A 72,089-nucleotide genomic window follows, 5' to 3' on the forward strand; every position below is an offset into this window, starting at 1 on the left:
CATGGCTATCGGCCCCTTTACTTTGAAAACTCTTTTGTTCCCCTGCCTCCCCCCATTCCTCCCGCAGTCCATGACTTCTCTCCGCCCTCCACCACTACCTCCCACTCCCGTTCATACTTTCTTGGACACCTGCACTTTTGTTTACAATGCAATAGGTCTCGCGTAAATACGAGTCCTATTGCATTTGTAAATGCTTGTTTTCTCCTGGGATTGGCTGGGTGAGTTCGCACTATATTTTGCCTGATCTGTCCAGAACACATTCGCATACAACGGCTTTCATGCAGAAAGAGTTAATTTAATGTTTGCAACACGGGCCAATTCACGGTGGAAGGCAGAGACAGCACAAGCAGCGAAACAAAACAGGACAAGTGAAGCGTTGCAGGTTCCACTCCCTCCTCCTCACCCGCAGATCACCCGCCTGACTAATCTTCTTTGGTCTGGCTTTTCTTTTTTTTATTACGTTTTTTAGCTTTTTTATAGCGCACTCGCGCCTTACTGTTCCGTACTCAGCACCCAAAGGTTGTTTTAAGTTGTACTTGTAAAATCTGCCCGGCGGATTAGAGAGGCGGGCCGGGTTCAAGTCAAGTCAAGTCAAGTCAATATTTATATAGCGCGCTACATACCCAGAGGGTCTCAAGGCGCTTGAAGAGGGGTGGGGAATTACTTCTCGAATATCCAGGTTTTAAGTTGCTTTCTGAATGCTAGGTGGTTTTGAGTGAGGCGAAGGTGCATGGGAAGTGAGTTCCAGGTTTTGGCCGCTAGGTAGGGAAATGATCTTCCTCCCATGGTGGTTTTGTTGACGCGGGGAACAGCAGCGAGGGCTTGGTTGGAAGAGCGCAGCTGGCGGGGGGGGGGGGGGGTGTAGAAGGAAAGACGTGTATTGAGGCTTTCGGGTCCAAGTTCGTAAAGAGCTTTGTGTGCGTGGGTGAGGAGGCGGAAAGTTATCCTCTTATTGACGGGGAGCCAGTGGAGGTTTTTCAGGTGACCAGAAATGTGTTCTTTACGCGGGATGTCTAAAATGAGTCTGGCTGATGCGTTCTGGATGCGTTGGAGTTTTTTCTGAAGTTTTGCGGTGGTACCGGCGCAGAGGGTGTTTCCGTAGTCCAAGCGGCTTGTAACCAGTGCGTGGGTGACCGTTTTTCTAGTTTCGGTGGGGATCCAGCGAAATGTTTTTTTGAGCATGCGAAGAGTGTTGAAGCAAGATGAAGAGACGGCGTTGACTTGTCTGGTCATCGAGAGTGAGGAATCCAGGATGACGCCTAGATTCCGTGCGTGATCCGTCGGCATGGGTGCTTTTCCAAGGGCCTCTGGCCACCAAGTGTCGTCCCAGGCGGAGGGGGAGGTACCTAAGATAAGGACTTCTGTTTTGTCTGAATTCAGTTTCAGACGGCTATGCTTCATCCATTCGGCTACCTCTTTCATTCCTTCATGTAGGTTGGTTTTGGCGATGTTTGGGTCTTTGGTGAGTGAGAGGATCAGTTGAGTGTCATCAGCGTAGGAGATGATGTTGAGGTTGTGTTGGCGTGCGATGGTCGCGAGGGGGCTCATGTATACGTTGAAGAGGGTGGGGCTGAGAGAAGATCCTTGTGGCATGCCACAAATGACTTCAGTGGCCTCTGACTTGAATGGTGGGAGGCGTACTCTTTGAGTTCTTCCGGCAAGGAATGAGGTGATCCATTCCAGTGCTTTTCCTTGGATTCCGATGTTTCTGAGTCGTTGTAACAGGGTGTTCTGACAGACTGTGTCGAAGGCTGCGGAGAGGTCGAGGAGGATGAGGGCGACTGTGTCTCCATTGTCCAGTAGAGTTCGGATGTCGTCTGTTGCTGCGATGAGTGCGGTCTCAGTACTGTGTTTGGCTCGGAAGCCGGACTGTGAGGAGTCGAGGGATTTGTTGGCTTTGAGGAAGGCGGCAAGCTGGTTGTTGACCGCTTTCTCGATGACTTTGGCCGGGAATGGAAGGAGCGAGATGGGGCGGTAGTTTTTGAGTTCGGTGGGGTCAGCTGTGGGTTTTTTCAGAAGGGCGCTGAGTTCGGCGTGTTTCCAGCTTTCTGGGAAGGTGCCGGAGTTGAGGGAGCAGTTGATGACGTCTCGGAGGTGTGGTGCTATGATGGAGTCTGCTTTGTTGAAGATGTGGTGAGGACATGGGTCTGTGGGGGATCCTGAGTGGATGGAGTTCATTAGGCGGATGGTGTCCTCAGTGGTGATTGGGTTCCAGTCATTAAGGATATTCAAGGGGGGTGAAGGTACGGCAGAGGGTTGGGTGGGTTGGTCTTCGGGTTGGTTGTCGAAGCTGTTGTGGATGTCTGCGATTTTGTCGTGGAAGAATGAAGCTAGTGAGTCGCAAAGGGTTTGAGAGGGGGTGATGTCGTTGGAGTTGGCAGTGGGATTGGTAAACTCTTTGACGATGTTGAATAATTCCTTGCTGTTGTGGGCGTTTTTGTCTAGTCGGTCTTTGAATGCGGTTTTCCTGGCAGTCCGGATCAATTGGTGGTGTATGCGGGTGGCGTTTTTGAAGGCGTCCCTGGTGTTGGTGTTTGGGTCTTTTTTCCAGGCCTTCTCAAGGGAGCGACAGAGTTTCTTGGATTTCTTAAGATCCTCGTTGAACCAGGGGACGTTTTTGCTGCCTAGCTTGATTTGACGTTTTTTCAAAGGTGCTAGGTTGTCGGCAGTGTTGCTTAGCCATTGAGTGAGGTTAATGGCTGTTTGGTTGGGGTTCGATGAGTAGGCAGGGGGGTTTTGAAGAAGCGATGTGGAGATCTGGTCGATGGTGATTTTGTTCCAGTTTCTTCGCAGGGTAGGTTGCGGATGGTTGGGGGTTGTGGTCTTATTGTAAACGAAGTGAACGCAGCTGTGGTCCGTCCATTGGAGAACTGTGGTGTGACTGAAGGAAATATGTTTGCTGGAGGTGAAGATAGGGTCGAGAGTGTGTCCTGCGTGGTGTGTGGGGGTATTAACAAGTTGTTTGAGTCCGAGGTTGGCGAAATTGTCCAGAAGGGTGGTGGTGTTGTTGTCGTTGCTCTTTTCCAGGTGAAAATTGAGGTCTCCCAATAGGATGTAGTCCTCGGAGGAGAGGGCGTGTTGGGTGATAAAATCAGTGATGTCTTCAGTGAATTGTGCACGGGGTCCTGGTGGCCTGTAGAGGAGGGTGCCTCTGAGTGTGGTCTTGGGGTCGGTGTGGATCTGGAAGTGAAGGTGTTCGGCGCTAGAGAGGTTGACGTCCGAGCTGGTTGAGATGCGGATGGAGTTCTTATGAACGATGGCGATGCCTCCTCCTGTTTGGATGGTGCAATATTTTCGGATGATCTTGTAGCCTTCCGGGATGGCTATGGTGATGTCTGGGGCTGAAGAGGCGTTCATCCAAGTTTCTGTTAGGAAGGCGACGTCTGGAGAGATGGTGTCTAGTAGATTCCAGAGGTCGATGGCGTGGCTGTGGACCGATCGGGTGTTGAGTAGGATGCATTTTAGGTGGTTGGTGACAGATCTATGTTTTGTGCTAGTGGGTGAGGAATTGGTTTTTGTGCCGTCAAACTTGCAGGAGTTGCATGTGAAGGGTCCATGGGTGTGTCCAGGTGCGGCTTGGGCGCCGTTGGGGAGTCGGCCGGGGTTTAGTGCAAGGAGGGAGGAGGAACCGTATGTAATGCGGGTGGGCTGGGACTTAAGGGGACCAGGGGGTCTGGCGCTGGGCGCGGTCCTGGCGCGGACGGGCGTAGACGGGCTTACCTTTGGCGCACCTTCGGCGCAACTGGGGCGCGACCGCTGCGCGTGAACGCTGCGCGAGAATGCATCTGTCATATATGGTTGGAGGAGGGGGAGGGTCGAGGGAGGGTCAGCAGGGAGGCGGGGCGGGCTGTGGGGGTCAGGCTCTGAGGCACAAACAACAAACAACAACACGCGTAAGATGGCGGCAGCGTGGGGAGAAACGCAACTGGAGGTAGGCTGAGGCTCAGGTGACTGACTGTGCTAGCAGTAGGGTCGCGCTATGTCAATTAGCGTTAGAAAATCGAGCGCCGTACAAACAATGCCCTCAAAGCTTTCCTTTCTGTGCAACAGTGAGCGCCGTGTCAGCAGTCCCCCAGAGGCTTTAGAAATGTCCCAAAAGGAGTAAATATCCCTCGCGCTGCAGCGTTAACCAGAGTAGTGGGTTAAATAAATATCAATGGCAAAGGCAAATCACACAACAATGCGGCTCTGAGCAACGATACCAGGCAGGAGCAGGCAGCAGGGTAAAGGGAGCGACCGCTTCTGAGCTCTTCAGGACGGTCACGGCGCGAGCGGGGTCAGGGCAGGCAGTATAGTTTGTGGGAGGGAGGGTCAGCAGGGAGGCGGGCGTTCTCAAGTCTTATTTTTTTCTTTTAATGTTCCTATTGGAAATTTCACAATGTTCATTTCATCCTTTAAGCTTTTTAATGGTTGCAATGTAATGATCTAATGAACAAATAACCATACTGTTCCTAGAATTACAATCAGATTCAGTAGGTATACCTCAAATTGAATCTCATTTGAGTAGAACCAGGAGTCTCCGGGAAGAGTGCAGAATGTGTATGCAAAAGTAACCAAAAACAATTAAATTAACAACGTCCAAAAATCTGCTCACTGATGGTAACACCTTTTCAAGTCCCCATTATGTAGAAAACAATCATACTGAAGAACAGTAATTAATCACTTCGAGCCAGTGGCATTAATTAGCTACTTTAATGAAGAGTGGATTAACTTTCCTCAGAAAGAACCATAGGCTCAGCCTGCTGGCAAGAAAGTATGGAGGATTTAATTACAGACAAAAGCATACATAAAAGTGATGGGTGGAATGTCTGAATTAATCTGAGAAACTGGTAAATTCTGAGGGCTGCATCCCAGTCAAATGGTATTTTGCACACAATGCCACCTCACTTTGGAACTAGCCATATGCAAAACAGTCTTGACCCTTCTCCAATGGGAACATTCCAGCCTGAACTGCCATGCCAGGTCCTCCCTGAACGAAAGAACAAGCAACCCAGGACCGGCATTGCCCTCGTTAGGGCCAATCAGCCAGGCCTAGTTTGGTTCCAAAGACACAATGTGCACAAAACATAGCATACCCATCCCACTTAGGGTGTCATACTAAAGTACACAAAAAGTGATGGATGGAATGTTTGAAATAATCTTGGTCAATGGTAATTACTCAGCCCGCATTCCAGTCTATTGTTAATTTGCATACCATACCACCTGAGTTTGGGCCCTGTCATATACAAATCAGTCTTGACCCTGCTCCACTAGGAACAATCCAGGCCAAGCTGCCTGGCCAGGTCTCCCTGAACTGGAACACATGCAACCAAGGGCCGGTTTCACTCAAGTTAGGGCTCATCAGACAGGTAGAGATTGGTTCCATTGACCACATCTGGACATACCCATCCCATTCAGGATAACACTCTAAAGTATACAAAAAAACGTAATGAATGGAATGCTTGAATTAATCTCAGTCACTAGTAATTACTCGAGCCACATTCCTGTCCATCATTATTTTGCACGCCAAGCCACCTCAGTTTGGACCCAGCCATATGCAAAACAGTATTGACCCTTCGCCAATGGGGAGTGAGAATTCAGGGATGCACACAGTGGCATAGCTAGACCCTATGCCGCCTGTGGCAGCTCCTGCTTTTTCCACCCGGCGGCCGCTTGTGAACTCTTTCGTCATGAGGCACAGTGGCGCTGTGCTCATGACGAGCTGAGCTCTTCATGACTGCTGCGGAACGGCCACGCAGGGATAATTCCCCACCTGTGCGGGCGTTCCATTGAGTGGGTGGAGTCATGACGAGCTCAGCTCATCATGAGCACAGCGCCCTTGTGCTGCATGAAGAGCCGCGCTCGTCGCAAGCACCGTGGTGCCATGTGCAGCCCCCCTGCCCCCCACGTCACGGGGGAATTAGCCCCGCTGCGAAGGGGTTAAAAGTGAGCTGGGATTCCTATGTTCATTTGCCGCCCTGCTGCGGCCGCAGATATGAGTGGTAGTGGGGGGCCCTGCCCCAAAACTCATGCCGCCCAGGGCGGACTGTCCCCTCCCGCCCCCCCTTGCTTGGGTCAGGTTTGCGCTATACAAAACTTAGTAAATAAAAATAAATGACCAGAGAATGAAAATGACAACTAAATATATATATATTCATTTCAAAGGTCCTAAACAGCATTAGGTGCCTGCAACCAGCCCAGTATACAACTATATTTCTTGTCTGCAGTTACATTTGCGGAGGAGAGCGGTCAGCTGTCAAGCACCACGGTGGTGAGGAAAATGGCATCTGCCCCCCCCCCCCCCCCTCCCCCATGGGGCAAATAGTCCTAGCAGCTGTGTTGTGTCAGATTCTTTTGTTGTACGCTTGTTTAAAACAACAAGCAATAGATATAATAAATACATAAATGCAAACCGCCTCTAGTTTCTCACGCCAGTAGGTTTCAATTCTGTTTTAGGGAATGGGCTGTCACATTACAGGTGAGAGAGAGCATCCCTTGATTAGCTCCATGACGCTTAACGCCGGTTTTACCACGATAGTAATTGATCACCCCATCTGTTTTTACGTGCAATCAATTCATTAAGCTCTTTTTTTACCCCAGGGTGGCCAATTCATCACTTGTCACTTATGGCGGCGAATTAAGACCCAGAGCGGGAACTTTACTGGAAAATAAAAGCAGTTTAACAATGGTTTAATGAGATTTTAGGGGCTTCGAGATTAAGTATCAGCGGCTCGTAGAGCAAGGCCGTTCTGTGCGCTGATGGCGCGCAATCAAAGATAAATTAATGTCCCCCCTTCCTGGAGAGCACTGCTGTGCCCCTTGACAAGAGAAGGTAAAGACAGAGGGCTCATTACTGCGTTTTGGCGACATTTTCCACCTTTTGTTCTTTCGCTCGGATGGGAGGCAGGGTAGGAGCTCGTGGTCCGAGCCTCTGGAGGAAGATGATGGCAGATAAACAGATTTCGATGGGCTGACTCCTGACCCATGGCAGGGGCCCGGGGAAGGCGCGCGCGCGTCCGTCGCCGCCGGAGCAGCGGCCATTTTGCTAATGATAGAGGCACGCGGTAAATAGCCACCCAGCGGGGGAGCGCAGTTGCAGCATGAAGAAAAGAATGCGTGGTGCTGAGTTCAGACACTGTGCGATGCATTGCACTCAAATAAGCCCAGGCTGAACCTGTAATCATTTCCTGGCATTTGTAAAGTACTGTGGATAATGTGTAATTTGCTGAGTGCAATTCTAGTGAGATTGGCAGTGTTGAAAACATAAATGCACATGAAATACCTCTGTGCTATTCTGACCTCTTATCACCTTATCAAACTGTAGCATGTCCAGGCAACAGGAAACGGTTATTTCTCTTCTGTACTGCTCACAGAAATAACCACTCAAAGGCATTTCGTTTGCATTAGAGGGCCATCTTTGACTGCCAGTGCAACCTGGTTGATCTGCTTTTGCGGATCATCGCACATCAACTGATGTCTTCACCACGCGCAAATATCTCCCTGCCCGGTGCGTAGCCTGGAAGAGTGTCACCATGCTCGGGGAGAAGAAGTTCCCCAGAGCCAGAACTCTCAACACTATCTGCACCATATATAACAAATACTCATCAATATACAGGAACTTCGACTTTCCACCGAACCCTGCTGACTTCAAAACTCTTCTCCGCCAGATCTCCACCAAAGGTGAGACTTTGACCTGATGGCCTGCCATCAGATCCACAGAGGAGATACCATGAAGTTTATCCACTCCGGGGCCAGATCAGACTCCTGCTCCCATCGCATCTTCACTAGTGGATCCCAACCCATCAGCGAAGCACTCACACTGATCCTCAAATCTTCCATCTCTGCAGGCCTTGAGGAGTTGGTGGTTGCTTAGGTGGTCAGTGGGATGTCTGTTGATGACTTTCTCTAAGACTTTCCCTTGGTATAACAGTAAGGAGATCAGTTTGTATTTGGTGAGTGAAGATAGGTGCATGGAGCGTTTCTTGAGTAGTTGGAGGACTGGGGCGTGTTTACAGGTGTTCAGGAAGTGGTGTTATGTTTCATATAGGTACCCTAAGCAGCTACCAACTCCTCAAGGTCACACACTCTGGCTACCACAGCACAGAAACAGCCCTCATTGTTGCCAGAGATAACGTCTGCATGATCCTGGACAGACAAGGCACAGCAGCCCTTATCCACATAGACCTCTCTACAGCATTCAAGATGGTCTCCCACGGCATACAATGCCTACACAAGATTGAAATCCAAGGACCCTCTCTTCACTGGATTTGCTTCCTTCAAGACTTTCAGAGGACAGATAGCCAGCCTGGCTCCTTTCTTTTTTGGATGCCCTAAACCTCATCTGTGGAGTTCTTCAAGGGCTGGTCCTCAGCCCGACCCTCTTCAACGCATCCATGACCCCTCTGGAATTGTCATCCACGCTCACGACATCAACATTCTCTACTATGCCAAGGACATACAACTCCTACTCTCCCTCTGGATAAAACTCCAAAGACATGGAACAAGTTTACCGCCTACATGACTGAAATCAATAACTGGATGAAGTCCAACTATCTAAAACTCATCACCTACAAGACAAAAGTTGTGATCTTCAGCACAAACACCTCACAATTATGTGGGGGTGCATAAGCAGAACATTTGAAGATTACATCAAAGTGATTTAGGTTTTCTTCCAGTGAGTTATGGATGTCAAGGAAATCTCTTATTGAGACTAAATTCATGATGACAATAGAAGCACAGCCTAAGCCCCAAAAGTTATCTTTTTATACTACATTTGTCAATACTGAATGACATCAAATCTAAAAAGAGTTGTGTTTGCTCTAGTATTGCTATTTTTCTATGTCCTTTGTTTGGGCATCTAGAAATCTCTGGAAAGCCATTGGGCAATTGAAGGCTTTCAGGCCATTAAGATTCCACAAATCATCACAAAGTTGCCCTTCTCCACTTATGTGCTAGTGGTAGCTCTGTCTGTGCAGGAGAATAAATGCCTTTGAACTAAACCTGATTACCCCTATACTGAGCTCAAGGAGTAGAAAACAGATGAGAATGAGTCCATGCAAGTGAAGATGGCAGGATGAATGTCATGAAACAGAGGTGCTCAATTGGTATATCACCAAAGCATCAGACGTGTCACCAGGGAATAGAGGTCAGCTCAGATCTGGCACCTGTGATATTAAATCACTCGGTTAGCAGGCTGGATGAACCCATAGACATACCTTAACAAAACCTGGCACTGCCTTCCCATGGAAAAACATACACATATTATCCAATGTGAACCAACAACTTCTAACCAAAAGTGCTAAATGCCTGCCACCAGCATCCAATCACTAGCCTGAACAAACTATGGACTAGTAGATGAGGGTCATGCCTTGTCTGCACACAGACTCATCTTCTGCTTGGAGCGTACGCCACATGAGTTGCTTGATAAAGGATGTATGTGTGAGTGCGTATTTTAAAATTCAAAGCTTTGTTAAGAACAACAGCTCCCAGAACTTTATGAGGGCTAGGATGCAATTTGAAACTTTTTACATTAAGCAATGTGGGGTTTCTGTGTATATGATCCAGACAGACAGTGGGATCTGGACACTTCTTACTGTCAACACAAGATGCGCTACTTGAAGAGATGTCTTCAACACTTTAATGACTATCTTTTATGACCAACTGTTCTGTCATTTCACTCAGGCCTGTTTTCACTAGACTGGCGCTAGCCCTACTCTGATCGTTCCTATTCTGCCTGCTCCTCTGAAAAATAACTTGTTACGGCTCATATATACTCCGGCTCCACACGTGATGCCTTGAAAAGTAATGACATTGAGATTCCATTCATTAGGTTAGCCCTGTTTGGGTGTTTTTGAGGCATAGGAAGCCAAAGAAGAGAAGCCAGAAAGTCAGAGACTTCTGTAGTGGATATATGTCGTTACAACGCGCGCGTTACAACGACCTCCCATTACAACGCGGTTGTAACAACGCAAGTCGTTACAACGACTTGCGTTGGGGGGGCGCAAATTTAAAACATTTAATTTACTATTCCAACACCAGTCCGCGTGGATAGTAGGGAAGGTGTTGGGATAGTAAATTAAATGATTTACTATCCTCGAGCGCCCCCCAGCGCAATGCGTTGTAACAACTTTCGTTGTTACAACCGCGTGGTAATAGTAGGTCGTGGTAACGCGCGCGTTGTAAACGTTGCGCACCCTTCTGTAGTATGTACAATACAACGTGCTCAAGAGCAGTAGTCCTCTTGATCATAGACATAAGTCCTTCCTTCCAGTTTCTGTTCCCAGGTGGAAGCTCAAACAAACTCAGTAACTTGTTCTGCATTCTGTATTGCTCTTATACTTAAACAAGCTCCAAAAAACGTCAGTATGTCTGGCTATTTAATATGTGAAAGCCCAAGATAATCGAGATGGTTCTCCCACTTTCAACATTTCACTGTGGTGGAAGAGGAGTGTACCATGAAGTGCTTTAAGATGAGGTGGAAGCAACTGCTGAAAAGCACTTTTGCAAACTCAGAGTGATCTGCACAACAAACATCACTATCTTTGTTCATCACCTTGTTTGGTCTGATTTCAACAGAACTAATCCGAGTTTCCACTACCCCTGGACTGTTCAAGCAGGGGGGTAATTGGGAATACGACCGCATTTTAGAGAATTTATTAAAATATTGTATTTTGAGGCAGATTGTTCTGCTAACGCTCCAAGAAATGTCTAAATAGGTCCTGTCTTCTTTTTAAGTAGTATTCCTCAGCACTTTCTCCTAGGCAATAATAATACAAATATAAGGTAGGTGTTCAAGTGCCATACTTACTATGCGTCCATTTGACAATTTAGAAAGTCCATGAATTATCTGACCTTGTTCCCATCAAGCTTCATCTATTGGGTTTACTTCGAAGGCTATACGACAATGCTTTTTGTTTGTGCAGATCGTATTGACTCAAGATGCCTTTACCTCCAAAGCCTTTTTTTTATTGCCGTGGGAGCACAACTGTCAGCATGACCTATTGTTACCAAATCTTTAAACGAGTACGTTTTAGCTCATCCTTGTGTGGCATTTCTCTCTGACATCCTTCTATTGGGTGTTTGGTGTATTATTCCTCCTCCTAAGGAGTGATTGAATTATCAATCAATCATGGGCATTTGTATAGCGCGCTACTCACCCGGGAGGGTCTCAAGGTGCTGGGGGGGAGGGGTCCATTAATGCTCGAAGAGCCAAGTCTTGAGGAGCTTCCTGAAGGAGAGATGATCCTGGGTCAGCTGGAGGTGGATCGGGAGGGAGTTCCATGTCTTGGCTGCCGGGTAGGAGAAGGATCTTCCCCCGGCGGTGGCTTTGCGGATGCGTGGTACGGCAGCGAGGGCGAGGCTGGACGATCGTAGCTGGGGGTGGGCGCGTTGAAGGTCAGGCGGTTGTTGAGGTACTTGGTGCCCAGGTCGTGGAGGGCCTTGTGTGCATGGGTGAGGAGCCTGAACGTGATCCTCTTGCTGACGGGGAGCCAGTGCAGGTCTCTCAGGTGGCCAGAGATGTGGCTGTGTCGGAGGATGTTCAGGACGAGTCGTGCGGAGGCGTTCTGGATGCGCTGGAGTCTTTTCTAAAGTTTGGCTGTGGTTCCGGCGTAGAGGGTGTTTCCGTAGTCCAGCCGGCTGGGTGATCGTCTTCCTGGTTTTGGTGGGGATCCAACGGAAGATCTTGCGGAGCATGCGCAGGGTGATGAGACGGCATTGACTTGTCTGGTCATCGAGATGGAGGAGTCCAAGATGAAGCCCAGGTTGCGTGCGTGGTCCGTTGGTTTGCGAGTGGTGCCCAGGGCAGGGGGCCACCCGGAGTTGTTCTAGGCGGAGGGCGATGATCCCAGGATGAGGATTTCCGTCTTGTCTGAGTTCTGTTTCAGGCGGCTGTTTTTCATCCATTCGGCGACGTCTTTCATCCCTTCGTGTAGGCTGGTTCTGGCGGTGGCGGGGTCATTGGTGAGGGAGAGGATCAGCTGGGTGTCGTCGGCGTAGGAGATGATGTTGAGGTTGTGTTTGCGTGCGATGGCTGCGAGAGGGCTCATGTAGACGTTGAAGACGGTTGGGCTGAGTGATGATCCTTGTGGTACGCCGCAGATGACTTCAGTGGTCTCGGATCTGAACGGGGGAGGCGGTCTCTCTGGGTTCTTCCGGTGAGGAACAAGATGATCCACTCCAGTGCCTTCTCTTGGATTCCGATGTTGTTGAGGCGCTGTCCTAGGGTGCGGTGGCAGACAGTGTTGAAAGCTGCAGAGAGGTCCAGGAGGATGAGGGCCGCTGTTTCCCCGTTGTCGAGCAGGGATCTGATGTTGTCAGTGGCTGCAATGAAGTCAGTCTCGGGGCTGTGGTTGGCTCAGAAACCGGACTGAGAGGGGTCGAGGGATCCGTTCGTCTCGAGGAAGGCGGCAAGCTGTCTGTTGACGTTTTTCTCGATGACTTTGGCAGGAAAAGGGAGGAGCGAGATGGGGCGGTAGTTCTTGAGGTCGGTGGGTTCCGCTGTTGGTTTCTTCAGGAGGGCGCTGAGTTTGGCGTGCTTCCAGATCTCCGGGAAGGTGGCGGTGTTGAAGGAGGTGTTGATGATGTCCCGGAGTTGGGGTGGGATGATGGAGTCGGCCTTGTTGAAGACGTGGTGGGGGCAGGGGTTGGTTGGTGATCTGGAGTGGATGGTGTTCATCGTGCGGGTGGTGTCTTCGGTGCTGACCGGGGTCCAGGCGCAGATGGTGGTGGTGGGGGGCGTTGGTTCGGTGGTTGGGTGCATGGTTGGTGCGCCAAAGCTGTTGTGTATATCGGCCATCTTACGGTGGAAGAACGAGGCGAGTGAGTCGCAGATGTCTTGCGAGGGAGTGATGTTGTTGTTTCCGGCGCTGGGGTTGGAGAACTCTTTGACGATGCTGAAGAGTTCCTTGCTGTTGTGGGCGTTGTTGTCCAGTCGTTCTTTGAATGCTGTCTTCTTGCTGGTGCGGATCAGCTGGTGGTGTTTGCGGGTGGCGTGCTTGAGGGCCGTCATGTTGTCTGCGGTCTGGTCATGACGCCAGGCTTTCTTGAGGGTGCAGCAGTTCTTCTTGGAGATCTTGAGTTCGTCGGTGAACCAGGGAGCTTTCTTGCTGCCGGGTCTGCTGGGAGGGTCTTCAGTGGTGCGAGGTCATCTGCGCAGTTGCTGATCCACTGTCTGAGGTTGTTGGCTGCTTCATTGGGGTCCTCTGTGCTGGTGGGAGGGTTCTGGCGGAGGGAGGTGGCGAGCTGCTCGGCGGTGATGTTGCACCAGCTCCTGCGAGGAATCTGTTGCGGGTGGTGGTGGGTCGTGGTTCTTCTGAAGCTGAAGTGGATGCAGCTGTGGTCAGTCCAGTGGAGTCCGGTGGAGAGGCTGAAGGAGATGTGTTTGCTGGAGGTGTACGATGGCGATGCCTCCTCCAGTCTGGTTGACGAGGTCCTTCCGGGTGATCTTGTATCCGTCCGGGATGCCTATGGCGATGTCAAGCACTGAGGAGGCGTTCATCCAGGTTTCTGTGAGGAAGGCGACGTCTGGTGATGTTGTGTTGAGCAAGTTCCAGAGTTCGACGGCGTGTCTGTGGACGGAGCGGGTGTTGAGCAGGATGCACTTGAGGTAGGTGCTGCTGGTGCTCGGCTTGTCGGGTGTGGTGCAGGTCCGGAGGCAGGCGAATTTGCAGGCTTGGCCGGTGAAGGGTCCGTGGGTGCGTTTCGGGGTGACTCGGTAGCAGGCGGGGGTTTGGCCGACGTTGAGTGTGTTGAGGGTGGCGGCATCATTGGTCCGTCGTGTGGTCTGGCGTCGACGGGGGCCAAGGGTTCCTGGTGCTGGGCGGGGCCCAGGCGCGGAGGGACGCAGACGGGCGTGCCTTTGGCGCGCCTTCGGCGCACAGTCGGCGTGCCCGCTGCACGGTCGCTGCGTGGCCTCCATATGTAGGTCAGAGGGACGGAGGAGCAGCTGGGAGGGGGAGCGGCCAATAGGGTCAGGGGGGCGGGCCGCAGGGACACAGCGGCGAGGAAAAAACGGCGGCGGCAAAGATGCGGAAAGAAGGTGGCGGAGGGGGCACAGAAGGCAGGGGGCACAGGAGGGGAAAGCAAGCCAGAAAACGGCGAAAAAAGCAGCGGAAAGAGGTGGCGGTGACGGCACAGGGGCCCAACCGGAGTCACAGGGTAGGGGGTCAGCAGGCACCGGGGTGTAGTCAGCAGCGGCTAGCAGGGGCGGCGGTGGCAGCAGGAGACTGGGCACACAGGGGGCTGCGTGGCGGTGAGGAGAGCGACCTGCCCGGTGACAGGTTTAGAGAATTCACGAGGAACTATTTTGCTTCTCAAAAGTACACGGACTCATCATACATTCATTTATGTTTCTCATACATATATTGCATCCCGAATACAACTGTTTTTTGTGTTGATTTTTTCAGCACGAGGCTTTTTATGTTTGTGTGCAGTTCAAGTCAAGTTCTATGTATGAAAAATATCTGGACTGTATCACCAATTCCTTAGATAGGAGATTGTATGTCCAGTTCAGGTTAGGCTCTTTGACATTCAAGACCTTCACTGTTCATTTTTTATAGTGTTTCTGAGGATGTGTTAATCTGAAATAAACATATTTTGACTGACTGTTTTAGTCAGAATTCAAAATATAGACCAAATGTATTAGCTTTGCCAATGCTTGTTTAAGAGAAAGCATGAGAACCCCTGCTGAGTTCGCAGGAATCTGGTTTAAAGGCCCAATAATATCACATGTGCTCTTGTTGTTACATTTATTAATGTTGTATTGAGCTTCTTATCCACAGTTAACTCTCAAGTAGGCAATCAAATACCGTCCCGTTATCAGTGGACATCAGGGAATTAAACCTAGATTACTGTGGTTAATATTGATTTTATTTTTATTTGAGGGTCGGTGAGCTATTTGCACCCTCATTATGCTACAGCATATTAGGCGTACCATTAGATGAACTGTATTGTTTATCATAGTATAAATATTTTCAAAATGTTTTTGTTCTTTTGTTAATAGCTTTAACTGCCTAATATATCTGTCTTAACTGAGCACGTTCTTCTTTACTGATTGGCAGGTTTGTGTGTTTCTAGTTGGATAGGTAAGCAGGCCAATGTGAGAATGAGTACCCATTTGATGGTGAATGCGCGAGCAAGTGCATACATGAATGGGCTTGTGAAAGAATGGATAAATGATTAATTGCAGAGATGGATGAATGGGTGAGAGGTTGGAGGCAAACAGGTTACACAAAGGTTACATTGTCAGACCTTAAACAGGAATAGTGATAATCATATAATATGACAACAGTTATGACATCCAACCATACTTAAAATTTACTGAGGGGACCCAAGACAGATTTCTCCTAATACACTTCAGATTGGGCATTTTTCACCGCCTGATGACATTTCCAGAGATAAATGACTGGTCGCAATGCCTTTGTAAGTGTCCTTGTGATGAAAAGTCACAGCAGTCAACAATTCATACTGTATTATTTTGCAAATGTTACTATAAACAGAAAAAGACCTAGGTTCTACCAATATTAAGGTTGCATGGGTGCAGGCAATGTCGCCCAGCATTCTTATTCCTACAGACTTTACCTAATAAGCATATAGTTTTGTCTATAGTAGGGTTTTTAAAGAATGCAATTAGCTGCAGAAAGACTATTATTACATATTTTTTATGGTGATGTATAAATGTTTGAATTCAAGGTAAGGTCTTTAAAGAATGTGACTGATGCAGGGAGACTTTTTAATATGAGTATATTTTATGTTGACAATATTGTTTGTATTTTTGTATAGAATGTATATTGTTTTTTACTTTTGTTAATATTGTTTTAATGTATATGCTTTTATAGTTTCCTATGAAGAAATCAAATAAAGCTTGTTTTGAATTGAATTGAATTGATAACAGTTACCAATAATATGCTAGATCAAGCATTACACCACGAGTGAGTACTGTAGTGCCAAGAATGACTAAAAGATGTCAAGCCTACCACTATTATGCCAGTGCAAGCATTATGCAGGAGTGACAACAAGTGCCACAAATATCCACATGTCAAAAGATACCATCATTGGCTAATTCTTAGTATATGTTCAGATTTTCACTATCCCTCAATAATCAAAATTAGATTTGCCTAATAGCACATTTTCTTTTTTTTCTTTTTTTTTAATTTTTGAAAACCTTTATTTCACAGGAGCACACAGCTATTCAGCCTAACATCCCGGAGGCAAGGCAGCATAATAGGCAGAGCATAATAGTGCAAGTCAGTTACGTCAGGAAATTATAGGTTTATTTTATATTTTATATAACAATGAGAAGAAAGAGACGCCAAATGGCGCCGAAAATTGGCAATGGGAGAAGAATACAGCAAGGAGTAGAAGTAATAGCACATTTTCATTTGCCCATCCTTCAGTGATCTTTTATGCAATAGCCTAAACTCCACTCTCTCAAAAGTAGAACATTGGCTAACCCTCAACCACCTCAAACTCAACAAAGGAAAAAATAAAATCCTTGTCTTCTCAAATCACGAGCAACCCGCTCAGATCCAAGAATGGTGAAACCACCTTACCTTTCGAAACTGCAAACTCACTCCAGCAAACTCAGTCAAATCACTAGGGATCTCTCTAGACCCAAGCCTCAACATGAGTTCCCACATCAAATCCACAGCAAAAGGCGACCTCTACAACCTAAAACTCCTCAACAAAATCAAACCGTTCATACCCCCCAATAACCTAAAAACTGTAACCCAATCTTTAGTTCTATCCAGACTTGACTATGGTAATGCCACTCTAACCAGGACAGCAAGAACACACACAGCCCCCTTGAGAGCCACCCTAAACACAGCAACAAGAATGGTCTCAGGGACCAGGAAATTTGACCACATCACCCCTACCCTACAGGCCCTAAAATGGCTACCTATCGGAGCACACTTCGCCTTCAAAACGGCCTGCCTCACACATAAAGCCTTGCACACAGGCAAACCGGATTACCTCGCAGACACACTCACAAAAGCTGGTCAAACAAGAAACGTAAGAAGCTCCAACTCACTCCTCTTAATCCCCCCAAAAAGACATAAACAAAAAGCCCTCTCCTGCCCTTTCTCTGGGAATGCCCCAAAAATCTGGAACTCTCTCCCTACTCACATCAGGACGAATCCCTCTTTCACGATCTTCAAGAGACAACTAAAACAATTTCTCCTCAACCGCCATCTCTATGCATCCGGACAATGACCTCGTTCCTCTTGGTACCCAATATCCCCGTGATTCTCACTGTACTTTATTGCTTATGTTTTCACTTTTATGTATGCTGTAAAGCGCTCTGATACCCCCGGGTCTTGTAAGGGATATATAAAACTCCAAAAATAAATAAAAATGAAATAAATTCTATGATCCTTACTGCATGTTCAGCTTTACACAATTATTCCAACCTCAAAGCATGTTCAGCAGCTCTGAGCAGTAAGTGCAGGGCCCTGGAGGGGTGTGAGTGCATAGTGTCAGTGAAAGAAGCACAAACATTTTATTTCACACAGTTAGTGGTGCACAAAGAACTTGTCCTGCTTCTGCCATTGCTGTTTGGACAGGAGGCCTTCCCTTATGTTGCTTATGATGTGTGTACATCAAATGGACAGTGCTAGATAAACCCTACTATACTACACAAATGAACACACTACTTTATCGTAGAGATCGACGTTGGATTTTCAGACTTAAGAGCCATCTGAAAGGATTTAATGATGATATCCCATGGTCATCCCTGTGATGTTTATATAACCCATGATAACATTATAAACTATCAAAAGGAAAGGTCACACTTGACCATCCACATAGTATTAATCACCTGAAATATGAGTCCATAAGGAGATATACGTGAGAGAATATAATAAGGGCACCATTTTTAGATACACCTTTGTATTGGTATCAGTATATATCCTCTTGGCCAGACATTTTCGAATATGATATACACGCATTGTTCAGGATATGCAAAGAAACTTAAAAATTAAGGATTATTTTTGGTTCCTTCTTCCGTCCGCTTAGCATTTTACCACTGAGAATACTCAATGAAGTAGTGTATGGGGTAAAACTGCACTAAACTAGATCAGGATAGATAGCAGGCCACACATGACGTCGGGTGTCTAATTGATTTTATTATTCCAACAAACTGTTGAACAAAATGTCCTTTTAAAAAAAACATTGTTAGTACTGTCTGAAGACTTCCTTTGTATTAGTATTCCCCGTACTCTTCTCGCAGTGTTTCGAATGTAAGAAAGTTCTTCTTGTTAAAACAACTATTAGTCCCATGAGTCCCAGCACTTTCGGGTGACCGCTAATGAATACACTTTGAAGAGGTTGGATATTGAATTTATTTCATTTTATTATTTTGACAAATTGTGAAACAAAGTGTTTTATATATAAAAAAAAGAATGCTAGTAATATCGGAAGACTTTGTTTGAATTGATACTCCCTGAACTCTTCAAGCATAGTTTTGTATGTAAGAAAGTTCTTCTTATAAAAAAACTACTAGTCCCATGAGCCCAAGCACTTCCAGGTTGCTGCTAACGATTACACTTTGAAGACAAGCCCGGTTCTAGAAGGTGGCCCAGGTGGGCCAGGCCCACCCAAGGAATACCCTGGCCCACCCACGGCCATTCGGAACTGAAAAAGAAGCGCTCTTCACCTTTATGTTTCGCAGGGCATGCCCTGCTGTGTGCTCTCCCTTATCATTTATTTTAATGATTAACAGTATTATGTAGGCTACTTTCAAGCCTGGAGAGAGGTGTGAAGTCAGCAATGTTTATTAGCTGCTATGATGACCAGCATGGATATCCCGAAAATGCATAAACTTCAATGCTTTGCAAAGTAAAAAGCTGCCAAAGTTTTTTAAAAACAAGAAAAGCTGTAAAGTGGCTCTTGAAGGCAGCAGAAACATTTCTGCTGCTGCACATGACCAGGAGCATGCTGCAGTCTTAAAGTTCTGCATCCTAAAAATTTGACAAGTAGCATCCTTTCCCTTCCCCAAAGTTGGAAACACATGAAAGAAAGCAAAGTATGATGCTCTTTGGGTGCTGATTGTGTCAAAAATGTCAAGCGCAGACAGATGACAATGCCTAAAATATCAGAGCGATTAAATACTTTGTTGTTTTTTGGCCAGTACCCACTCACCTTCATGGCCCACCCATGCTTCTTTATGGCCCGCCCAAAGAAAAAATTCTAGAGCCGGACCTGTTTGAAGAATAGTTCCGGTATGATAGATGGGCGCCGGCGATAGCACTTTAGACTTTCACCAGCCCCATCTGCAGACATGGCTTTCAGACCATATCCGATATTTTTGGGAATGGAGGGTCAGATTCACAAGCCCCTTGTGCCTCTTTGCGCCACCATCGCGTCACTTTTTGTGATGCAATAGCCACGCAAACAATGAGCCCTATTTAAACGTGACGTATCTCCCTAGATGCGTCACGTTGTAAAGCCCTGCGTCACATTATACCTGTGTCAGGTATAATGTATGCAGGGACATTCCTACGCAGGACGCAGTTGCGTCCTAAAAGTGACGCAGTGATGCAGGTGTCACTGCGTCACTTTTAGAAACGCCACTGCATCAAAACCTAACGACTGCTTGAAGCAGGCGTAAGGAGTGACGCAGTGTAGTGGGAATGGGCCACAAAATGCATTGCTGGAGTTGGATCGTGCTTGTGACACAGCTCCAGAAATGCGTGACTTTTGCCCCAACAGATGTGTCAGAATTTCTGATGCATCTGTCAGTCCTTCTGGCATGGTGCGCCGTATTGTAAATACGGCGCATCCATGGTGGCGCAAGCATTTTTTAGGGTGGCGCAAGGAAAGTGACGCATCTCTATAGATGCGTCACTTTCTTGTAAATCTGCCCCGTAGTGTTGATGGGGAGTGTTGATAGTACAAAGTAATGGCCCTTTGTGTAAGCGTGGCTTTTGTAGAGACGATTGGTTTATTTTGCGGGTTAATTGTGTGAAGAGGATTACGCAGTAAGCGTAGTCTGCAACCCTTTCGGTTTCTACGTACCGCCCTCTTTTTGAATGCCTGAATTTTGAGCATGCTTTGCTGATCTCTCGTTTTAGGAACACCTGAAACAGGGGCTGGCTTTAAAAGACTCGGGACACTTTTGAATTTGAAAAAAGTGAGCCTCGTATGACAGATTGCTATAAATCTGTGATAAGGATGATTAATAATCCAGTTCTGTCTCTGATCAGTATACATACCTATATACATCTCCCCTTTGATGTGCTGTCTTTTTATAACAGTTTTCAATCCAACTCTGTAAACATTGATGGGGACTGATGCTTTGAGAGTAGAATATGCCTTTATATATCGGGTAAGAATATTGGGGCATATTAGTAAGGGCATTTGTGCCGCTTTAGCTGCACTTTCTGCTGCTAAAGTGCTGATATTATTATCGCCCAATTAACAAGCTGTCGCTAACAGCTGTTAGCGACAGCTTTCCGGTGCGCGTGACCGTTTCCCTTGCCACTTTGCATGTCAACGATATATATCGCTAATGACATGCAAAGTAGGCGTGCCTTACGAAAACAACAGGAATCCACTCGCAAACACACCTAACTCCTATCAGCAATGCGACTCTGGAGCCCGGTAAGCGACGATGAAAGTCGCGCTATCCGCGGTTATCACAGGTTTTTTACACCTGCTCAAAACCTGACTTGTTCATTCAACTCAATGGGGGGATGGATTGTGTGGCTGAGACCACCATGGCCTATCACCAACCACCCCCTAACGCTGGGTCATTATCTCTGTAATTCATGCGATAATCCCGCTTTTCGCCTCTATCGCTGGGTTTTCCATCGCCGTGAAGAGAGCCCTTGCTAATAACGTGCTATCTCGGCAATGGAATCCAGCGATAGCCGGTGATGAAAAAATACTCGCTAAGTGCGCTTTGCGATGTTTATCGCAAAGCGTTGCTAATATGCCCCATTGTTCCTCTTTCTTTCGCCCTTTTTCCTACCCTTACATGAGTGTGGTTGAATGGTGATGGACTACCAGCTATATACCAATTTACCCCTAAATTTGATGAATAGATTACAAATTAATGAAAATATGAGCAATTGCTATTTTCTCTTCATTTTCCAGTGCCATAGGTGAAAACTGATGACTAGAGTAATTTACCAGTAAATCACAGAGTCGATTGTATGGCTAGTTTTTGATTTGATTATTTCTTAGAAAGGAGAGTGACAATTTATCTCTGGTCTCATGAATGCCAGTGAACTTTAGATTGTCATTAAGGGGCTGTCATATGTTGACCCAATGAGATAGGGTAGCTTTTTCCCCCTGTGCTCACATGTTTTTAACCCTATCCAATGGGGGCACCAGAATAAAATTGTTTTTTGCCCACCTAGAGATAGTTTTAATGACACTGCAGTTTTCTTTCTTGCACTCTGCCCCTCACTCATCAGCATTACCATTCTACTCATCGAAAACACCTCTGCTCCTCAAGATGATATTCGGGAGTCGTAGCCCACACAAGGGTACTTTTGTGAGGAGGGAACCCTATGAAGAAGCATGTCACCTTTGGGTGAGTGAGGATTCTCGTCCTAACAGCTAAATGCTCTTTTCGCAAACTACTAAACATATAAATAGTTGTAGGACTGTCCTTTTGGGAACAGTACGTTTTTGGTGGAATAAAATGTTCCTTTAGAGACCCTATGTGTGGTAATACACAAATCAGGCATTTCATCAATTTAAAAATAGAATAAAGCAGGTAGCCTTAATTGATAAGGGTTTGCAAGCCAGAGGTGGTCTGCTACTGACGTTAGACCTCAGACCTTCGTCACTGCACGGTTGGGGAGTGAGAAGCAGGCTATTTCCAGTGACCAGGAAACTGCTCACAGCTGTACCCACTGCGGAGATGGAGGCACGCTCCTTCTAGGCCTCACTGATTGAATTCTGTCACAGTGCCTGCATCGCTCACTGCTGAGCTAATATGCAGCAGGAAGCAGTTCTTTCCAGCAGCCAGAAAGGATTCACTGCTGTTGCATCAGCAGAAAGGGAGGCAGGTTGTTTCTGGCATCTGATACTTGCATCCTATCTCGTTATCCTCCTTCTTCTACAACAAAATTGCCGACATACATAACAGCTTCGAAAACAGTTCCAACGAACAATCCTCTCCACCCCCTCAGAACCTAAACCGCCCTCTAACAATCTCAGCGCCTTGAACCCAGTCACCACCGAAGACACCATCCGCCTAATGAATTCCATCCACTCTGGCTCGCCAACCGACCCATGTCCCCACCACATCTTCAACAAAGCAGACTCCATCATCGCACCCCATCTCCGTGATGTCATCAACTGCTCCTTCAACTCTGCTACCTTCCCAGAAAGCTGGAAACATGCCGAACTCAGCGCCCTCCTGAAGAAACCCACAGCAGACCCCTCTGAACTCAAAAACTACCGCCCCATATCCCTCCTCCCTTTCCCGGCAAAAGTCATCGAGAAAGCCGTCAATAGCCAACTCGCCGCCTTCCTCGAATCCAACAACTCCCTCGATCCCTCACAGTCCGGCTTTCGAGCCAAACACAGCACCGAGACCGCTCTCATCGCAGCTACAGACGACATCCGAACACTTCTGGACAACGGAGAAACAGTGGCCCTCATCCTACTCGACCTCTCCGCCACCTTCGACACAGTCTGTCATAGGACCCTCATACAACGCCTCAACAACGTCGGAATACAAGGAAAAGCATTGGACTGGATCATCTCGTTCCTCGCCGGAAGAACCCAGAGAGTCCGACTTCCCCCATTCAAATCAGAGGCTACCGAAGTCATCTGCGGTGTACCACAAGGATCATCACTCAGTCCCACCCTCTTCAACGTTTACATGAGTCCACTCGCATCCATCGCGCGTCAACACAACCTTAACATCATCTCCTACGCTGACGACACCCAGCTGATCCTTTCCCTCACCAAAGACCCTAACTCCGCCAAAACCAATCTTCATGAAGGCATGAAAGAAGTAGTCGAATGGATGAAAAACAGCCGCCTAAAACTTAACTCAGACAAAACGGAGGTACTCATCCTAGGATCATCCCCCTCTGCCTGGGACGACTCATGGTGGCCTTCGGCTCTGGGCACAGCACCCATACCCACAGATCACGCACGCAACCTGGGCTTCATCCTATATCCCTCCCTCTCGATGACCAGACAAGTCAACGCCGTCTCATCCTCCTGCTTCAACGTACTTCGTATGCTCAAAAAAATCTTCCGTTGGATCCCCTCCAAGACAAGAAAGACTGTCACCCACGCACTAGTCACGAGTCGACTGGACTACGGAAACACCCTCTACGCCGGAATTACAGCCAAATTACAGAAAAAACTCCAACGCATCCAAAACGCATCAGCGAGACTCATTTAGGACATCCCTCGCCAAGATCACATTACAGGCCACCTGAAAGACCTCCACTGGCTTCCGTCAACAAGAGAATAACATTCCGTCTCCTCACCCACGCACACAAGGCCCTCTACAAACTAGGACCCGAATGCCTCAACACTCGACTATCCTTCTACACACCCACCCGCCAACTAAGATCCTCCAATCAAGGCCTCGCCGCAGTTCAGCGTATCCAAAGATCCACCATGGGAGGTAGATCCTTCTCCTACTTGGCGGCCAAAACCTGGAACACACTCCCCACTCACCTCCGCCTTACACAGAACCACATCTCCTTCAGAAAAGAACTTAAAACCTGGCTATTCGATAAATAACGAACCCCATCCCCTAGCGCCTTGAGACCCTCTGGGTGAGTAGTGCGCTATATAAATTATTGAACTTGAACTTGAACTTGCATCCTGGGTGACTGGCTGGACCTGAGGGTGCACAAGAAGCTGCTGCTCCTCATTGAAGAACCTGAGTACAGGGATTTTGCTGTGATTATGGCCTCTTTGTTTGGTCCTTCCAGCACAGCACCTCCACCGAGGGCCACATATGAGAGAGAAGCAGGGTCTTGCTATGATGCCACTCCTTACATTTATTTGCATTGTTTGTTCTGATTGAACCCCTCACAAAGATGGCGGTCAGGTTGTTATTCCTTTAGCTTGAATGGGCCCGGAATGCTGAGGCTTGGGTTTGCATTAGATGATGCTGCTCTCATGCTGTGGTGTGAAACTGAATGTTAATGATAGTAAGACTGCAGCACAAGGATGCTTTACATTTATTACAAAGGAAGCACACAATAGGTGAACCAAACGCCAAAGGGCTGGCCCTGTGCCCAACATGTGTTGCCTTTGGCAAAAGGTCAGCTAACACATCAAGCATTCAGATCTGTCTCTGTGTATTTTAACATTGTGTTCTTCACATTTTGTTATTATTGGCAAGATTTACTTAGCATGCATTGAGTTAGTTTGCGCCTTATTCTTCACTTCAGTTGTCGTTATTCACTGCGCCGCTCTCTAGGAGAGGAGTCTACATTAGTCAACTCATTCATTAATGGGCTCCATTTCAATTGCCGTGCTCTCTGGTCTGCCAGAGTACTTACCCACTCTGCAGAGAGAGCTTTAGCTCCTTTCCTCCACTTCCTGTTGAATGTCGTAGCTGCCATCTTGGGCGGTTAGCAGTCTTATCTCTCAGACCATAGTTGGTGGATGCCTTTTTAGGCCCGATGCGAGGAAGGATGCTCAGCGGGCACACCGCTGGGTGCGCCAAAGGCAAACCCTTCTGCACCCGTCCATGCCTGAACGTCGTCCGAGCCCCGTTTCCTCTTGCCTGCAAGGTCAGTTATACTACAAGACTATGCTATGCCTCTTTGGAACTATGTCATATCAAACCCAGTTCGTGGAGCCGTGATGGCCAGGCTACTTGCTGCGCCTGCCTCCTTCTGCCTTACCTTGTAGGCCCAGTTTCATGCATGTCTTGCAGGTTTTCTTGTACCTCCATCACTCCTATGTACAGGGTTGTAGAGGGGGCTCCGTCGACTCTCTCTAGTGCTCCCTGTTTCACACCCTCAAGCTACTCCCAGAGGCGTAAAGACCTTTATTGTAATATCAGCTTCATGTTTAAACACGCCATGGAACTCGAGTACATTCTCTCTTCTTTTTCACCAGAACTATGTTTCTTCACTGAAACTTGGCTAAATTCCTCAGCTCTTCCTTGCATCCGATAGCGCTTTCTGACAACTACCAATTGGTAAGACTCAGTGGTGGCTGGATAACGGGCAGTGGGGTGGGTTGGAGGTTGGGGAGGGAGAGGATGTGGGGCAATGTAAATTTAAAACTCATCTTATCACTGCCAATTCGCTCCTCTGCGTCAGGACTGAGAAATCAGGAAGCAGCCAGGCTCCTCTGACCAATTAGTAAGCACCCTGGCTTCCCTGACCAATCACAACACTGTAATGCAGCATTGTGATTGGTCTGATCGTCGTGGTTTGACATTTAGCCAGGAACAGGGAGCCTGGGCATGATCTCCACTCAGGCTGCATTACAGGGAAAGTGCGCATGACTGTTTGGCCTGCCGAAAGGGCAGACCAAACAGTCATTGTGCACTTAGAAGTGGGCAAACCACTCCTCCCCTGCCCTGCTCTGAGAGCAGAGGAGCCTCGCCCACCCTGGCTTCAGGAACAAAAGAATTATAATAACGTTCTGTTATCTTTTTATTTTAGTTACACTGCTTAAAAGCAGTGGGGCGATGCTCCTACGCCACTGGTAGGACGGGAGTGGCATGGCCATTGCTTTCTGGTACACAGTTAACATAGCACTTATTGACACCTTTTTATCTGATTGGGTGGAATTGTGTATTTTCTAAAATTGAGCTTTCTGTTGAAGACCATTGAAAGGCGCTTGCGTTTATCGCCCTCCAGGAGCCAACAAAGAGTTTAGTCATCTGTTAACAGAACACCTTGCTCCACATGTATCGGCAGAAAACAACTTTCTTCTGTTGGGTGATTTTAACTTCCATGGAGGAGATACCTCGAAGTGAGATGTAGCCCAAGGTTTGACAGATTTGGAAATGCTAGGTCAGAAAGAAGTTAGTCCCACCCACATGGCAGGACACACCTTACACCTAATATCTATTAACAAGCTATCCTTTGGGAGTGACTGTCCACTGCCCCTCACTTGGACTGACCATCACCTGAATAGTTTTCATATACCAAGGGCAGAGGGGACTGATAAGCCTACAAGAGTTAGCAGAATAGACTTGAGGCAATGGAAACTAGTATCGCCGGCCTCTTTCTATGCAGCCTTCCAACCCTCGGAGACCACTATTATATTAACTGTGCTCTGGCTGACTGCCATAGCTCTCTCTCTAGTGTTTGACAGGATTGCCCCCCTCAAACATGCATCATCTATTCCCAGTAGACATTACGCCCCATGATATTCCGCAGAGCTGAGAATTGAGAAAGCCTCATGTAAAGGGCTAGAATGAAGATAGGGCCAGATTAAATCCTCTTTGGGCAAAGATACCTATATATCAAAGCTCACCAGCTATACAGGAAAATTGGAGAGGCACGTAAAAACCATATAACCAATAAATTTGATCAGGCAAGAAACTCAACTAAAGAACTTTTCATAGCACCCAATGAATTCATTAAACCGCACGCGTTTACTTGTGTCATCCCAGCATCACACAAATGATGTCATTCCCTTGTCGACTTCTTTGAGGAGAAAATAAACATAATCTATCAGAATTCTCCAAATCTCCCCAGGCAGTTAGATGATCTTTCCATCTACAGTTCACCTCTTTCTAATGTCGCTGCCCACTTGGACAGGTTTGAAGCCTTCACTGAAGCCCAAGTGCAGGGTGTGTTAGAAAAAGCCAAATCAGGCTCCCCATTTGACCCATGCCCTCCTTTTATAGCATTTTGTTTATCTACCATGCTTACACACCTTCCATTATGTCCCTTTTTAATTTTTCCTTGGACGTTGCCAAATTTCCACTGGCTTGGAAAGCAGCGCAGGTTTCCCCGATCCTATAATAACCTAATGCCAACCTAAGGAACTTTTCCAAAAACTTTTCCATCTTTCTTCTTCAATTTTTAGGAAAAATCATGGAAAGGTTGGTATATAAATAGCTCTCTGCTCATCTGGAAGAGCATGGGATTCTTGACCCGACTCAGTCCGAATTCAGAGCGTTTAACATCACTGAAACTGTGCTGGTGGCGATTATTGACGCCATCAGACAGTCCCTCAATGCTTGCAATCCAGCTATGCTGGTGTTGCTTGATTTGTCAGCAGTCTTCGACACTGTCTTACACACTTTTCTGATTCATAGGCTTTACTAGGTAGGGATTTATAGAAAGGCTTTACAGTGGTTTATGGATTTCTTGGAAAACAGGACTCAGATGATCTCCCTAGACTCTTTTAAGTTGCATACCATGCTTGTCAATACGGGGGTCCCTCGGGGCTCTTATTTGAATCCCACAATATTTAATATCTATGTGGCCCTCCTGGTTCAGATTGTTATAGCATGGAGCTTTGAGATACTATCTTACGCTGATGACACCTGTTAAACCTGGCATCCGTGGCGTGGGTTTGCCCTGTATTTTTGCCTTTGCCTCCTGTATTTTGACAGTGTGTGGGATTTCGTTTTTGCTAGTCTTGATGCTTTGGGCACTTTGCCACTGCTGTTCAGTGCCAAAATGGTAAGTGCTCCCTCTGTAAATTGTTGTCATGGATTAGTGGTTCCATATTTGGCTTTTTTTATTTACTACTAAGACCTTAGTACAATGCACTGTGTTTGCCTAGGCCCTGTAAATCAAATGCTGCTTGTGGGCCGGCAGCACTGATTTTGCCACCCACACCAGCAGCCTTTCATATGCGGATGATACTCAGCTGATACTGGCTGTCAGAAATGACGGGGAAACAGTGGCGGAAAATTTCAAGACAGGTATGCTGGCCATTGGAAAATGGATGTCAGAAAACTGCTTGAAATTAAATTCCGACAAAACCGAGGTGGTCACTTTTGGCCACCTCAGCCCAAGCTGGTCCCCCACTTGGTGGCCATCATCTTTCGGAGCTGTACCTGAACCAGTTACGAAAGTGAGAAACTTGGGTGTCATCTTTGATGACAACCTAAATTTCATGGCTCACGCCAACCAGACAGCCTCCAATGCCTTCTACAAGCTACGATTGGTAAGGAAGATTCTTCCGTTTCTCCCTACCAATGTGGGAAAGACATTGGTTAGCGCAATGGTCCTTTCAGCGCTGGATTATTGCAATGGCTTGTTTGCAAATGCCCAAGTTAAGACAATCAAGAAACTGCAAACAATCCAAAATGCAGCAGCCAGACTTCTCCTCAACATTCCTAAATTCAAACCTATATCCGAATCCTTGAGGAGTCTCCCCTGGCTACCTGTTAGGAACCGAATTAAGTTTAAGACGCTATGTATCGTCTACAAGGCACTACACCATCAAGCGCCTCAGTTTCTCTGCGATCATCTTGTCCCGTACATTCCCACTCGAATGTTACGGTCTGCAGGACAGAATGACCTGATAGTGCCTCGAACCAGACTGGTCAACTGGGGAGACAGACGTTTTTTAGCTGCCGCCCCAAGATTATGGAACACGCTTCCACAAAATATAAGATCAAGTCCAAATCTATTGTCCTTCAGGAAGAAACTGAAAACTTGGCTATTTAACCTCTGAAAAACGGTATAGATCACACAGGAGGGTATAACAGTACAGCGCCGAGACGCCTGCGGGCAATTGTTCGCGCTTAATAAATGCCAAAAAATAAATAAATAAATAAAGGGTTTTCAGACCTGCCATTGCAGTGTCTCAATGCAGTTTAGTACTGCCATGTTGACCTGGCAAGTGCACCCACTTGTCAGGCCGTAACCTTCCCTTTTTTTACATGTGATTCACTCCTAAGGTAGGCCAAAGGTACCCCTGTGGGCAGGGTGCAGTGTATATGAAAGGTAGGACATGTCCTGATGTGTGTGGCATGTCCTGATAGTGAAATACTGCCAATTTCCTTTTTCAATATTGACAGGCTATCTGTCCCAAAGGATAGAATGGGGAGTTTACCTATTTTATGTATTTATTTATTTATTTTGAAAGTTTTATGTAGTGCGAACAAGATCCTTGCGGATGTCAGAGCGCTTTACAAATACAGGGAAAAGGAACAACGAGCGAATGTTTAACAATCTTTTTAGGCACAGAGTATCTATAGGTTCTAGATGGATAACAAAAATGGGATAGGTAAAAGAGGTAAAGGTTCAGGTGAATTTAGCCATGAGGATCGCTTTTACTTCCTTCTTGAAAAATGCAGTGGAGGAGATAAGTCTGGTTTCTGGAGGGAGTGCATTCCAGATCCTGGGTGCCATTCCTGAGAAGGAGCGTTTATAATTTTTTTCCTTCCGGAATCTTTGAGGTTTCAGAAGAAGATTTTTTGTGCTTCTAGTGGCTCTTGAGCCACCTGAGATTGTCAGCTTCTGAGTGAGGTAGCTAGGAGAGTTGTGGTGTACAGCCCTGTGTTTCATGCAGGCGATTTTTAGATGGATTCTAGCTTCATAAGGCAGCCAGTTCAGTGATTTTAAGTCAGGTGAAATGTGCAAGCGTTTTTCTGATCCAGTGATAAGTCTCGCTGCAGCGTTCAAAGAGGCTCTTAGGGGTGCAGTTGTTGATAGGGGGAGTCCGCAGAGGGCGACGCTTCAATAGTCTATCCGAGGAATGACTAGGGCTTGTACTGCGGTTTGGAAGTCCTTAGCTGGTAGGAAGGGTTTAAGTTTCCTCAAAGTATTGATTTGGAAATTAGCTCCCTTAGTTGCCTTGGTGATATGATGTTGCATATTGAGATTGGCGTCAAGGTTTATGCCTAAGGATTTCGCAGAGTCAACTATGGTAGGTTGGAAATTGAGTGCAGTTAGGTGTTTAAGCCAGGTTTGGGTGGTAGAGATTTTAGCGGGGGATGAAATGAGAAGGAATTCAGTTTTCAAAGCATTAAGCTTGAGGTGATTCTCGGCCAGCCACGTCTGGGTGTTCCTAAGCGTTGAGTTGAGAAGTTTGATGTCTTCGGGGGATTGTATTTTGAGGTAGAACTGGGTGTCGTCAGCGTACATCTGAAAGTGTACATTGGATGCTTGCAGTAAAGTGGTGAGTGGCTCCATGACTAGGTTGAACAATGTTGGGGATTAGGAAGATCCTTGTGGGACGCCTAATGTTACAGGAACGGGTGAGGACATCAAGTTGTTGCTCTTGAATTTCTGAGACCGGTTATGCAGAAAGGAGGTAAACCACTTAAGTACGGTCCCTGATAGACCCATTCTGATATTTAACAGCTCAAGTAAGTTCTCGTGTTTGACGGTGTCAAAGGCTGATGAGAGATCAAGTAGGATGAGGATGCAGGTATCGTTCTGATCTAAGATTTGGAGGGCGTCATCAATTATGTGTGTCATGGCTGTTTCCGTACTGTGTCCTGCTCAGAAGCCTGATTGAGGAGGGTTGAGGAGGTCAAACTGGTCAATGTGTTTTGTCAATTGGAGTTGTACACATTTTTCCAGCAGTTTGGCCAGGGTGGGAATATTGGAAATAGGACGGTAATTGTTTAGGTCACTAGGGTCTGCTGTGGGTTTCTTGAGTATAGGCGAAACTTGTCCCACTTTGAGGGAGTCGGAGATGAGTCCTTGTTGAAGTGAACTGTTAATAATTTTGGTCCATAGTGGGAGGAGAAGTGGGATGAAGTCCTTTACAGCGTTAGCAGGAAGGGGGTCAGTGAGGTGATTAGAAGGTTTCAAAGTACTGAGCAGTTTGCCAATTGTTTCTTCTGAGTAGGTGTCAAAAGACGACCATGTGGCTTTGTTTTTTGATTCAGTGGGTGTTATGCTGAGGGGGCTAGAGTAAAGGCTTAGGTCATTGAGGAGATCGTTCCTGATGTTGTCTGTCTTTAGATTGAAGAAAGCAGGGAATTCTTCACAAGTCGGTATAGCGCTCGTTGTGCTATGTGATTGTTGGGGTTGTCCCTTGGATTGTGTTTTGATTAGCTCAAACAGTTTTCTTGGCCGTTTTTTTGCTTGGTCGAGCTGGTGGCTAAAGAAATCTGATTTAGAGCATTTTCTTTTCCTAAAGTAGGTGCTTCTCTTTTTCTTAAGAGCTTTAAGGTGCAAAGCCGAGGGGGCTGATCTCCAGTTGCTTTCTGCCAGTCGCATGTCTCCTCTATCTTCGTTGAGCCTACCATTGTACCAAGGTTTAGAGTTCTTAGTGGAGACTCTTTTAAGTTGCAAGGGGGCGACCTCATTGATTATTGAGGACATAGAGTTAAGGTAATGGTCGGTGAGAGCTTGAACGTCTGTGACACCAGTAGGGGGAAGGAGAAGATTGTAGCTGGGGGAAGGTAATGAGTTGGGGTTGAGTTTCTTCAGGTCTCTTTTCCAGACCTTAGGTTTGGTGGATTGAACCGGGTTGAGTTTAACATTTTCATTGATGAAGAATGTGATAATGTGGTGGTCAGACCAGTCACAGGGTTGAATTGACCAAAGTTGGGTAGAATCCTCCTTGGAGATGATTAGGTTGAGGATAGAGCCTTTGTCATGATTGGGGCTGTTGCAGATTTGGGTGAGGTCAAGAGCGTTGAGGAAGTTTTTGAGACTATTTACCAACACGCCATTATGGACATTCCAATGGAGGTTGGAATCACCAAGTAGTATTTGAGTGTTTTGATGACCGGAGTTGGTTGTGATCGTGTCCATGAGTTATTGGGTGAATGTGAGGTTGTCCCCAGGTGGATGGTAAATAATGTGTAGAGAGCATACAGGTTTGCTCTCGCTGATGACATCGAGGCAGATGTATTCACAGGAGGTAAGTGTAGGGGAAGTGGCTCTAGTAACTGAGAGGTTGCTCCTGTAAATGCATGCGATTCCACCGCCTGTCTTGCCAGTCCTGTCCAGTCTAATGATGTGATAATTGCGGGGAACTAGAATGTCTATAATTGGCGTTGAAGATTCTGTTAACCAGGTTTCAGTGAGAATGATCAGGTCAAGGTCCAGTGCTTTGATGAGGTCGGCTATGTCGGAGGAGTGTCTAGGGGCCGATCTGCAGTTGAGTAGTGTGCACTTGAGCCGTGGGGTGATAATGGAGGAAGAGCGTTATAGAGTGAGGGGGACTTTTTTAAGGTTATTGGGGATGGAGCTTCTATTGTTGTGTAAGGGGGGCCTAAGGGGGTTGGAGTGAGTAGTGGGGATGGAAAGGTGTGTGGTGGCTATGTGGTTCATGAGAACAGGCTCGTAGGAGCGAAGGAGGGAGCGTATGTCATATTCCGAGAGTGGATTGATGGTACGTCGAGTGCGGGTGGAGGAATTACGAGCGGGGATTGATGTCCAGTGTGGGGAGTTTTGTGTGAGAGAGTGAGTAGGATGGGTGAGGGACTTGTTAGGAGAGGAAGTACTGGTGGGTATGGGGTGTCTGGGTAGCATAGAGAGTAACTCTTTGAAGGTGTGGAGATCCTCTTTGATTAGGAGGAGGGTGAACATAATCTTGTCCAGCGTGGAATTAGGACTGGTGTTGTAGTTGGGGATGGGAGCTGAGGGAGAATAAGTGTCAGGGGAATTGGAGTGGGGGGGAGGGGTGTGATGGAATTAGTGAGGGGGTTGGTGGGATTAGTGAGGGGGTTGGTAGGATTAGTGAGGAGGTTGGTGGTAGGAGGGAGGGGGAGGTTGGTGGAGGAATGTGGGCTAGGGGTGACGGGGTTCAAATGTGGTGGTGGAGTCTGAGAATGGGAGGGGGAACAAGATAGGAAAGTGGAGTTTGGTATGCCTGGACTCAGAATATAAAGATGCATCTGTTTGTAAGGATGATTTTTATATTCCAAGTTTGAAAATACCACTTTTAGAAAGTGGGATTTTCTTGCTTAGCCATCCAGTTGTTAGGGGTGCTACCGGTCGGCTTGTCTAAATTCAGTTTTAAAAACAGATTCTGTTTACCTCTGGTGAATCTTTTAAGTCAATTTTGGTTAGTTGGTATTTTAGGAATAGTGTATGTGTGTATTTTTACAAGGTTAATCCTTTTAGTTATGTTCTTATGAAATTGCCTTTAGCAATGCTTGTTTGTTGCCTATCTGAATGGGAAGGATTAACAGTTTAGAGTGTGAGCTCTTTAAGAGACAGGCTCGCGCTAGCCCACGAGCCCAGTGTCATCTCTTGAAAGGGGGCTCGCGCTGACTCTCGTGGCAGAAGCTATAAATAGATGCCTCTGTCAACGGCTCGATGCTTCGTCTCTCGTTGAGCCTGACGAGAGCTTCTGATCCTGCGCTGGAGGTTTCCTTGGTCCTCAGCATATCCCGTGTTCCTTGCCAATTCTGAATTTCCCCCTTCTAAAATATCTACAATTCCTAACCCACAGTCGAGTCCCAAACTCCTCAGAAGACTGCATCAGCTGTGTCACGAGCTTCGCCGAGGACGCAGTATCGGGTTACATTTCTTCTTCGTGTCTGCCGGGAGGTTTGATTCTGAAACTCCTCTCAGTCGGCAGTTCGAGTCTCCTGTTGGACGCTACCTGACTTGTAAAGGACAGTAAGATTTTCTAATTACTGCAGCAACTGAATGAAAAGCGTAGCGCTTTAAGGACAAAGACTTAAATAGAATTTAATGTTAAAACATTGTTAGAGGCTTAGCGCTTAGACAAACTGTGAAGGTTTAAACAAGCCTTGGTAGAGACAAATGACTTTTGGCTGAAGACACTCTCAAAGGGCATTTAAACCTCTTCGAAGTTTAAGGCTTGGTGCTCAAAGACTAAACTGTTAGAGATCTAACAAGCCTTGACAAAAGCAAATGGCTTTTTGGGGGTTATCCTCACTATGCTTTAAAACCTGTGTAAATAAGGAGCTTGTATAGATTAATGTTAAGAAGGTTTATTCTTCTTGTAAGACAGTTAGGAATGTACATTAACCTATAGCAATGATGTTCAAGTTATAGGCTGCTATTTCTTGTCTTCCAACTGCAGAATTTCCTGAACAGAAGAATAATAGTAGTCTCAGGTGTCAAGAGACTGAGTCAGTGCAAAACCTTTGTTTAAGTTTGATCAAGGGCCAGCTAAACTTATGTGTAACATGGGTCAAGTGTTGTGCATCCTATAAGTAAAAGGTCCGCGGCCTGGAACACTTTCTTGAGAGGCCAACAACTGAAGTTCTTGCAAGGTTTATTTGTTGTTAGTCTCTGTCCACTTCCCCTTTCCCTTTGGGAGAAGTTAGCTCAGTCAGCGTTGAATTCCTGATTGAGTTGGTTGATCCTTAAGGGAGTTGGGAGTTTGCAGCTCGAGAGGAAACGTCAGAAGAGTCTCACAGGATAATCTCAACACCAGTGTGCCTCTGCTAGGTTTATGTATTGACTGTCTGGCTTTGGATGTGCTTGTACTGTAGACAGCCACTGGGGGGTGAGGTGTGTCCTGCCTTTCCTGGACGAGTCAGGGCTGGGCTGAATAGACCTGGGCTGCGTTTAGAGTAGGGGGAGGAGATTTCCTTTCAGCTGAATGGGCCTGGTCTGCCTTACACAATTCTGTCTCCACCTCCTGCGGAGAAGCTGGGCCAGAGAGGACAGAATTGGTTTTGACTGAGCAAAAAGCATATCTGCCACAAGAGAACAAAGAGAAACGGAATATAAATATTGGGGCCCAGAACCCAGAACTTTAGAATACTTCTGGAATACAAGAGGAACCTCTGCCAAGGAAAAGAGCTGGGAAAACTGAAGGAGAAATACTGCCCCTTTACTGTGTGCTGTCTGGGGATGGCCTGCAGTGGCTGCTTGTGCCAAGGAGAGGAAAAGGATTTTGCTGTGTGCTGTGTCTCCTGCTTGAGAAAGATCTCCACGGGCTTGAAGTAGAGCTTGCCTCCTGTTTTGAGGTCTCAGGGATAGAAAGATTTCACCACCAGCTCCTCTGAACCTCCTTGCTGTGAGTTCTGACCTGCCAGGAGGTACCTGCTGCTGAATTGGGCCTCTGGAGGTTATTCCTGCTGTTGGGAGCTGGAAAAGCGACGCAATTACAAGAAGCGCAACGCATCTGCACCTGTTTCCGATGCATTGCCGAAGAAACCGACGCAGCTCCTGCCCGCGGCTGGAGAAATCACTGCATGCCAGTTCCCATGCACTGATCTCCGAAGTCCGAGATCACCACACTGATTCTGACACAGGCCCTGCTGTGCGGCTGCAAGAACCAATGCATCATGGGGAAACCAACGCAGCGACATTGCCGCTGCCACATAGAGAACCGACGCATCCCCGATCCCCACACATCGCACCGGGACGCCAAGTCTACAAGGACACCTGGGCCACAGTAAGAAACTGAAGCATCACCTCCCTGCACTGTAAGAAACCGACGCATCACCTCCCCTCCAGTAAGGAACCGACGCATCACCTCCTCTGCGTGGGCAAAAGGAAACAACGCATCACCTCCGCTGGAGTAAGGAACCAACGTATCACCTTGCCTGCGGCTGTTTTTTTGTGATTGTGACACATTCAAGGTACTTTGAGTTGAAAGTGTCGCATCTGTAGTTTACTATGGACAGAACTGTTTTAACCTTCTAAAAGCCATATTTTGATTACTGTGTTGTGGATTTTTTTCATTTTGGTCTTGTTTGGTTTAGATAAAGATAACATATTTTTCTAAACTGGGGTGGTGTCCATTTGTAGTGTTTTTACTGTATTACTGTACGTGCGCCCAAATGCTTTACACGCTGCCTCTAAGATAAGCCTGTCTGCTCATGCCAAGCTACCAAGGGGGTGAACAAGGGTTATTTTAGAAGTGTATCCCCCTTACCCTGACTAGGAAGAAGGCTCCCTACTTGGTCAATGCTGCAAACCATTGCCAACTAGTGACCCCCATTACTAACAACACCAAATGAGTCACCTCGCTTGTACTTGATCTTGATGGGATCTAACTAAGATTCACAGACAGCATGAGGAAAATAGCTGCCAGGATGACGAGCGAGTGCCTCCAGCTGAACGGTGATAAAACTGAGATATTGCTGTTCGGAAAAGCACAGCAGCATTGGTCCTGAGATTGGTGGTCATCCGAATTGGGTTCTGCTTCTATTCCTAGGCCAACAGTAAACAATCTCAGCATCAGGCTTGATGTTACCCTATCTCTGAAAGATCATGTTTCATCCATCTATGACATCTGTTTTGCTACCATGCGCTTGCGTAAGAACGTGTTCCCATCTCTTCCTTCATCCTCCAGGAAAACCCTAAAACAAGCACTAATTATGAGCCGCCTGGACTATGGCAATTTCCTGCTAATAGCAGCAAATCATTTACTGCTGTCTAAACTACAGTTGATGCAGGACACTGCTGCGGGACTGGCATGCAACCTTCCTTCGGGCACTTTCTCTGCCCCCAACTTGAGAGCCTTGCATTGGCTGCACTTACATTTTAAAATAAATACATAAAAGTAATTTGCAATAATATTTGACGTACAAATATTTTTACTAATTTACCATAGAGTTTAATACATTTTTTCATTATTTTGCCTATACTTTGCCATAGTGAGAGCTCGACCTTGAATGTCCCCCTGGGTAAAGTATAAGGGAAAAGTAAAAAACAAAGTATGCACTTAACAACAACAACAAAAAAGTAAAATATTGTTATGTTAAATATTAATGAAAACTAATCTCATGTATTTATTTTAAAGGTAGAACAAAAAAACAGCAGCACTATTAACTTAATTTTGAATTTATTTATTTATTTATTTTTTGTACATTTCTAGAGCGCACTGTTACCCGGAGGTGTCCTGGCGCTAGCAGAATGAGCTTGTATGTGTGGATCTGTGCTTTAATGGATGAAGAGCCAAGTCTTCTGTGCCTTTCTAAAGGATAGGAGATCGGGCAATTGTCTAATATAGAGGGGAAGCTTGTTCCAGGCTACTGCGGCTCCTAAGGAGAAGCTCCTACCTTCCCATCTAGCTTTCTTAACTCTAGGAACCGAAACCAGAGCCTGCTGACTAAGTCTAAATCATTATTTAATTCTAATATATTAAATAAAATGAAAATTATTTCTATGCAGTTTAAATATAAAAATGTATTCCCACCACCAAAAGTAAAACAATTACATTTGTGTGTTAAGCATTAATATTTATTGAAAGTAATTTAAATATTGATTGTCATTTCATTATATTTTAATTAAAACTACTGTTACATTCGTTTTTTAATTCAAAAAAGTTGTTAAAGTATTTTATACATATTTTTTTTATTTAGTGGATGTCTGCCATTCTGATAAATAGAGAAGTGTATTTTCAGCTTTTCTTTCAAATGCATTTGAGTAATCTGTTTTGAGACGCCGGACACCTTCTGTTGGTAGATCCCCTTTGGAAAATAGACTTTTTTTCAGGCATTCCTATACAATGACATTACGCGAGGCCAAACATATAGAAATGCACATGCAAGCTCCATATCACATGTGCCACCGGCAGGTAGCCCTATATTTTTCTTAGGCACCTTTTCCCATTCTAGGATTGTTTTTAGCGTGGCCTTACGATGGTAAAAGGAAAATTACAAGTCAGAGAATGCAATTCTCTCTGGATAAAAAAACTACAACTATCTAAGATGTCAGATAACACGTGGACCACTTAGCATGCAGTTTATAACGTATAGATTGGAAATAAAAAGCACTTTCTTTTCTTTTTATGAAGTGTGAAAAATATACTGGATTTTGTGGCTGCATTCCACAGCTTTGGTGACTTCATTAGGGTTGAGAATATAAATGCAGCAGGAAGAATTTATAATGTTAATCTAAAATAATCCATAAATGTCCATCCGACCAGCGGTAATATGTGGCTAGAAGTCCCCAGCAGCTTCTGCGGCTCTCGAATTAATGATGTACCATCGCTCTGTGCACGAGCTGATGCTCAAGAGCCAGGTCTGACCTCAGATGCTTTAATCTCCTGTTAATGACCGGTTCTGATAAATCTATTCTACAGTCTTCCTGACCCTTGCACAACTTAAAGGAGAGCGGGTGGCATGGTACACTTGGATCTCATTCCCTTTTGTAAGATAGGTCAGTAGGTCAGGGTATCTGCTGTAGATGTGTGTAGTTAACCACTGGCCACACCAGAGAGTCAAAGGAGATTTCCATCCCTCTGAAACTGATTAATGAGACAGTCACCCCTGCTATTCAAGTGCTTTTTGATTTAGATGATAAAACACTGTCTAAGGATTCAGATAATATTGCTGCAATGAATGAAGCCTGGCTACCCTGTTACAAATGCATGTGTCATATTGTACCATTGAGTTGGGTAACAATAAACATCTGTTACTCGGCGCCAAGATACCCTGCTGAGGTAACACGCGCTGTACAAATACACGTGTTGTGTTATATTGTCTTATTGCAGTCAGATCCGGGCAGTAGTAGCTCAGCTTTCATTGACATAATCATAGATAGGGCTTTTCAGTGCAGGGGTTGCAACTGACTTGATATTTCTCGACTGAGGTGAAAAAATCTCTTTTATTGGCACCGACTACATTTGCAATTCTGTGTTGTATGTGGGTGGCCGCCACCTAAGCGGCCCACCAGAGAGCAGATACCACAGATTACTAAGGCATGGGAAGAACCATGGGAGAGCAATACAAAGACGTGTCTTCCTTGACCTTCCACGTCCCTCCAATTTTCACCATTCCTGTATATTTATTTTAGGAAATATATCTCTGGTTACCTGCCCCCTTCACTCTCTACTCTGCCCTTCACACAATGCCTCCTAAATAGACTCCTTGGCATTGAGGCACTCTCCACCATCCCTCCACCCTTGGCCATCCATACTCCTTCAGGGCTGAGGGCTATGTTCTTCAGTCTCTGTAGATGTGAGGAGAACAGATATAATCAGTCACTGTCCTGCATGCGGTGTGTCTTGCTGACCCTTGGGAGGGAAGGATAGATGGTGGATTGAAGCCCCAGGTCACCACATGCTGTCTCCCTGCTTTAATCCAATCAGAAGAGAACAGCGAGTAGGGTGGGGCCAAGGTGAGAGTGAGAGCAGCTAATATCAGCTTTCTCAGTACATCTTTCATATTTCCATAGGCTTGAGAAGGCAGTCGATAGCGGCCACTATCAGATTTTCCAGTTGCTCTTTCATATCTCTATAGACCTGAGGAAGCAGTCGCTCGGCATCTGTCCACCCGCTGCTTTCCTTGGTTCTTTAGAGAGTTGCACAAGGGTGAAGCACCAGCAACTTTATTAATTCCCATTGAAGGATTCCTTGTGACAACATAAATATTGAGGCCAAAGCTTACGTTGCCTATGTGACTCCGCGATGGAAGACATCCTTTGTTGACTGTTAGTACCCCACTTTGCTTTCGCACCTCATTGAGATGTGTTCATGGACCTGCAACGCGCTCTGAGAGAGCTTCTCTCTCATTGAATATGAGAAGTTGCTCAGAACCTCTTGGTGAGAAATATCTGTTATTCCCAGATACCAGCCCAAAATTATTTGTTTCTTAAAGTGGCCAAATAGACACAGATCCCAACATCACCACAGTCGTGTGATGATTGAATCCAGGTGATCTGTGAGGCACAATGGGTATGCAACCTTTACAACGCAACTTTTACCACGCAGTGCTGTTACAATGCATGTATTACAACGAAAACCATTACAACGCATTACACTGGGGGGCGCTCTAGGGTAAGGAATAGTTTTAATTTACTATCCAACACCTTCTCTAGTGTCCACGGGGACTGGAGTTGGAATAGTAAATTAAACTATTCACTATCCAGCACCCCCAAGTGTAATGCGTTGTAAAGGTTTGGGTTGTAACACTTGCGTTGTAATAGCATGCGTGGTAAAAGCATGCGTTGTAACGTCATACATCCGGCACAATGCCAGTGCGAGAGCCGGCAGACATTGTGAAAACAAGACACTGGTCAGACTTAAAGCTCCAGCTGAAACAGCAAGAGAGATGAGTAAAGTTCAACCTACAAACCCACACCCATTGGCTGGGAGGGAGATATTTGAGGTAGAATCTTTATAGTATAGGAGAGCAGGACATTATGGCCATCTCAACAGACACTTATTACAAGGCTGGTTTACGTTAAACTGGTCAGAAGCATGCATGGGGGGTGCCAGGGTACCACCCCGACCAGCACCAGCAGGTATATGGAGGGGAGGCTGCTCTTTGCAGCTTCGAGTAGCAGAAACAGAAACACACACATTGACAGATTTGTCTGTTTGTGTGTTTACATTTCCAAGACCTGTACACTGGCAGAGAAAGGGTGGGTGTCAGCTGCAGAGGAGCTGGGGAATCAGCAGGGCTCCATAGATGTCGTATGTGTGAAGGGCGCTTTTCATTTCGGTCCTCTCACACATTCACAATTCCATAGACATGCTGCGAGTGCACTATGTGGCGCAGCATATCTAAAGATAGGAGCTGCTGGGGCAGCAAAGACAACAAAAAAAATCTAACAGAAGGCATAATTTTTTGACATGGGCAGCGCCATATTTACTATGCGTCTTGCAATAGTATAAAGCCTTGGGTGGTAGTGGACTATGACTTAACGCTGCTCATCGTTTCATGACGCAGATCATACATTGCATGACGCAAGGTGTTCTTGCATCATGTTTAACTTTAAAGAGCTGTGAAAAAATGAATCAAGTGTTCTGAATTTCTCCAATGTACAAGATGGCAAGCCAAGAAGATGCAACCAGCCCGAGGTCAGCCAGAAGGTCACCCAGCAAGCCTAGGAGACTCCCAGAAAATGTAAGCTAAATTTTAACCAGAAGGAGAATGAATAATTGATTTCTGAGGTGACAAGCAAGAGCAGTGTCATTTTGTCACCTCTAAATTAACATTATTCAAGAAGGCATTTTTATGGAAGCTATAGTTGACAAAGTCAATGTAGTGGCACCTACTTCCAAGACTGTGGAGGAATGGAAGAAAAGATGGCATGGTTACAAATGCAAGGAGCAAGGAAAAGCTGGCAAGGAACCTGAGGGCTGCAAAGGAAACTGCAAAGGAAACTGGCGGAGGTGCAGCAATCCATGAGGACTTCCGTGGCAGCAGTCATAGGACCAGAAATGGTTGCTGAATTCAGGGCGCTGACACTGTCAACCTTGAGGAATCAATACCATCCCAGGATATGGTGGGTCAAAGATAAACCTTTACATCATGTATGTTCCTGTTTTTTCAAGTTACTAATTACTTTTAAAACATTTTTTTAAATGTAGTCTCAAATTTTTGTTTTAAACTCTCATGGATAGTGATATCTTTAATTCATGCTGTAATGTGAATGTCACCTGCTGTTTCTACAGTTATGTCTCTTATCCTGACTGACCAGCGTTAGATACATATATTGTGTTGTTTATGTTCGGATTTAATGCTACCCTACTGTGTATCAAGTCCGAATAAGGTGAATTGATATGTGTTATTGTAGTGATTACGCCAGACAAGGTAGGAGTAAGAGCACGTACTTTATTGATTGTTCATCTCCACAGCTTCCAGGAACTGACAAGATCATCCTGGGATTCAAACCATAGTGTTCTATTGCCATGACAATGACCTCATAGGTAATGGTAACCATAGAGACAGAAACAGAGAACTGCAAGAGAAACTACTACAACATCTCCTCTCTCTCGAATGATACACAAAGTAATAGAAAAGTGAAAATGCAGCAATGAATGCAAGAAATACAGAACAAAAAGAACAAGGAAAATAAGGAAGAATATGAAAATAAATGGTGATAAATAAACATTATAATTGATATGAATGAATCAAAATACAAACTACAGATTTAAGCGATTTGGCGGAACGCTGGTCCTACTACTCCTTCGTGGAAGAACATATTTCAAAGACGTTCCAAACCTGGAAGGTCTCTGCTCCCTCTCTTTAACTGATGATTTTCTCAAACCAGATTGGGACTGAACAGTATTATCTGATTCAAGACCCAATTGCATCACAACCTTCAAAGGGATTTTATAAACTCTAGATAGATTCCACTAATTTCCCCCATTGATTCTTATGGCAAAGTGTGAAGATGCATCCGCCCTAACAGGAGGGTCAAACTTTGATAGCCCCTTAGGGACATCATGAGGAGACTAGCAGCCCGATTCATCATCGGCATGTTTTGCGAGTCTGTAATAGCGAATAATAAGGAATCGCTATTACAGACTCGCAAAACGGGATTCATGTAGGAATCGCAAAATAAATTGCGATTCCTACACATTCCTTATTTGCGATTAGCAAATTGCTAATCGCAAATAAGGAATAACTCCCCATTCAATCCTATGGGCCTAATTTGCATTTCAGGGGTGCTACAGGGTGTCCTGTGGACACCCCTAGAACTCTTGAAATCGCATCCTTATTTGCGATTAGCAAATTGCTAATTGCAAATAAGGAATAACTCCCCATTCATTCCTATGGGCCTTTAGGCCCTTTAGGCCCATAGGATTGAATGGGGAGTTATTCCTTAATTGCGATTAGCAATTTGCTAATCGCAAATAAGGATGCGATTTCAAGGGTTCTAGGGGTGTCCACAGGACACCCTGTAGCACCCCTAAAATGTAAATTAGACTCATGTTGCGCACACACATGTCCAAAGGACATGTGTGTGTGTAACATACAACTGAGAAAAATGCACAAAAGTGCATTTTTCTCAGTTTTCGCTATTTACCACGAAGTCTGACTTCGCGGTAAATAGCGGGAATAAATAGCGAATTTGCAATTTTTTATTGGGTCATGAATAGCATTTAAGGAATCTCAAATTGAGATTCCTTAAATGCGATCGCAATTTAAGAAATCGCAATTTTTTGCGATTTCTCAAATTGCGAGTACATGACCCAATGATTAATTTCAAATGCCATTTTTGCGGGTGCAAACGGCCGAATTCTGCGATTCGCACCGTTTGCGCCCGCAAAAATGCTTCATGAATCTAGCTGTTAATTCTCACCCAATCTCCTACATTAATTGTAGTCTCAAAACAATCCTCAGCATAAACCACTAGTTGGGAAGGTGCACTACAATCATTTCGACCAGGACGGGATGGTATGTTATTTATTTCTTTTGTATCACAAGATAATAAACCCAATTTCCTCATCCAGGCAGGACACATGTGAAAAGAAGCTTGTCTTCATGGTGCCCACAACATACTCTGCACAGCCTCTCTAATATCAACATTACCTGAAACAGCCCACTGAACACATTCAACCAGAATGTGGTTATTGCGCTCAATAAAACCATTAGCCTGTGGGTGATATAAAGCCACCACCTGATGAGAGATCCCAGATTGGTGAAGAAAATCAGACATTTCCTTTGACATAAACTGCACATCATTGTCGGATACAATCTCTTTGGGAAAAACTTCTCTATCAAAAAGACTTTGGAGAAATTTGATGACTTCTTTTGAGTTAGGATCTGTCATAAAATGAACTTCCCACCACTTGCTGAAGTAGTCAGCAATAACCAATGCAAACTTGTACTTGTACTTGTTGGATAGCATATTGAAGAGTTTCACAAAGTCAATGGCTAACTTCAACCAGGGACCCTCAATTGCTTCGACACGCTGTAAAGGAGGTGAAGCAGTCTTAATGACCTTATCACTAGTACAACATGTGACACACCCTTCCACAACATCATATATTTGACGGTCCATGGAAGGCCACCAATACACAGAATGTATTCTCTTCTTCATGTTGGTCCGGCTAAGATGTCCCTCATGACCATAACTAATGATGCGACTTCTAAGAGACTCAGGAGAAACAAACTTATCCCCTCGCATGATTATTTCACCACCCTCCACAGTAGGCTCCTCAGCAACCTTGGCAAAAGTATGAATATCAGTGTCAAGATGTTTCTTCTTTGGCCAACCTGACACAATAAACTCTTTCACTTTTTTAAGCATAGTATCAGATTCCATCCCACAAAACCAATCACGCTCAGAAAAACAACCCACACAACAGGCATCCACCGCAGCAATCAAACACTCATCAATAATATTGACATCACAATCATCTTTCCCTAAGGGCAAAGGAGACCTTGAAAGATAATCAGCCCTCGTGTTTTTCCCAACTGGGATGTGCGCATCAACAAAACTGTACTGCAGCAATTATGAACTTAGTCTAGCGATTCTGGGAATGTGATCCTTTACAATTCTACCCTCAAGAATGGGAATGAGGGGGCTTATGATCAGTGAAAAGCGTAAACGTCTTTCCCTACAAAAAACATTTGAACCACTCAACAGCCCAGCAACACGCAAATAATTCTCTCTCAATAACCGAGTAGTTTTTTCACTCGGTCACAGAGCTCGAGATGCAAATCCTACAGTATACTTGTGGTAAATTGAAAGTCCATGGAGCCAGGTATATAAAAAAAGTTGGATTTATTTAAGTCAAGTTCCAGGTTAAGGCCAACAACTACCACTCAATACACAAGCTAGGCACGAAACATTCCATGATGTCACCAGGCATTCTACCACTCATACTAGCTGAGCAACAGGGAAGTCACAACCATAGTAAGGAAAGACACAAGTCAATTATAACAATACTCTTTACCCTGCTTGATTTGAGAGATCATTACCCCAAGACAATCTAGACTGGCATCAACAGATACCGTACATTGAACAGAAGGATCAAAAGCAGTAATAATCTGACAAGAACCTAACTCTTTCTTGATCTGCACAAATTTGTCTTGACAACCATCATTCCAAATAAAAGCGGTCTTCCTTTTAAGCAAATCTCTCATGTGAACAGTTTTGGCGGCAAAATTAGAAATTAATTTAGTGTAAAATTCACACAAACCTAAAAAAGAAGAAACCTGTTCTTTTGAGGTGGGACATAGAGCATCAGATATAGCTTCAATTAGATCCTCTCTTGGAACAATTCCATCACCATAGAGTGACCCAAATACTCTATGGACTCAACACCAAAGACACACTTGAGTTTGTTAGCTACAATACCTCTGGATTCCAAACTCTCCAAAACTTTAGCAACATTCCTGTCATGCTCATCCTTACTCTTCCCAGCTACCAAAATATCATCTTGAAAAACTACCGTATTAGAAACACCCTCCAACATCTTTTCCATAATATGCTGGAAAACTGAAGCTGCCGATGCCCACCCAAACGGCATCCTTCGGAACTGGAAAGTGCCAACTAGTGACACAAAAGCAGTTAGGTGTTTGGAAACCGGATCTAACTCAACCTGATGATACGCCAAGGCTAAATCAATCTTGGAAAAGTACTTTGCACCGGCAAATTTGGAAAGGATATCATCAATGCGCGCAAGAGGGTGCAAATCAATCCAAATCACTCTGTTCAGACTGCGCAAGTCAATACATACCCTGAGATTTCCATTTTTTTTCTTGCAACCACCAAGGAACTTAACAAAAGAGATGACTCTATAGGTTCAATGATCCCACTTTTAGACATTTTCTTAAGTTCAGCAGAAAGATCATCCCTGGGGCTAAAAGGTACATTGCTTAGTTTATGTTAAACCGGTGAGGCTTCATCTTTAACTTTAATGAGATGTTTGAAACCAGTAATTCATCCTAAATTGTCTCCAAAGGCTTTTGGAAATATCTTGGACCAATAGATCAAACTCTCCTCTACTGGTTGATCACTCACTATAGAAACCTGTTCTGAAGTGCCAGGCCTGAGAGTCATGCCAAATAACCCCTGGTGATACCAACCAAGAATGTTGAGCCCCTTTTTGCTACATAAATCTTCCCTTGAATGTGTCTCTCTTTAAAAACTAAAGAAGTTTCAAAAAATCCTGTTAAATCAATTCTTCTCCCTTCGTAGGAGACAAGGCTTCTATCCGGAGGATTGAGAGGTCTGTTTCCCCAAGTACTTTCAAACAATTCCTCAGTAATCATAGTCATCCTTGCCCCTGAATCAACCGATAGTTTCAGACATCTTTCATCCACCAAGATATCAACTATGTGAAGAACTGGATGAAGCCACTTACTGGGTCTTGGCGGCGGGGGAACCGTCCAAGCCTTCCATACCCTTCATACGTAGTAAAAGGAGACACAGGAGCCTTCGTCTGCAGGAGGAACCCAGATTTATTCAAATAGCCCGGGCTATGGAACAGAGTCCCAAGCTCGTCAAAAACAAGACAGAGGAGGCTGCTGCTTTACTCCGTAGCTTACAAGCCTTTTAAACTTTTTATCTCAGTTTTTGTTCATTGTTCAATCAGGGCAGTGTTTGCAGTTGATAGCCAGATCCAGACGGCGATTGTAGATGGTGACCTGGTCAAGGCTTGGTTCACTCGGCTTGATAAAGGCTCAGTCTTTCAGGTCATTGTTTAATCACCTTGATCAAAGCCTGGTCTTTCAGGTCATTGTTTAATCACCCTGATCAAGGCCCAGCAGTCAGACCATTGTCCAGATAACCTGATCACGGTGTCAAGGATGTTTACCAGGCTGGGAGCAGGAGATGGAAAACAAATCATTTACACAGGGTGTGAGTGTCTCATGGCATTCTGTTGAACTGCAAAAACAGGGGGGTTGGGTGTGCGACAGTTCCTGGGCAGAAATGCAGTCTGCAAGATTGCTGTTGTCGTGTTAGTTAGATTTTCCTCAGGCATCAGCAGAAACAACCAGGTGGGTCGTGTGGAAGTCGGGGTAGGAGTTGGTGAGGTAACAGGATGGTAGATTAGCAAAAGCCAACCAAGGATAGACAGGATGATGGAGACAAACAACGTCACCACAGTGGCCATGAAGCATTTACTATGTCTGAGACTGACATCTTGTTTCTAGATTCGGGTGTTTTGGATGGCTGCCACTGTGCTAATCAATGCGAAAGGAGTAATCAAATATCAATGCGACAAGGGAGAAAATGTATGGGAAGCTCACAACCAAATAATTAAAAAACAAGATTGCATTTATTTATATGTAAACTTATTCATATTAAAAACATTTAATAAAAAAACATAATAATCCAATAATTACATGAACAACTCAGTAATACAATATTCATATACTTGTAACACAATTACATAAGAAAGTCATAAAACAGTGGCAGACAATGTTAATCGACGCGCGTTTCGGCGTTATTGGGAACGCCTTCTTCAGGAGGCACAATAAAATCTGAAAAACATATTTAAAACAAATTTAAAACAAAAAATTGCAATCTCAAGTTCCAATTTTAACAGTGAGAAGTACATATGAAGAATATACCTTTGACTGTGCTTACATACCAATGACTCCCTACTTGTGTAGCTAATAGATGTAGCTACACAAGTTACAAGCTAATAGTTTTATATTTGAGCAGTAGTATATGCGCAGGGGGGAAACGGAGGGGGGGCATAGAAAAAGGGAAGGGAGGGATACCCTATAAATGAATCAAATACACAATAAGTAAAATGGGACGATGAACTCAAAAGCTGCAGAGCTCTGACATTGAATTACCTCATAACTGCCTTGAACTACATAACTTCCTTGAACTGCATGAAGAAGGATAGATCTATGTATGTATATACAAGAGTAAGCCTCTTAACATAACCCTTTTGGAGTTTAGATTTGTGAATGACTTCAAGTAAAGGCCCAAAATTCCTATATCTAATGTAGCTATTTGAGGAAAAAAGGTCTACAACTGTCAAAATTATATGATACAAAGTGTTTAGAAAAATCACTAAATAGGGTATCTATGGCGCCACTAGAGAAGGACTCAATGTGGCCTTCAAGTTGTGTAGTAATGTAGTCAAATTTCAAGGGGTTATTCAGTATGAGGAGGCAGGTTTATATGTCATGAATATTTCTCATTACTGTATTTAAAGTTTAGAATTATTAATATAGAATGTCCCTTGGCTGCTGCTCACCTTAGTGCTAATGACAAATTGTGTTGGATAGAACTCTTCAGATAAGATGGAGGATATCTTGGTAAGTTAGAACAAACCGCTTGCATATCTCAAATCTAAAAATAAGCACATCAGAAAATCTGGTAAAGTATTCACCATGGGAACACTAGGAAAAGTTCTTTACAAATTACACCTAACCAAAACGCACTGTGAGTTGTTCGATGGATATATCGTTAAAAAATATATATAACTAGCAGCGAAAGATGGAAAGATCATAGGCATCAAGGTTGAATTTCACTGTTTACGCCTTACCGGATAAAACACAGGTGGCGTGTTCAGTACTTATTCTCTAAAAGTGCATCAGGGCGGGACAACTCGCGATCCCTTTGTGTTTCTAAGAACTGAGTGGAAATATGACTCCACGACGGGACTTGATATCTGAAATGACAATGTGTAGCTACTGCAGTTACAAAACAATTCTTTAGTACTCCGTATTCTGTGCAAGTAGATTGACCCTAGATACGGTGAGGACGTGTATCTTACCGTTAATCTAGAGTCGAGCACGTGTGTAACAACCTGCGGGAGCCGAGCTGACAATATCCATTGGCGTCACACAGGCGTTGGAAGAGGAGAATACCTCGATGTGTAAAAAGAGCCCTTCTTTAAGTGTATGGACAGGATAGAGGTATAACTATACGTCAGGCTACATTTCTGAAAGGGAAGAGCAAAGTGGCTACTGTTACGATGGAAATCGAGTATACTTTGTATCACCAATACACTAGTAGCTTCGGTATACGACATGGACGTGTGTCTTACCTTGAATATGGAGGCAAGAGCGTTTACAACAATCTATGGGAGCCACGTTAATGATGTCTGATGGAGTCCCACAGCCGTTGGGGAAGTAAAATAACTCGGAGTGCCCTTCTTTGACTACGTAGACTGGATAAACAAATAACTGTCCGTCGGACTTTGATACTAAAAAGGAAATGTAACAAACCTGTAGTTACAATTCAATAAATGGGTGATCTATATTACGTATGCAGTACTGAACTAGGATTACAGCGTGGGCAGCTAACTTACCGAGGATGTGAAGTCACGGACGATTGCAACAACCTGCGGGAACCACGCTAGAGATATCTGCCGGCGTCCCGCAGCCATTGGAAATTGGGAATGACCCGACAACCTGCTGGGCCCCTCCTTAAGTATGGGTAACTAGGCTACCTCTAATGACGCGCCGGCCCACCGGTTCCTCCCATTAAAAGGGAATGAGCTCCAAATTAAAGACTCGGTGAAGCGAAATGGAAAGCGCGGTACTGCACAAGATCTCAAAAGATGACACGAATCGTGTATAGTGCAAATTAGGAGCATGCCTAAAGACCTACCTATTCGATCTTAGTGTCAAGGCGATAGTAACAAGTAATAAAAACTAAGCTGAGCGTTCCGAGCGGAGAAAGAGGGGCTTAGTATTAGAAGCATGTTTCCACGCTGTAACTCGGTAGCTGGCACAAGGCACCCGATCAGCTATCAATGGATAATCTGAAAATGCCTTAGTGGAAGGAGGGTTCTCCCAGTAATAATGGATATTCTCAACTATGACTGGATCAGCGATAGAACGGGGGGTCTCAACTATGCTGCTATTGGAAGAACTATTCTCACCACGAAATTCCCCTCTTATTAAAAGGTTATTATGGGGATAATTCTGATAATCCAAAGGAAAAGGTGGGGAAACCCCCGGTATACCAATGGATTAATGGTTCACTGTAATCTTGGATAAGATTTCCATCTATTCTGGGACAAAGGACAGCCACTGTGCTAAGCCAGGGACCTCTAGTGGCTGTCTGTGATTGGTGGTTGCTTCACTGGGCGCAGGTGCCAAGGGCCCTATGGCGTACCTTAGTCTGACATACCAGCACTACTCTCAGCCGGGGAAGATCACAGCCCTACAGCCTATAGGTACTTGGCGAAGTCAAGGGCAAGCCTTCCCTTGGGGGTGCAAGTTGTATCGGTTGGAAGTAGGAACAGTATGGTCGGGAAACAATTGTTCTTGGTGTTGAGCAGAGTTAAGGGAGGGTTCCACCCTTCCTTTCAGTTTGCTGCCACTCTCTGCTTCCCTGGATGTAGAATGCAGTCTGGCATCGCTGAATGGGACAAACGTCGGGACTGTTTCTCTTTCTGAGTCTCTTTGTCCTTCCCTCACCCACTGATCATAGGGGAGGGGCAGTGGTGCACGCCTGCAGTGCAACTAATGCACCTAATTCTTCCGACAATTCTACTTTCACTGCTGTGCGGAAGGCCAGTAACACCTGACGAGGCTGTGTCCAGTGGGGTTCGAGGCTCTTAGTCCTTTGAACATTTTTCACCAAGACCCAATCCCCAGGTTGGATGACGTGTCCTGGGCCCTCGCTTTCGTCAGGTATGGCCTCATGCACCTGGTGATAAAGAGTACGAAAGGTATTAGTTAGACTGTACAGATAATCAGTTAACATAGGGTATTCAACGTCAGACAATTTCTTAGGTCGCGGGACACCCCGTACATTGGCAGACCTTCCGAACACAATTTCATACGGGGATAGCCCTATCCTGGTGTGGGCCGTTGTTCTTGTGGACAGTAGGGCTAAGGGCAGAGCATTAACCCAAGTGACACCTGTCTCTGCTACTATTTTGGCCATTTTAGTTTTTAGGATGCCATTGTACACCTCCACTAGACCTGCTGACTGGGGGTGGTTAGCTGCATGAAATTTTTGTTTTATACCCAATGCTGTACAGACATATTCCATAATTTGAGCCGTAAAGTGTGTCCCGTTGTCACTTCAGACCAAGCGGGGTAAACCGAATCGTGGGAGGTACTCTTTTAATAGCACTTTGGCGGTAGTGATAGCGGTGCAGTCTTTGACGGGATAGGCCTCCACCTATCGGCTGAAGGTACAGACCACCACTAGGACATATTTCAAATTGTTACATCAGTCCATCTGGATGTAATTTATTTGGAGGACTTCAAAAGGGAAGGTAGGAGGAGAGAATCCTCCCTTAGGAGTAACTGTGCCTTTTCCTGGGTTATACAGGCAAATCATGCATGTTTTAATCAGCTTTTCAGCATATGCTGGTATCTTAGAGTTGTACCAAGTAGGTTCCAACAGTTTACATATCCCTTTTGCACTAATGTGAGCAGGACCATGGGCCATTGTAACTGTCAGGTAACATCCATTGTCTTTCCATAGTCGTACGGACCCAACAACCATCAATTCCCTCCTTTGCTAATTGCTCCTTCTACACCCTTAGTTCCTCAGGAGTAGTATGGGACTGAATATCAATCACACTCGGTACTGTGTTCTCAACCATGCCCTCATCTGCCACCCACCTAGCGGGACCTCCTACATACATTCCTTCCCCTTTCCTAAGAGCTGTTTGTCTGGCCGTCTGGTCAGCCAGGGCATTGCCTTTCCCAACATCATCTGTCACTTTCTTATGGGCCTTGCATGTTATAATGGCCACCTTTCTGGGGAGTGTCAGGGAGTCTAACAATCGGTGAATTAGAGGGACATGTTGAATCTTGGTCCCATGGGAAGTAAGGAAATTCCTTTCTTTCCATAACCTCCCGAAGTTGTGGGCCACCCCGAAGGAATATTGGCTGTCAGTATTAATATTTACCCTCATCCCTTTGCTTAACTCACAAGCTCTAGTGAGGGCCACTAATTCTGCTGCTTAACTCTCTCATGTATAAAAATAAAAAATTGTTTGTTGTAATCAGGAGTACCTAGGACTGGAGCAGTACACAGAGCCTTTTTTAAATCTTGGAAGGCCTGTGCATGCTCTCTAGTCCATGGAAAGGAACTGTCTGATATGTCTTTAGTGGTGAGGGCAAGAAGAGGTTTGACCATAGCCGCAAAATTTGAAATCCACTGTGTACAGTATGAGATTAGGTGGCGGCCTATGAAGGCTCGCATCTGCTTTTGTGTTCGTGGGGCTGTCATAGCATTGATAATGGCTACACAATCAGCGGTGAGCTGCCTTTACTCCTTCGAGAGATGACCTAAATAGGTCACCTTCTCTTGACAAAACTGAAGCTTTTTCAAAGAGACTTTGTGATTATGGAGGGCAAGGTGGCGTAACAAACAGAGAGTAGCTTCTTTACATGCTGGGGCAGAATTTGCAGCAATGAGGAAGTCATCTACATATTGTAATAGTGTGGAATTATCAGGGAGTTCCAAGGAATCTAGTTGACTTTTTAGGGCTTGAGTATAGATAGATACTGGGGCTCTCTGTGAAACCTTGAGGGGCGCGGCAGAATCTAAAGCTCCGCCCACCAAGGGAGAAACAAAAAAAATGTCTGCTGTCAGGATGTATAGGAATGCTGAAAAAAGCATTCTTCAGGTCTATGACAGAAAAGTGCGTGGCGTCAGAAGGGACCATTGTTAAGAGGGCTGTATTGTCGGGGACAACAGGATATTGGGAGATTGTTATTTTGTTAAGGGCTCTCAGGTCAATCACAAATCTGTATATTTTAGGGGAGAGAACATCTCCATTGGTCTTTTTAAGAACAGGAATAATGAGACTGTTACAGATATTGCCACGTGTCTCCTCCACCACGCCCTTGTCCATTAATTCAGATATTATTGTTAAAAGGGCCATTTCTCCTTCCGCAGGCAGTCGATACTGCCGGAGGCGGGGGAGAAGTGCAAATGGCTGGATGCGTACCACATGAGGGGATATGTTAAGACACCCTACATCAGTGTCTGATGATGCCCAGAGGGAGGAAGGTAAAGACTGCAACTCTGGTGGAAGGAAACCTGATAGATACATATAGAAAGTTATGGTGGGGGAAATGGTTAGGGATACACCTTAGGGACTACATGATATGGTTGCATACAGAGCTTTCAGTAAATCCATGCCTAACAAGTTTTCACTACAACCTATAGTAAGGACAAAGGGTGCGTCAACATGTGCAGGGCCAATATCGAGAGGAAGGGGTTCAGAGACAGGGCTGGTCACAGGAGTTCCTGCAAAACCCACAGAGACATTCATATTGCCAGAAAGGGGTGCCTCCGGGACTGACAGTCATGCAATAGAAGACCTGGTGGCCCCAGAATCCAGAAGAAAATTCTGATCGTTCCCCACAACTGACACGTGAACATATGGGCCACTTTGATCCACTGGAATTTGCACTCTGGTAATACCCCTTTCCTGACTGTCCTATGCTTGGTAGGACCCTGTCTCATCAACTTCATTATAATCATCATTGTAATAAGTGCATGTTGCTTCGTACCCATCAAACCTATTGGCCAGGCGCTGCCAGTTGGGAGCGTCATCCCTGGGCATGTGTTCTTTATCCTGTGGATGGGGCAGGCCATGGTCCCTAGTCGGCCTCCCCTCCCTGGGAGTGCGAGGCCGAGTCTTCCCTGATCAGATGTTTTCAGCTAACACAGGACACTCATCTATCCAATGGCCATACCCCTTACAATAAGCACACTGATCTGTTTGGAGGGCTCCCGTACGTTGAGGGCTGGAGGGGTAGACTGGCAAACCCTCGGAGGGGGTTGGGGTTGAGGTCTGAAATTCCCGCGGGCATCGGAACCTCGGGGAGGGTAAGCCTGCTGCAGAAGTGCTTTAGTCTTAAGATCCCTAACCTTCTTACTTTCCTTGTCTCTATCTTCATTCTCCCTATTCTCGTGATATTGTACCATAGCCAAGATACCAGTCAGAGTTTGGGCAGACCACGTACGTTCAACTTTCTTAAGCCTGGCAGAGATCTCAGGAAGCAAGTTGCTGACAAACGTATTGACAAATACTGGGCCAGAACCTGGGGTCCGGGGATCCAAACCACTATGTCCCTTGTATTCTGTCTCAAAACGGGTAAAGAAGTCAGACACATTCTCATCTTTTCGCTGCAGGCATTTATTTTATCCCAGTTAATGACAGTTTCCGGCAAAGGTGTTTTCATAAACGTTATTATTTTACCGGGCAAAGTCAGGATGGCAGCTTCTGGTTTAGTCCCTCCTACCCTTGGTTCTTCCAAAGCCTCTAGGTCAGCCCATTTACCTCCCAACGCTACTTCATGGTCAGTATGTAGAATTGTGTCCCAATTTCAGTGGGGACAACTGTACCAAAAAGTAAATCTATATCCTTAAGAACGAGAGTACCTGCAGATATAATCTGACCAAATTCTCTGTAAAAGGCAGCCAGATTCTTCTGGGGATCTGGTAATTGTCCTTTTAACAACATATGGAAAATATCCAGTAAGTAATCATTTAGATATTATGATAAAGATACTAGCCTTGACTAGATAATGGCTGTTACTACTATCCATGCGCTGTGGGTGTTGCCATATACAAAAAACTTAAGACATTTTTGTGATCAGTAAGAATAAATCAGAGTGCACTGAGTTTACAAACCTTTGTGATGACCAGCTCTCTATATGTAGTTTTCCTCTTAAGCATTCCTCGGTTCTGATTGAGCAGTGGAATAAACATTGAAATTAGACTGTATTTTCAACCAGTCTTTTCTTGTCTGCTAAAAATTGAGAGGTTGTAACCACTATATATGTTGTTCATGTATAGGTTCTACAAATTGTATAATGATGAACTATCTGGTTGTTATCTTTTTCTTTGTACATGTGTTATATTTATAAAGTCCTTTCTTGATTTGTATTTATTTAACTGAATTCATTTTATACCCACCCGTGTTTTTAGGAAGTATGTGGCTACTCCTGAAGAAGGCGCTGGTCACCGAAACGCGCGTCGAATGTATTGTTATGCCACTTGCTATGTTTCTTTTATAATTTTGTGATATTGTTTTATATTTATTGATGTGATTTGGTCTAAATATTTTTGGACACAAATCTTTTAACGTAATATGTATTCTTTATTGAATGATGTGAATAAAAGGTAGAACTTGAGTTGCCAATGGTTTACCTCTCTCTTTTTACATTGTACAGACAAGCAAATATTAATTGCCTAGGTTGTTATTTTCCATATATTGTTTTGTCCCTGACCTAGGAATTTTTAGAATCTATACCTCAGGGGGTCCTTGTTATATACGCTAAATTGTCCTTTTAACTGCATTACTTCTGACCTTTTCCAAGGAACATGAACCCAAAGCCTGCACCAGTGTGCCTCAACAGCCCCTCGGCCATTATTTTGGGCATCGGTAAGTGTGTTAACAAAGACAGGGGTTGCTTCTCTCATTGGCATAGATGTTTCTAGAGGGGTGTTGGGAAAAGCGGTCATATCACGGTAAGCCATTAAAGCAGACATAGTGCCAAACATCCCCTCTCCCTGAACATCGCCTCTTTTTATTTGCGACCTAAGGTCCATTAATCCGGTGGGTATCTGCATAAGCGCATTCTCAAATCTTTGCATGACCAGGGTACACATATATTCAGCCCAGGTGGTCTGTTCCATAATCGTCCACTAGGAAAAGGTGGACCATATTTCTTTAAAGGCATAAATATTCCTGTTATTTATCCAACATTCACACTGTTGCCTCTGTAGGTCATTTTCTCGAAGGGATGAAAAGCTGACTGCAGAGCGCAAGGAGGCCAGTCGGGGGGGAATTCAACAATTTATATAAATCCTGCTTATCTGTAGACCACGGCGAAGCATGAAAAGGGTGTGTAGGGGTAAAGCCGCAGGGGTTGTGCAGATGGAGACTTGTTGTCATTCCCGCAGCGAGGACAGGGTTAGCGGGCGTGGTCGGTGTCATAGGAAAAATCGGGAGGGATGGTGTGACAGGGGGAACAATAAGAGGAGCAGTGGGGGCAGGAGTGGGCTGTGGCAGGGGGACATGCGGGGTGTGAGGCTTCAGGGCAGGGTACATTGGGGCATATGCAGTAGGGCTTTCTAGCATGGTATCAAGCAAGGAATCACCTTCTTCTCCCCCTTTCATATGGCCCTTTCCTTTCTCCTCACAAGCTAGATAAAATTTTTGTACCTGGGCCCCATGCTCCCTATCGGCTATTTCTACTGATTTTGTCATTTGATTTTGTAAATTTTCTCTGGCGTGGTCGGCCATTGACATACGTTCTTGTTTTCTTTCTTGAGCCTTTTGCTTTATAGCTCTCTGCTCTATCTCTTTCCTCCAAAATCGGACAGATTCAAACATATACGGGCGCGTTTTTCTTTTCATTAATTGTTCCTCTAGGTTGGCGAGAACTTGGGAATTAAAGGAGCCATAAAGTGGCCACTGTAATTCCGCGTTACTTTGTTTCGTATATTTTACCCAGAATGAGGAAAACATTATGGCAGAAGGGCCATGTTTAACATACATCGTATGGCCAGGAGTCCCTTCTGGAGGAAGCGGATAAGCCGCCTCCAGCTGGGAGTCCTGCGTACACATACAACAACATAATCTCTTGAACTTACTACTGACTGACATGCTTGAAAACAGATAACAGATAACAGACACCAGCGGGTTTTAAAGCTCACCTCGCTTGCTTGGCTTTTGCAAAAGTCAATAACAGCAGAATTATACAGAACAGACACCAGCGGGTTTTAAAAACTCACCTCACTTGCTTGGCTTTGGCAAAAGTCAATAACAGCTTGGCTTTTGCGAAAGTCAATAAAAGAATGATACAGACTTGGTGGGTGATCAGTCCACCCTTACCTTACAGGGGTAGTTCTCTTCTACAGACGTGGGGCTGTGTCCTGCTCCAGAAAATATTTGCTACGGGACTCCAGCGAGAACGCAGTCATGTGGCCCAGACCGGGTCGTTCGGCTTACTGGATTGCAAGAATCCCTCGGGTAGGGTACCTCCATCGGAGTCTCTCCGTGCACCTCCTCACATCCACCGGGCCTGACCTTCGTGCTCGTGGAGTCCCTGTTTAGCTCCATTTGAAGAACCGGATTAACCCACTTACTGGGTCTCGGCGGCAGGGGAACCGCCCAAGCCTTCCATACCTTTCATACGTAGTAAAAGGAGACACAGGAGCCTTCGTCTGCAGGAGGAACCCAGATTTATTAAAATAGCCCGGGCTATGGAACAGAGTCCCAAGCTCGTCAGAAACAAGACAGAGGATGCTGCTGCTTTACTCCGCAGCTTTCAAGCTTTCTATACTTTTTCATCTCAGTCTTTTGGCTGTTAGTTCATTGTTCAATCAGGACAGTGTTTGCAGTTGATAACCAGATCCAGTCGACGTTCGTAGATGGTGACCTGGTCAAGGCTTGGTACACAAATCATTGTTCACTCGCTTGATCAAGGCTCAGTCTTTCAGGTCATTGTTTAATCACCTTGATCAAAGCCCGGTCTTTTAGGTCATTATTTAATCACCCTGATCAAGGCCCAGCAGTCAGACCATTGTCTAGATAACCTGATCACGGTATCAAGGATGTTTACCAGACTGGGAGCAGGAGATGGTGTGAGTGTCTCAGGGCTTCCTGTTGAACTGCAAGAACAGGGGGGGTTGGGTGTGCGACAGTTCCTGGGTAGAAATGCAGGCTGCAAGATGGCTGTTGTCGTGTTGGTTAGATTTTCCTCAGGCATCAGCAGAAATGACCAGGTGGGTCGTGTGGAAGTCTTTGACACGAGATGGCAATGAAAAAGCAATGGAGTTTCGGTACAAATGATGCCGATCAGAAGAACACTTTTCCTCATATGGGATCAACACAGTCATCAGAATCATCCTTAACCATGACTACAAAGTCAGTAAGTGAACTACCCACTTCACAAAAAGGATCATGCTTTGTCTCCTCAGAATACACAACATTGACACTCCCTTGAAAACAACACATTTTCGGAAAATATCCTTGTTTCCCACACTTACGACACACTACGTTCTTCGCCGGACATATCCACGAGTTGGGATAATGTGATGGGAAAACACACTTATTACATACATTTTTGGAGTACAACCCATTTTTTCTGTTTTGGTTTAAACAAATCTATTACCTTTTTGCTCAAAATTGGATTTGGATTTGTCTCCCTGTACTTTCTCATTAGCGTCTTTTTGATCTATGACAACACCCACAACATTCTTCTCAGGTTTGAGTTCTTTCAAGGACTTCTGAGATAATTCTATACTTTTTACGATACTAATCGTTTCCTCCAAAGTGGGATTCTTTAAAGTGAGTCATTTTTCTTGGACTTTCCTGTCCCTGCAATGCAGAACTATTTGATCTTGAATGAGTTGTGAAGAAAAATGCTCAAACTCACACTCTGACGCTAAAATACATAGAGCTGCTACATAGGATACAATACTTTCGTCACAGTCCTGTTCTCTCGTACAAAACTTGTGTCTAGAAACAACAAAACTACTTTTCACATCAAACTGTTTTTCCAACATTCCCACAGCTTGGTCATAAACATATAGCTCTTCCTCTCCCGAAGCCACAACAAAAGGAGGGAAATGTTCTAAAACAGCCTGCCCTTCAAAACATAGATTGTGCTCTAATATGAAACGCTTCCGCTCAGCTCTGAACCTCGAAACCCTATGGCACCTAAATATTTTTCAAAAGCCCTATACCACACTTTCCACTGAACTGGTGGATCAACTGGAAGCTGTAAAAAAGGGGGAGGGGCTTGTACATTCTGCATGCTGAACACAAATAAAATACAATGAATTCCAATGCACAGAAGAAAATTAAAAAATAATATACTTGTGACACACCTGACAGTCACTGTAAATATGCGATGAAATACCTGTGGAGAAATACGGGTTAATATTAACACATTAATCTTAACACACTAGTATAAATGGTAAAATAGTCCAGCTGAAAAAAAAACAGGTTGCAGATGTTATGGTTAATAAAAACAGAATGGATTCGGTAAAAGTGGGTGCGCAGTTTGTGACCATATCTACTGGCTTCATTCTTACTACATCTGGGCCTAAGCTACCTAAGAGGTTATCTCAAACGTCCTCTGTTCTGAACAAAATGTCACCACTTCTCAATTATCACTTGTCTTTTTTGGATTTAGGCTAACATTGTTGACACGACTTTGAACTCAGCTAAGACTTCAGTAAAGTAGTTTCACATCTACTGGAATCGTGCAACTCAATCCTTGCTCAATGACATCAGAGGAAGGCGCGCAACGCCCATTGGGCTCAAATGGCTTCAGTAACCCCCCCCCCTTCATGTGTGTCAGCCCGGCTGAGACAGCTTCCCGGGCACACACAGTTTTTGTGCTGCTGTGGGCTGGCGTCTGTATTCTTGCAGCCGCACCCGAGTACTTCACAGGTATTTAAAAAAACATTTTCTTGTTAATGAGGCTTTGTTGTTTTGTTTCCCTTCTTAGAGTCCCTGCATCTCTGCTCTGCATATTACTGGAAAAGTCAGCCCCCCTGAAATTTTTAGTAGCCCCCAGCCCGAAATTTGTCTCTAGTTGCGCCTCTGATCAGAGGGGTAACACAAATGACTGAAAGTTGAAATCTTTGTCTCTCCCCTGCTGCTGCACTCCTAACTTCACCATCCTTGGAAAATTGTAGGGGAGACAGAACCAGCAAAGGCACCTTAGGTGGTATATTATGTGTATCACTGTCATTTATAAGACCCAGGCGGGCAATGCCCATTGGGCTTAAATCAGCACCCCCAAAATTTGGCTCTAGTTGCGCCTCTGATAAGACCTCAGCGCGCCTTTTGGGTTAGGTTCTCGTCCTGGTTTTAAGTATTCCACCACAGACCAGAATCTGCCACTGTTTATGATTTATAGTAATAAGCAGGTAGTGTGAAGTCATTTGATACTTTGTTGTAGCAAGTTAAGTGTGCTATGAGTTTGCTGGGTGTGGCAAGAGAGGCAGCTAAAATGCTTACATTATAACAGGATTATTTAACTTGTGCATTGTTCGGAAGGATTGTGTGTTCTTGTGTGTGGGCGTGTGTGCATGTGTGTGATGTGAGACGCGTGTTATTTCAGAAACCAGTTATACATCTGCTAGTAAATCAGGACTCTGTTGGGTGGATGATATGAGTTCTGTTCAGATGTGTACTATTTGGTGTTGTGCTATGATGCACAGAACTCTCGTTTGGGCAGAATTATATCCATTTATGTGGTACATCTGCGCCGTTTTGAATGTTCATCAGTTTTTCAGTTTGGTATGTTGGGGTGTCATTTTTTGTGTGCCATTATTTAGTAGTTTTCTAGGGAGCAGGCTAAAACCCCAAACTATGGCGCGCTTGTTTGTGCAGGATCCCACCTGATGTGCTCTGTAGGAGGCTGTAGTAATGTTGAGTCCCTGTGAGGCCCATGATAGCATGTCTAAGCTGTGTTGGGTCATGTGCCATATTCTGTTCTAAGTTTACTGTTGGACCGGCCTGAGTAGCATTGCATGGAAAGATAATGATAGTCTTGGAAACCAATTGTAAATAGAGTAAATATAAGTGATTTAAATTGAGTGCTGATTGTAAATGGGAGAGAAGGCACATCAAAGTTAAGCAGATGCAGCAGCAAGCGTTGTGCCTAGATTCAAGGTAATAGCACTAAACATTGGATAAGTACACCTGGCAGCATTGGTTGCTCTCCCTTTGACCATAGTGCACACGAGGCAGGGACACACTTCATATGGGGCCAGACTGCCAGGTCAAGTCAAGTCAGGGACATTTGATTAGCGCACAAATCACATCCTAGGAGTCTCATGGCGCTTGCAGCAGTCTCTGACAGAAAGGGACGCAGTTAGATTGCAAAGAGCCAAGTCTTTAGTCCATTGCGGAAACAACTGTGATCGGGGGAGTTGCGAAGATGGAAAGGCATTTTGTTCCATGCGGCCGGGGCCAGAAACGAAAAATGCTCGACCGCCATTTCTGGAGGTTCGTATTCTTAAAGGTGTCAGTAGGAGTTCGTTTCTGGATCTAAGTTCCCTTTGTGGCTGAAACCAGCTGAGTTTTTTGGACCAGTATTTAGGACCTTTTCCATACAATTGTCTGTGGACCAGACATACTGTTTTAAAAAGGATGCGCTTTTTCACCGGCAGCCAGTGTAGGCTTTTTAAACAGGCAGCAGAGGAGGTTTTTCGTGGGAGGTTAAGAACCAACCGGGCTGCGTTGTTCTGGAGAACCTGAAGCCTCCTCAGATGGTGTTCATTTATGGAAGGCAAAAGTGCGTTCCCGTAGCCCATCCTATTTAATATTAGGCCCTGGACTAGGGGTTTTCGGGCCAGAACAAGGGTCCACTTAAAGATTTTTCTCAGACTACACATTAGTCCGAAGCAGGTACCAATGATGTTGTTTATTTGAGTGTTCATAGACAATTTGTTATCCATCAGAAAGCCCAAATTACGAGTTGAATCGCTTGGTACTGGGCAGGTGCCCAGATTGGTTGGCCACCAGTCATCTGTCCATTGTTCTGCTGCTCTGCCAAAAGCATGATTTCTGACTTACTGCCATTTAGTTGAAAGTGATTGATGGTTATCCATTCCTCAACTTGTACCAGGCAGCTTTGGAAACGTTGTTTGGGTTCGTTTGGATCAGAATCTAGTGTGACTAAAATCTGCGTATCATCGGCATACGACAGAACATCAAAACCATGGGCTGTGATTATTTTGGTCAAAGGGGTCATATAGATATTAAAGAGCGTCGGGCTCAATATAGAGCCCTGGGGGATGCACATTTTAACAGGTCTTTCATTTGCACTATTTTTTCCGATTTGGACCGCTGTGGTACGATTGGACAGATAGCTAGAAAACCATTTTAGGGCATTTCCTCTGACACCAATCTCCCACAGCCGGTGAATTAGAATGGGGTGGGAGATGGTGTGAAATGCCGCAGACAATTCGAGCAGGACGAGGATGGCTGACTGGCGCTTATCCAGCGCCAGTCTGATGTTATCAAACACCTCGACCAGTGCGGTTTTAGTGCTATATTGTGCCCTAAATCCCGATTGTGAGGGATCCAAGAGTCCATGGTTTTCAAGATGACTCACTAGCTGCTTGTTAACAATGGATTCAAGCATTTTCCCAAAGTATGGAAGCAGGGAAATGGGCCGATAATTTAACAGGATGTTAAGGTCGGCCGTGGGCTTTTTCAGGATAGGCCTGACTTTGGCAGCTTTCCATTTTGTCAGAAAATCGGCATCCATGAAGGATTGATTAAAAAAGGCGGTAAGAGGTTCCACCAGTACCGGCACGAGTGGGTGCACCTGACTTAATTTTTAATCCGGTTGACATGGTCGCCTCGCAATCACATTTAGTGAATTCCTCCATGAAGTGTGGGGGGTTTGATGGAGATCTGCCCAAGGCATTTAGCTGAGTTAAGTCAGGGTGAGAAGGAAAGGAGAGGTGGATAGCAGTGATTTTATCTTTGAAAAATTGGGACAGTGCATTTGTCCATTCCAGAGAGTTCGGAATTAGGAGTAGTAAATTCCTTCATTATTTGAAAACGTTCCTTAGAGGAGTTTTAGGCTCTGTCTATTCGCTCCGTAAGAAATGCTCTTTTTGTCAGTTTTATGTTAAGCATGTAGCTAGAATGTAGGAGTTTATATATTTTCCGGTCTTTCTGATCTCTGCTCCTCCGCCATTTCTTCTCTGCAGTTCCACATTTCAATTTTATGATTCTTAATTCCTCTGTGAACCAAGGCGTAGCCCTAATTTTGTGCCTAACTCTGCTCAAAGGAGCTATTCTGTTCAGTGCTGTCTCTATAGCGAGATCGAGTTGTATTGCCGCAGTGCTGGCACTTGAAGAAGAAGTGTGAGTGGTTAGCTGAAATTTTTTTTGAAAGAGTGGTAGAGTGATTTTTTTCAAAGGTCTCTGTAGTGTTGATCCATTTGCCGATGCTATTTTTATTTTGACCATCGGGAAAGAGAAATTTACTAAATAGTGATATGTCCAGAGCAATGGAATAGGAGAGGCAACTGTCAGATCAGGAGAATTGGTAAAAAGAAGATTCAATGTGTGGCAAACTTGGTGTGTAGGGCCAATGATCTTCTGATCAAGTCCCAGAGTATACATGCTAGACATTAGCTTTTCTGTATCTAAATCAGATGGTATGTCTGCATGATAGTTAAAATCTTCTGCTGAAAGGAATTTGTCTGAGGCTAGGACATGTGGTGCAATATTTTCGAGCAAAATATTGGTGAAATCTCCTTTGATGCCAGGGGGACGATATATCAAGGCTCCTTTCCAAATGTTGTTCGATTTTCCTTCAATCTGAAATGTGACGACTTCTAAACAGTTGGAGGCAAAGTTTTCTAAACTAACCAAGCTCAAGCTATTTTTAGCAGCAATCAGTAGTCCCCCCCCCCTTTAGTTTCTTTCCTATTAAGACAGGTTAATTTATATTCTGATGGAAAGGCGATGTATAATCGGGGGTGGCATGTTCATGTAGCCAGGTCTCCGTGATAAAACAAATATCTGGGGCTGCTGAGTCAAGTAAGGACCAGATTTCTACAGCGTGTTTAGGGATTGAGCGAGCATTAAAATATATGGCTTTAAGTGTTTCAGCAAAATTATCTGTGCTGGGGAGCCAGGAACCAGGGAAAGGGGAAGTTTCTATCTGGTCAGTAGGATAAATGACCAGAGAGATTTGAGGACAGCTAGCTAATTCATAAGCTAGGGTTCCCGTAGGTTTGTTCCGGGAGGTGTTCAACTCGCTTAGTTGTTTACTGGAATAACCAAGCAGAGTCATGTTGCCTAAAATTTAGAACAGTGATAGCAGATACGGTATCAAACTGTGGAGAGCCAGGGGTCCAGGCATCTGGCGGCGGTCAGACGCGGACGGGCGCAGGTGGGCTTGCCTTTGGCGCGCCGCTGGCGTGCCGCTGCGCGCGTCTGCTCCCTGTTCCGCCTAAAATGGTCCGTACTATCAGGTATAAAGGCTCCGTCTCGTGGAGGCAATGTAGAATCACTGCTACTAAGGAGGGAAGCCTATTTGATTATTGTTGGAACTGGGGTCACCAGCTCCCTTAGGGTAGCATGGCACGAGCGGGTAGGCATCCGAAAGCTTATGTGTAAAGCGACAATACAGCACACGCAACCACTGAGACAGAAAAATGGGCACGCAATTAGTGACACCACTCCAGTGAGCTTGTGTAAAAACTCAAGTCAACTTTATTAACATAGAGCAGGATCAGGGTATTAGGACTTCATCGTAAAATTAGCTTCATAGCTCTCTTTTCAGATACCTGTGGGTCAACACTTGGCATTAAACTTCAGTTGAATAAATATTAGATATTCCATAAATATTAAATATTGGATAAATACATTTTTAGTAAAAACACAGGCCTGACCTGTGCCTTGCCCCTGGTCAGCACCTGCATCAAATACATTAAGGAGTTACAACAGAAAGCATTACAATAAATAACAGTAGGTTTCTACTTTTTACTCCCCAAGCAAAGCTGAGTGTTTCAGAACAGCAACATGTAATTAAATCACACTAGGCTTCTAATAAATTTAGCACTGCGTGGAAGAAAATATTTCATTAGGAATAAACATCCTCTTGTGATGGATTGACCATTTCCTTAATCAGGAATAATCATTTTAGGAATCACTCCTAGTAGGAATATGCATTAAGCAGGTTAACAGTTGAAGGAAAACTTTTCATTAGTTATGCATCAACCGATTAAATTATCATCTAAAGAGGGCATCAACAGACCCTTCACTAGGGTAGAATAACCATCCTACTAGGTACGAACTAACATCTCACCACCCCCCTGACTAAACAGGCCATTAACACTCAGGCAGGAAGAACCATCCCCTAAGCGTAGGTAAAACATTTCCTTAGTCAGGAATAAACATTTCAGGGAATAGGAGTAACCCTTCCTCTGGAACAAAAATTGAGCTTTTGTTTACATTCAACAATTTCCCTATTTCATTAGGCATACTCTTGTTTGCAGGTGAGAATCAACATTCCATAAAGCCCACCTCTGCAAGAATTTCATGAGATTCATTTAGGCATGTTTCATGTAGAGCTACACCTAATCACCTGTAGGCATTCTGGGGGTGTAACATTGAACAAGAGCCACCCTATTTCATTAAAGGTAGAACATTCAATTTTCTCCTATGCACATTTCATTAGTGTATTATGCACATTTCTTTTAAATACAAAGCATTTCATTAACCTCATGCTAGCAGAATTCCGCTCCTGCGCTGAGATTTTCAAAACCGCACTTTACGTGACGAGCTGGGCTCATCATCAGCGTGCGAGGAGGCTACGCCATGACGAGCCCAGCTCGTCATCAGTGTGGAAGGGGTTAAACTACAAATACACTATGCGAAAGGACCTACATTTCAATAATCCAAAACAAGCCATGCATAAGGCTACAGTAATTGGCATTTAACAGTACCCCAGGCAGGGGTTAACTCTCACCAAATAATGCCCTCACGGTGTTTAGGGGTCCTGGCCCAGGTCAGGGGACTCTCCTTGGCTAATTAGGGCCAACGTGGACCAGTCACCAGTTTTCCCCAGGGAGGGGCGAACTCGGGGCCTCCCAGGGCCTTCCGCCCTCCTCCCTGGGGGTTTGCTGACTCTTCACCGTTAATCTGGGCCAACGGGGCCCAACAACAATCTTCCCCAGGGGAGGGGCGAACTCGAGGTCTCATGCGACCTTCCGCCCTCCTCCCCGGGGGTTACCTGCCTTCTTCGGCCCTTCCCGGACCCTTGCGTAGGCTTCTGGTGGGTTTGAGGGCTCTGGCTCCTCTTGGAGCCCTGGCGGCGCTGTCGGGGAAAGCGGGGTGGAGGGGGGTTTGGGCTCTCACTCCTCCGTGAGCCCCTCCGATATGCCCCGCGCTTCAGTGGAACCGGTCCGTGCTCCTCAGGCCTCGGGACCGGTCAGGGACACTGCAAGCAACAGCGGAAGCAGGATGGGCTCGGCCTCTCTCTCGGCCTTACTCGGGCCTCTGAACGCACCACTGGAGGCGGAGGGAAGGTGTGCCCGCGGCCGCCAATTGCAGCGCGGCCCGCGGGGGAACTGGAGGCGGGGCGCGGCCTCTGATGCGGCGCTCCCCCCCTCGTCACGTGAGTAGGGTGAGCGGTGGCTTCAGGGCCTACGCGGCCTTCTGACGGGATGCGGCGGCCCTCTCCTGGCTCCGAGGGCCGCCGAGGATACTCCTCACTCTTCGGTTGGGCTGCGGCGGTGAGAGCGGCTCCAGGGTGAGCCGAGGAAAGGCATCTTCTCCGCCCACCCCTCCGGACGTGGCACGGCCCACATCACATGGCGGCGGTCCTCTCCTCACACCGGGGGCCGCCGAGGGGGTCAGATGACAGCGCAAAGGCTCCCGCGATGTAGCGGTAGGTCAAGCAGCGCTTTTGGTCCCAGCGCTGAGGGGAGCAAGTACAGCACTCGGGGGCACAGTGCGCAGTGGTTTCGGCGCTTGGCAATCACGGCGCTAGGAAGGCCACATCAATTCTTGGCACCTGAGGGATGTAGCGCTCCTCAGGGCTCAGCCATTCCGGCAGTTTACAGCGCTGGGCAGTTTCAGCAATAGCGCTTAGGGCAGTGAGCTGGATACAGCGCTTCACAGCAGGTTCCACAGCAGGCATTCACCACAGCGCTGAGCAGACACAAAAGTCTCCAGGACCACAGCGCTTCGCAAGGAGGCTGATCACAGCAGTCCAGGCACAGGTCACAGTGCTTTATAGGCACAGGCAGTCTTTAGCGCTTTGTAAGGGTTCTGGCTAGGAATGCAGCAGGACAGCAGTCCCAATAATAATTCAGTTCAGCGCCTGGCAGTACAGGTAGTTTAGTCAGGGAGAGCTAAACACAGCTCAGGCAGAACATGTAGTTCAGTAGAACCAACAGGACAGACCACACGTCCGTGGCAAACCAGAAAGAGGGATCCCAGATGGCGTCAGGGGGCACAGGGAGCAACACAGCGCCAATACCTGGGTGGTTCTTCAAATGTCCTGTGGTGATTCAGTCTCTTCTTGGCGCTTTATGTTCCTTGCGCCTGGTTTCTTCTTAGCGCTTTATGTTTCTTGCGCCCTTTTAAGTTTCAGTTGGTTTCTTGTTTCCTTGAAGGGGGTTAAGTTGGTGGCTGGTGTTAGATCTCCTCAGCCAGTTCCCTTCAAGCAGACCAGGGGTTCCCCTTCCGCCGGGCCAGGTCAGAGGGGCAAATTCAGGACACCTCAACACTTGATAGGCAGCACCTAGGCCCTGTCTCTACCAGTGTCATAGGCCCCTGTCTAGGCCCCACCGCCTAAAGCTCCTGCGTAGGTTCTCCCCCAGGTCTGCGCCCCCTCAGTCTGACAGGAAATTTTCCCTCCCTTTCCTTTTATAGTGCCAGTTGACAGTTGGTAGTGGCAGTTGGTGTCACCTCACCTGTTCCAGAAGGTTCCAGGTGGTTCTAGGAGGTTCCACCATTCTGGCTATGGGCAGGCTGGCAGGCTAGTATTGATACATTGTTTGCCGGGTTCTAGCCAGCTCCTGACCACTAGAATGCGCCAACGTAGACCACGCTGCAGCAGCAGAGGTCAGTGGCGGCCATGTTAGGGGTAGGAAGTACCTGTACTTTAACACTAGTTTTACACTACACAGGCCCTTCTCCACTACACAAGGCCTACACACTGTTGTTTCAATAGGGGCATTCTAAATTAAAAGGGGTAAAAAGCTAAAAGTTTTTGGGGAAAGGGCCAAGTCCCACAATTATGAAATATGACTGTGTGAGTGCAGGTCTGAACGAATATGGAGAATGCTAGAATTGGTAAATGGGTCCAATGTAACATGACCACTGATATAATAAATCACTAGCACTCCAATGAATAGCAAATTCACATAATGATTGATCCTTCGGACTATATGTCCCACAACCGCCGGATCACATCTCTGACTTTTAAACTGTCATGTGACTGCAATACTCACTCATTCGAGCGAGAATCTGGCAGACGTAAGCAGCACAACTTCAACACTGCAGGTAAATGTCACCCGTGCGTGTAAATATTGAGAGCCAAACGTGGGAATTATGCCCCCTTACTTGAGTTCTTTTTACCTCTTTAGCGCAAGCGGCAACTTAGAAAAAATACTGAAAAAAGGCAGCGCCCCAGTAAAAGAAAACCTGGCGCTCCGCGCCCTTGTCATGAATACGAAGTAAGTGAAAGTTAACCTTGAAAACTATAGGCGACTCTTACCAACAAACATATTCCCTTAGCTAAAAAACTGCCATAATTCAATGTTGCAGACTAGAAGACGTGTACCGACTCAAATGAAACCCGATAACAATGTAAGTTACATCGCAGGCATCTATCTGAATTTGCGATACACAGTCCCCCATGACAGAAAAAAGAAACAATGTTATTGTTTTGTATTGCACAATAAAATTAAAACTCCAATCAAGAGTCTGAACAAAACGGATTAGACTCGCACATACACCCCAGGAAGGTAACGATAAATGTCCATAACTTCCTAATAGTGACAACACATGTGAAGGTCCCTCAACTAAAGTATGTCCCCCGCTTATTTTCATACAGGTACCCATTCTAAAGCCCTGAAGAAAAGGCTGATAAATGAGATACAGGCTTGGAAATGCGTCGGCTTCCCATACATTCGCCTTAATCACAAATGCTTTTTCCGCAAATGGCCCTAATAATATTTCCATGAAAGCAATGGAATAAAAAATACATATACCAAGTTTAATGCCTTTGCGTGACCAGGTCGAACTTTGAGTAAAACTTTAATACATAGGCCTGGTTGAATTATTTGGTAGGGTACAACCGTGAAATTTGATAATGATGAGGTTTTGATAAATGTATTGTTTAATTGATAAATGTATTTCAATGTTTTTGTATTGCAATAATTGTTCTCAGTACATGTAAATATATGTCTTTTTGTATGGCAACGAGCAAACCTCGGACATTTTTCAAAAACTGAAAAATCTTGTATTATTTAAAAAAAAGTATTCAAAGCACCCAAGGATTAAATACCTCAGGGTGAGATTCTGCTCAAAATAAACAAGTTGCAGAACAAAACAGTGACCGGGTAATTTTTCTTTAAACCTAAAATGGAGTTTGAGCAGAGGGAAGCTAGACCGCAAGCCAGACTTCTGGTGATCCCACCGGAAGTGTATTGAAATGCCAATAGCAGACCCTCCGTTCAAGCGGCACAAACCGTGACGGACCGGGGTCAGGTGGCAGAAGCTGTAAGTTACGGCGAAGTTAAAATATCAGCATTTACAGGGTGATTTTAAAAAAAGATACAGTTCCTAGCATGTACACTTGTGCCATGTGGCACACATAGATGCCCTAAGGGCATGTATGTGTGTCACATGGCACACAAGCCAAAATCAGGGGTGCAACAGGGTGTCTAAGTGACCCCTTCACAATTCTGTATTTTTACCAAATCGGTATTTACCGATTCAGTAATTGACATTGATTCCTATGGGCCTCAAGGCCCATAGGAATCAATGGCAATTACCGATTCGGTAATTACCGAATCCTACTGATTCGGTAAAAAATACCGAATTTTTAGCTACATCTCATTTACCGAATCTAGAATACCGAATCAGTAAAATTCTGTATTTTAGAGTCGGTAAATGAGGATTACCTACATCGGGCCCCCAGTTCCTAGCACATTAGTCTGGTAGTTTGTAACCCAAGAGCAGAAATCATTTGGCAATTACAACAAAAGCAGCGTCTACCTCGAGTCAGAGGTGCCGCTGCGCGCGTCCGCTCCCTCCTCCACTTTAAATGGAGTTTGAGCAGAGGGAAGCAAGACCGCAAGCCAGACTTCCGGTGATCCCACCGGAAGTGTATTGAAATGCCAATAGCAGACCCTCCGTTCAAGCGGCACAAGCCGTGACGGACCGGGGTCAGGTGGCAGAAGCTGTAAGTTACTGCAAAGTTAAAATATCAGCATTTACAGGGTGAGTTTAAAAAAAGATACAGTTCCTAGCAAATTAGTCTGGTAGTTTGTAACCCAAGAGCAGAAATCATTTGGCAACCAGGGAGGGTTGCATGACACTTCTGCCCAGCAGGTTTGTAGCTGCTGTCACTTTCCATATCACTCATCTCTGGCTTGGCATTTCGTAGCATCCAGCAAGGCTGATGTCACAGGGCTGAGATGAGGAGTTGCACACACCGTGGCTTTGGGTCTTTCCAGAATCTAACAGGGTGAGGAGGAGTCATTGAAGGGTAGTGGATGCACCCTGGACACCAAGCCTCAGTCATGGGTTAAAGGGAGCACGCAGTCTATGAGCTGCCGTGACGTGATAAGGATCACTGGATACACCTATCGGCTCTCGATGGAAGGAACAAGAGAAACTAAAGGCAGTGGGAGAGGCAGGGTATCAAGAATTATACCAAAGGCAAAGAGTTTGGTAGAAGGAACAGGATGGCTCTAGTGAGGCAGGACAAACAACCATTTGGGGGGAGGATGAAGCCTTACGGCTACAACGGTCGACATCGAAGCTGGGGAAGCGGGTTCGAGTCTTGTCAACGACGCTCAACATCCTATGATTCTGGGCAAATCACTTAATCTCCCCGTGCCTTAGAAAAATGAATGTGTCCCTGTGTAATGAAGCTGGTGCCCATGTAAAGCGCTCTGATACCCATTATCTGCGGGTCTAGTTTGCGCTATATAAAACTCTACAAAAAGAAATAAGAGGCATTCTGTGGGAGAGTGGGGATTCATGAGCAAAAAGGGGAAGTGGATGGCTTGGCAGAGTGGAGTGAGTAGGTGGCTGCAGTGTAGCATATATAAGAGGAATGTTAAGACCCCAATCTGAATTAACTCCAAAACCCCCACTTGGCCAACAATAGAGTTCTACTACTGGTGTTCCAAAACTAGAACCCACACACATCTCTACTGTGCTCCTTAATGATGCCTAGTAGGGCCACTGCTATTGCTCTCAAGTGCATCGCTACTGATGGATTGAAGCACTATTTGGACTTGCACACAGCAAGGCATCTCCATGCTTCCTGAATGCAACCTCAATATTCCAAACGGAGACCCCAACACAGTTCTCTTTGCACCTCTGATAGCCTTGTTTCCCACACAACCCTGCAATGGGCCCTCAGTTGAACCATCAGATACTCAATGCTGGAATCTGCAGAAAGCATTGCCATTGCATATCAATCCAGACCATGATGTGCCAGCACTAGTATCGACACAGCTTTGGCCGCGCACTCCAATCCTGCTTTGCAATACCCACGATATTCCACAGAGGTCCCAACACCACAATCTACGCCTCCAGTTACACCAGCAGGCACATGAACACACTCAGTTATCCTCTTAAGACTATAACTGTGATGTGCAGATGACACACTGACCTTAGCAGCACATACATGCTTAGCTTCAATCTGTAAATGAAAAGGCAGGATTCTCTTAAAAGAGGAAGTGACCTTAGTGTTTGCCTGGGTGATGTTGAGTTACTTCAGGTGCTCGGGGAGGTGTCTGCAAAATAAAGGAGAAAGGCACACAAGCAAGAGAGTCTGTGTTTATTAGGTAGGGCCAGTAAATCCTTCATCTAACAATGTGCTTTTGTCACATAACAAATCTGTGCAGGAGGGGACAGGGAGCTGTAATAAAACCTTAAGCAGCCTTCTGTACTTTGTGGCATTATATTTTAAGGTCAATTATAGAGTGCTTTCCATTTACCACAAGAGGGCAAAAGCACTTTCCAGATGGTTGAGCAAGTAGCTACACTGTATGCATTATTTATAATCATCTACTAGGCCCTGCGAGGTCACGTGAGACCTCCAGTGTTTGCTGAATTCCTAGGCGATATTCCTTGCGCGTGTCTGAAAGAATTTGTTGCAGTTACACCTATACAGGAAATATAGGTGCTGTGCATGTGTGCATGATGTTTGTAGATAAGGCAGAAGTGTTGGGTGAAAGTTGCAGAGCAGCGTCATGTTAAACATGGAAGAGCATGCAGGTATGGGTGGGGCGATGACCCCGTGGTTGGGTCAAAGGCTTGGTTTGAGATGTGACTAGAAAGAGCAACATATCCTTTTTTTCCCCTTTGCATTTCATCCCATAATGTGCATGGATAACATTGAGTTCCAGGGTGCACAAAGGCAATCCATCATATTACACATCATACACAATATATGCAATAATGAGCAATGTAGTTGTAATGTAACCATAGTTAGCATATCTCAACAGTCAATAGAGTCTTTCACATTTCTGTACATTGTCACCAACAGGTTGCTATATAGCGGCCACATATGAAGCTGGGCAGTGCAACCATCGAATAGTTACAAGTTAGGACAGTGTTCCATGTATGTATAAGATAAACACAAAAAACTGCCGCTTGCAGCAATGTCTAAACATTAGAGTACTCATGATGAGTGTTGGTATCAGCAGGCAGTTCAAGGGGACGCCCGATAAGATACGAGGTCGGGGGGGGGGCATATGCCCGGAGGAAACAGGGAGTAACCCCGAATAGAGAGCCATCTGTTCCTGCCATACAATCATGTCTCCTGGCCAATCTTTGCATTCTGGTGCTCTCCCTCTGCCCCATCCACAGGCCCCTCGACGTCTCGCCAATGTTATACTGAAAGTACGAATTTTCGCAGCGCGTCAGGGAGCTGCGCTGTATATCCTAAAAGCTCCATAATGTTGACATTGGCATGACTATAAGGGTCATGTGTGCCAGGGCCGCAAATACGTCTTGCCAGT

Source organism: Lissotriton vulgaris, chromosome 10, assembly GCF_964263255.1.
Source record: "Lissotriton vulgaris chromosome 10, aLisVul1.2, whole genome shotgun sequence".
NCBI lineage: Eukaryota > Metazoa > Chordata > Amphibia > Caudata > Salamandridae > Lissotriton > Lissotriton vulgaris.